The following is a 72,089-nucleotide window of genomic DNA, read 5'->3' as shown; positions in this document are numbered from 1 at the left end:
CAAAAAACTGAAAAGGCGGGAGGGAGAGAATCAAGAAAAGGGAGTGAAAATATTTTTTTCTCTTCTTCTTCTTCTTCTTCTTCTTCTTCTTCTTCTTCTTCTTCTTCTTCTTCTTCTTCTTCTTCTTCTTCTTCTTCTTCTTCTTCTTCTTTGAAGAACTGAACTGAACTGTCAGCGAATTTGGAAGCGAAAATTAATTATTTCAGCTTGATAAACCTTTTCATCTCCTTGACTCCTTTGTACAGAAAAGCCAATTAATAATGTCAAACATGCTCTCCTCTCTGGGGACGGCCGCGGCGCTGATGAGTGTGTTTACCGTCGAGGGCCGGCGCGGAATGAGCTCGCTGTTAGAAACTTCCTAATCACGACGCACCTGTCAGGAGCTCGCCTCATTATCTGTGTACAGAGGGCAAACCTCATTTTGTCAGACGCGGCTTTTCCCAAGAACTAACTGCCTTGGGAAGCATATAGGACTGTCGACCAGTAGATGATTCACTTAATTATGGAATCGGGCTCGAGCTCTGGTGGAAGGTGCATATCTAATGACTGTAGTGAGAGAAATGACTGGGTCAAGGCCAGTGGATAATATGCTGTAGCTTCAGTCCATTTTACAGACGGATGGAAAGGTCACCTGTTTCTACAAGGCCTCTGTGTGATCTTGAGACAGAAGGGTTTCTGGGTCTTTCCACTAGTATTGGGCAATGGTATTAAGTTCAATTCATGTTTGTATGGAGTTTGAAGTCTTTTAAAAGTAGCTTTTATAGGACTCAATTTCAAAGATTTGTAATAGGAGTGGATATTGTTTATTTCTGTTTGGCAATGCCATATACAGCTGACAGGCACATTGGAAACATTGCATGCTTACTGTATTTATTTATTTTAACCTTAGTATATGTACATATCTTATACGTATATATTTAGTATAATTTATTATTTGCTACCACAGTCCTACATGTGATGATGAAACAGATTGGTGACAGTTGGGGGGGGGGGGGGGGGGGGGGGCTGTGACATCTTGTAACATCCCGTGACTTGTGACTGCTCTTTCAGAAGCAATCTAGCAGGAGTGACGTGACGTGTGGTGTGTGTGTGTGTGTGTGTGTGTGTGACTCCCCACCATGTATTTAACAGGGCCCAGTAATGAAATATAGACCTGTGCACTTCTGGAAGTAGACGAGCTGACGCTGATCACTGACAGGATGATCAAGATATTCCTCGACTAGTGCTGCGGTAGCGAAATAACTCCTACACTCACCCCCTCCTGTATGTGTGCGGGTGCATGCGTGTGTGCGTGTGTGTGCGCGTGTGTGTATGTGTGTGTGTTTGTGCGTGTATGTGTGCATGAATGTGTGCCCGCGTCCTTCCGTGTGTGTGTCCAGTCCCACCAGTAAGTACTTCAGCTAATCAAAAGTCACGTCCTCATCCGTTGGCCCAGCATGCAGGATCCTTATAGGAACCATGTGGAACAAACTGTCTCTGACATTACACTCATCATCTCACTCACTGGGCTGCCCACTGCACGGTCGTTAAACTTTCATTTGGAAAGGCTGGCCCGGCCTCCTCGCAGCATATTGACGGCATTAATGTGAGTCAGTTATGGGACGGATATTTATCTCTGGATGGATCTGGATGTGTGCGAGTGATTTAGTCATCAGACGATTGTTTGCTGCTGGTGCCGGTAATGGGAGTATGTGTGTGTGTGTGTTTGGAGGGGTATGTGTGTTATGTGTGCCTGATAAATGTCCTTTTGTATCACTTTCGGAAAAGCCATCAACTTATCCACATAACAATGATGAAGATATCAGTTTTTCCATGGAAGAAAGCAAAATCAGCTCGCAGACAGAACCCAGCACTAATACAGTGCATCTCTGTATAACAGTGCATCTATGTATTACAGTGCATCTCTGCGTAAGTCTCGTCTATTTTAAATTTTACTGTGAGACATTTTACTACGAGCATCACATTTTACTAGTCTGGGTGCTGTGGTGTAGAATGACCAGCCTTTACACTACCTTCCGTTACCTATAAGTCCTCTGCCCCTCTCCAACGTCAGCTGTAGTCCTATGTCATGGGCTAGGGGGACTGGAGAGGGAGGTAGTTTTAGGGGATTGGGAGAAGTGTCTGGGGTCAAAGACAGGCCCACTCCTTCACTCTGTGTCTAAGTGGCGGAGACAGATAGTTGGACCCCTTCCCTGGAGCACTGGGAAGAGTGCCCTACACTTGAGCCCTTTTCTTATTGGCCCTCTCCACACCACTGCCACACAGTCCTATAGCATCAGCTGCATGGCTAACCCCTGACTAATTCAAACCCCTGACCTACCAGATTCAACCAGACACCTTGGTAAGCATGTCGGTTAAAATATCGTCAAGGCTTCCTCTGTTTAAATTAATAATAGGGTGCTCAGTTTTCATTGACATTCATTCACAATGTACACGAGTGGCTTACAAATCCCTTGAAATGAATGGCAGACCTCTCCGTCTAACCTTCTCTCAGCTCCGGCAGCCAAGAACTCTTATAGAGGATTGTCAGTAAATCAGAGCCTTGCCGGTTGCCAAAGCCCTGATCCTCATGCTGACGGACGTCACATTCACTCGCTGGAGAAACCCGCAGATCATCACAGAGCCCTGACTGTCGTTGGCATGTTTGGTTTAATGTGTCAAAACAGGCACAGTCACTGATTTGATTTCATTCATTGGCAGGTTATTTTTTCTCTTTTCCAGCACACAGCGCGATATTCCATTGTGTGCCTGAGGCGTATTTCTACAAGTGACAGAAACAAACAACTGCAGTGTGTAGTTGGTGCATCTCCGAGCTCGAGGCGACGACATGTAGTTGAACTCTTTCATCAAATGTATCCAGCCTTCACAGTGTCTTTAGTTCCTATTCGGTGAAAAATCCCTTGTCCTAACATGACCCAACCAACAAATAACGTTATATTTACGACTTTGGTCAATCAGCACCCATATCTACTATGATTAGGTCCAATAGTTTTTCCTAACCATTTAATCTCACCAGGAAAAACTGAGATCTTTGGCTATTGACAACAACTAGGGCCCCAAGGTTTTCCTCACCCTACCTTGGAGACTTACTTTTACTGCTTGTGCTATTTACATCAGAAAGCATTTTCTGTTAAACCATTCTATGTCCTAGTGTGCAAGATTTATGCAAGGGAAAGAAAGATCAACCAAAACCTCAGCTGGGACAAGACTGCCAATTTGTGGTGTCGACATCTACATTCTCTCACGTCCACTGTGACTCATGCTAAGACAGGGACCCGATTTGGCTTGGTTTATTTGTGTCTTAATGTTTGTGGATGGATGGATGCTCCCGCCTTGACATTCTCACCAATGACAATTCAGGTTATTTACAAATAGACACATTTGTCCCCAAACTGGACACATTTGTCCCAAAATAATCTCCCCAAACTAAAGCTCCAGGAATTGGATATAGACACAATGCAAGTCACCACATCATAACTGTTTCACTCAACTTGAAGTTGTTTAACTTTAACTTGAAGTTGCAATACAAATCTCGATGTGGTATAGCTTTAGGATTCGTTTTGACTAACAGTGCTGTATTGTCTAGTGAACTTAAACATTTTAAGAGGACATTACTGGATATCCTCAAAAGCACAAAGCAGCAACTGGAAAAGCATGCTGCAACTCTAAAATTAATTTTGTATCTCTCTCTCTCTCTCTCTAATCACCCCAATCATCTGTAGATCAGGGGAGACCAAAGCCAGAAATATGTCAATCAAAATATATCTATCTAGAATCGGACAGTGTGACACTGACAACCATCCTCCTACACTCCCCTTTAGCTTGTAAAAGACAAACCATATGCCTATGAGCAATGTTAGAGGTGTGGACAGTTAGTTAAAGCATACCAACTTGGGACGCCTCCTCAATGCCGATCTCCCTGGCTGCAACAAAAGTGTTCTTGGAAACGTAACTTTATGGAAACATCTTGCTTTACTTCGATTTGTCATGTGTGCTAGCCGTATACTGCAGTCCCTGTCCACCTCCTATCCCAGTGGTAAACTGAAGAGGGCCTGTGAATCCACAATGTGTCTCATTGTTCCCTATGGCTTCTCTTGGAATGGCACATATCTAGATGTTTGTGCAAGCTGCATATGCATTTTATGAGCTCCCAAAAAGCCATAAAGAGTGACAGACTCATTGCTCAAAAGCCAGTCGAATCGAATTTCCGGAAATGTACTTTCTGGGATTTTTTCCACTTGAACATTGGAAGAGTTTGGGGTTTAGGTTGCTTAAGTCGCTGTCTAGCTCCGATGCAACTAGATGGGGTTATGAAGCACTCAGTTCATAATCTAGCCACTAATCAAAGAGCACTAAGCTTTACATGAAACACAGGGGCTTTCCTGAGGGGAAATTCTGCAAGAGTAGCCCAGTCAGTCAAGTCTGGAAAAAAGTTACTTCTACTGTAAGCACAAGTGGTTCTGTCTCACTACGAATATGATTTGTTAATGTGTGAATTTCCAAATATTACGAAGACTATAAATTGGGAGAGTTATATGTTTGGGCATTTTGAAAGGGTACAAAGAAAGCAGTACCTAGACTGTTTTTTGTCGGTAGTCTCAAACTGTAACAATATCTTGGCAGAGGCTTTTAAAGAGCGAATACTTTCCTACTCATGGTATACAGCACATACAATGCCAGAAAGATAGAGGATGAGCTATATTGAAATATGAATATACTGTACATAGAAACAATATTGCCAGATGTGGGTACATAAAATATTAGCCCTAAAAATATATAGTTGCATACTGTCATGCAAAGGAGCCTTGAACTATGACTGGGATTACAGTGAGGACTTTGAAGATGAATGAACTATTATCTATCACTGTATTCTACAGGTAGCCTAGAGGTATGCCTGTTGACCAGTGGGTTGCTGGTTCGAATCCAGGAACGGGCATTAAAAGATGGGATGGGACACACATTGATCCTCTTTCAACATCTATGGCTTGATATGTTTATAAATAATATTTATTTAATATATAATATGCTTTATACATTTAATTCTAGGGCCATATCATCCCCCTCTGTCCTTAGAAGATCTTCTAGGATGGCCTATCTAAAATAGAAAGTATGGATTTCTTTTGTTTTCGTTTTTACAAAGACTGATATTTCTCTCATGCATCTCACCGTGACAACTTTAATTAGGATGATTCCCTTTGATTCGTTATGTCACACTTCCAAATCTGGCCCGATGAAAAACACAGCAAGGATGCGAGGGCCACCCTGTAATCCAGACAAATGTTGTGCACGAAATCACACTCCATTTCTCCCCAGCCAGCTTGTCTGTCTGTCTGTCTTGCCGTGTATGCTTTGAATTGTCAAGTTCTCTGTGTCCTCCTCAGACCTGTGTTTTATGCTTAAACGTTTGCTCTAACCAACTAAAATTAGATTTTATTTGCCACATGCGCCGAATACAACAGGTGTAGACCTTACAGTGAAATGCTTACTTACAAGCCCTTAACCAACAATGTAGTTTTAAGAAAAATAAGTGTTGAGTAAAAAATAGATAAGTTGAAAATAAAAAATATTTAAAGAGCAGCAGTAAAATAACAGTAGGGAGGCTATATACAGGGGGTACTGGAACAGAGTCAATGTGCGGGGGCACAGGTTAGTCGAGGTAATTGAGGTAATATGTACATGTGGGTAGAGTGACTATGCAAAGATAATAAACAGAGAGTAGCAGCGGCGTACAAGAGGGGGTGGGGTGGGGTGGGGGGACTATGCAAATAGTCCGGGTAGCCATGATTAGCTGTTCAGGAGTCTTATGGCTTGGGGGTAGAAGCTGTTAAGAAGCATTTTGGACCTAGACTTGGTGCTCCGGTACCGCTTGCTGTGCGGTAGCAGAAAGAACAGTCTATGACTAGGATGGCTGGAGTCTGACAATTTTTAGGGCCTTCCTCTGACACCGCCTGGTATAGAGGTCCTGGATGGCAGGAAGCTTGGCCCCAGTGATGTACTGGGCCGTACGCACTACCCTCTGTAGTGCCTTGCGGTCGGAAGCCGAGCAGTTGCCATACCAGGCAGTGATTCAACCAGTCAGGATGCTCTCAATGGTGCAGCTGTAGAACTTTTTGAGGATCTGAGGACCCATGCAAAATCTTTTCAGTCTCCTGAGGGGGAATAGGCTTTGTCATGCCCTCTTCACGACTGTCTTGGTGTGTTTGGACCATGATCGTTTGTTGGTGATGTGTACACCAAGGAACTCTCAACCTGTTCCACTACAGCCCTGTCTTTTTTTTTCTGTAGTCCACAATCATCTCCTTTGTCTTGATCACGTTGAGGGAAAGGTTGTTATCCTGGCACCACACGGCCAGGTCTCTGACCTCCTCCCTATAGGCTGTCTCATCGTTGTAGGTGTTCAGGCCTACCACTGTTGTGTCGTCTGCAAATTTAATGACAGTGTTGGAGTCGTGCCTGGCCATGCAGTCATGGGTGAACAGGGAGTACAGGAGGGGACTGAGCACGCATAGCTGAGGGGCCCCCGTGTTGAGGATCAGAGCAGAGGGGGGCAAACTCAGTGCAGTAGGACTCAGGCCTTTGATGTTTGCATGACAGACCTGGGCCCTGGATTCTCTCTGGCATATCAGAGCTGCGAATGCTCAAGTTTCATTATTTTGATGGGAAAATCAGACAACGTTTCAGGGCCTAGGTTTATTTTCAACCGTAAGACCTCTACCAGAGCACCACTTTGGAATAGCTAGAGTTCACTTTAGATCATGCGATGGAGAACATATTCATCTCTGTGCCCCAGGATGGAGGGATGGATGGATAAAGGGATGTTCCGGCCTGTTTTGTATTTTGTTTTGCTGTGCTGTTATCCAGTGGTAGTTATGTTTTACTTGATGGGATCCTGTTTATTTTGCGTTCAGATCAGAAACACATGTGCTGGAAGGTAAGCATGGTTTATCGCTATTGGATGGATACTACTTACAGTTCAATGTCATACTGAGAGCTGCTATTCAGTGGCCAAAATCAAAGCATAAGCAATTGCATTTTGTTGGCTCGCAAAACAGAGTTCCATTTAAACACACATTCCTCAAACTGAGCATCCTGAAATAGAATTTTAATGTATATTCATTGCAATATTAGAATAGAGTATGTCATCAATCACATAATAAAAAAATCCCTTAAAACAAGCATTTTAGCAACAGCAATGCCAGTTTTTGGTTTCCTCATTACCCTGTTAGTGTTCTTGACATGATGGTTTACATGATGTAGGATCTTAATTTGAGCCAGTTTGCTGCAGCAGGAAAATAATCCTGCAGCAACAGGAAACATGGATTATAATCAATTACATCTTTTTTTTAGAGGTTTATGCAAGGCTGATATTTCCAATTTCAAACCTCAAATACAACACAAGTTCTAAATGTCCCACATTACAGGAAAGTTCTCCTGCAACAGGGTGATCAAATTAAGACCCTACATCTGTACCCATTCAAGCGTTTTCAACTTCTCTAGCGTCTCCTGCATGGGTTGTCAATTCACTTGAGCTTTCTCATGTCATCCTTGCAGAGCAGGTGAAATTGATACATTCAGGTTCACTCCATTTGACATGTTCTGCTGTTTTCATCCCTTTGTGAAATAGGTATGTTCATGCCATTTTCCCAAATGTCTTCATTAAAGTTGAGAGCAATTATTAATCAACATGTTTAATTTTATCACCTAGGTGTTTTACTTTCACATTGTTAATATCATTTGCAAAATAGAAAAACAATTGAGAGTCAGGGTTAGTGAGATTTGTGTGTAGAGCATCAGTTTTGTCTAGATGGGATACAGCCCTATGTCAAATACATAGGGTTCCCGAGTGGCACAGCGGTCTAAGGCACTGCATCTCAGTGCTAGAAACGTCACTACAGATCCTGGTTCGATTCCAGGCTGTACTACAATCTGGCTGGGATTGGGAGTCCCATAGGGCGCCGCACAATTGGCCCAGCTTTGTCCGGGTTTTGCCTGGGGTAGGCCGTCATTGTAAATAAGAATTTGTTCTTAACTGACTTGCATAGTTAAATAAAGGTTAAAAAAATATGTTTGGGGCATTTTAGCTAACCCTAACCCTCTTCCTAACCTCAACCCAATTCTCCTAACCTGCTGTATAAATTCTCCTAAACCTGCTACGAAAAGTCAATTTTGACTAAATCTGTAGCTCTTCTAGACAAAACCGGTCCAACCTCTGTGTCATCCATTGTCCGAGGGGGAGGAGCCTGCTGATGTTGTTCTGACTGACAGGATACAAGTTCTTATTAGTTATAATGTAACTCATATTGTCTGCTGTTGCAGCTGCAATTGATTTATCAGTACAGACATGTTTTGGGGGATGAATTTATTTATGAATTGTGTGTGAGATTATTGTGAATTATGATATAAATCAAGTTTTACACATTTGTTCAATTATTAGAGATGTTTTTATTATAGATTTTTCTTCAAGCATATATTGAGAAATGTAGCTATTCACACACACAAATTAGTGGCTAGATGTCTTTTTTATTTATTTTAGAAATCTGTGAAATAGTCGTAAAATTAACAGTTCTTCTTTTAGCTAATGAAATTGCAAGAATTCAGCTAATCTCCTTCCCCCATAGTTCAAACAGGCCATATGAATACATAGTGTTTAATAGCTTTCCTCTGAGCCCTGGAAACAATCTGTTCACATCAAAGGTCCGCCAACAGTGGGAAGACACAGCGTTTAAGTTATCCTCCCCCTAATCCTTCTCCCTTTAACCCCTCCCTATTGTTTGTGGGGATGGAGCCAAACCTGGAAAAACCTACGGTAAAGGTTAGGCTCAAACCACACTGTGTGGAGTGGAATTAAAAGATGAACCAGGGGGTGCTTATTCAACGTTAAGTGAAAGTGTCGGGATTAGAGGGGGAGTGGTAACCGAAAGGGTTGACCTAATCCGTGAAATCTGCTGTGGGTCAGAGGTTAGCCTCCAACAGCAGTGAGTGTGAGGATTAAGGGAGTCGTGGAGAAGATGAGGGGAGTGTAAAGGGGCTTTATCCCATCTACACTCACTTTACAGCCGCACACTGGGGACCACTCACCCAGGAAATGGAGAGGGGGGATTTGATGTGTGCTCAAATACATTGGCACACACACACTTCTTGGTAAGCTTCACATTCATTTTTGTCAACAAAAAAAACCTGCTATATGTATACAGATGTAGGATCTTAATTTGATCAGTCTTTTGTTAGCTGGGAATTTTCCTTTTTGATTTACATAAATTAACTGAAAACCCACGCTAACACAGTTATATTAACAAAATTGCACTTTTCATGTAACTTACTTTTGGCAAGCTAACCACCGATCAAGCAACAATGACTAAACATTAAAATCCAAATTAAGATCCTACATCTGTATTCATCAATTACCAAATTATCAAAGGGATTCTGAATGTTTTATGGCGGTAAAATCTTGTCACTTGCCCCCCCCCCAACAAACAAAAATATGTATATACAGTACCAGTCAAAAGTTTGGACACAACTACTCATTCAAGGGTTTTTCTTTATTTTTACTATGTTCTACATTGTAGAATAATAGTGAAGACATCAAAATTATGAAATAACACATATGGAATCATGTAGTAACCAAAAAAGTGTTAACTAAATCAAAATATATTTTAGATTTTAGATTCTTCAAAGTAGCCACCCTTTGCCTTGATGACAGCTTTGCACAATCTTGGCATTCTCTCAACCAGCTTCACCTGGAATGCTTTTCCAACAGTCTTGAAGGAGTTCCCACATATGCTGAGCACTTGTTGGCTGCGTTTCCTTCACTCTGCGGTCCAACTCATCTCAATTGGGTTGAGGACAGGGGATTGTGGAGGCCAGGTCATCGGATGCAGCACTCCATCACTCTCCTTCTTGGTAAAATAGCCCTTACACAGCCTGGAGGTGTTGGGTCATTGTCCTGTTGAAAAACAGATGATAGTCCCACTAAGTGCAAACCAGATGGGATGGCGTATCGCTGCAGAATGCTGTGGGAGCCATGCTGGTTAAGAATGCCTTGAATTCTAAATAAATCACAAACAGTGTCACCAGCAAAGCACCCCCACACCATGGCTATTTTAAGAATATAAAATATAAAATATATTTTGATTTGTTTAACACTTTTCTGGTTACTACATGATTCCATATGTGTTAATTCATAGTTTTGATGTCTTCACTATTATTCTACAATGTAGAAAATAGTATAAATTAAGAAAAGGTAGGTGTGTCCAAACTTTTGACTGATACTGTATATATCTTTCGTCTCTCTGTGTTTTTTAATTTTCCTTCAATTTGCAAGAGGCTAAATGTATCTCACAGGAGAAAGCATCCGAGCGAGCGAAACAGCGCCCCTCTGTCTCTCTACGTGTAGGCCATCTATCTGATGCTCTCTGGTCCAAACCAGTATGACATTGTTGCCGCCCGTAGCATTGAATGCAATGGAAGCCAGCGAGCATTTAGTCTCCCTTGATAAAAAAAAGTATACAAAAGTAGCCAATGAGCGCTCAGCTAAAGTGAGCTAGCTCAACTGTGGATGGTCCTGGAGCACCAAAGAAATGTGTAAAAGGAAGCCAGCTTGGATTTTTGCTTCACTCCGATCAAATCGCATTGAGAGCATACGTAATTGACAGAAACAACTTGAATTGTTGCATCTTGTTGTGTTATTGTACTCCGGTGGCTAGCTAGCTGGCCCTTTCCTAAATTAGCCGTGGATGGAGATAGGGATTTGGACTTGTGGTTATACTAAATTCTCCATACTGGCCAATGATTATAATGGTGATTCTGATCCAACCATTAATTCATACATTGTTGTGCCCCTGGCCTACAAGGATGGAAGTTCAATATGTAGCTAGATGTAGAAGGCTAATGTTAACTAGCTAACGTTGCCCATGAATGGAAGCATTTTAGCCAGGTAGTCTAGGACAACAAAAAAATGAAAGTATGTACTGTATTACAGAGTGATAGACCGTTTCATCAACATGAAAGAGAGGAGGATGGCATTGGCGTTTCTCTACAAGTAGGGTGAGTCAATATGTTTTTCTACTTGCACGAATGAGCACGTGCGCACACACACACACACACACACACACACACACAAACACACACACACACCGACGCACACAGAAATCAGAACCATGGACAGCCATATCATATTTAGCATACATTGATTGGACTAAATTGTTTTTGGTATCTTTTAGTTGTCACTGTATTAGACTAGGCAGAGGTGATTTGATGATGTTGAAATGTTGAAGTTGAAATGGTGCTGGAATAGTGGAAGCAGCTTCTGTTTTCTTTGCGACTTGCGGTTACTCTCTGTGGTTCTAAATCAATAGTTGTTTAGTTGTCCGAAAATGTTGGAAACACTAACTTGCTTGACCATGCTTTAGGTCATGTAACTGTCTGTTACATGCAATATGCTTTTGTAATGAAACAAAGGTGTGGTTGAATTTATTCTGCCACTGTATCTTCTTATTGTCTCGGCCTTAGGGCTATATATCACGGTGGCAAGGCATGTGAACTAGAGCAAACAACACATGCACTACCGCTCAAAAGTTTGGGGTCACTTAGAAATGTCCTTGTTTTCGAAAGAAAAGCAATTTTATTGTCCAGTAAAATAACATAGAATTGATCAGAAATACAGTGTAGACATTGAAAATGTTGTAAATGGCTATTGTAGCTGGAAACGGCTGATTTTTAATGCAATATCTACATAGGCGTACAGAGGCCCATTATCAGCAACCATCAGTCCTGTGTTCCAATGGCACGTTGTGTTTGCTAATCCAAGTTTATCATTTTAAAAGGCTAATTGATCATTAGAAAACCCTTTTGCAATTATATTAGCACAGCTGAAAACTGTTGTGCTGATTAAAGAAGCAATAAAACTGGCCTTCTTGAGACTAGTTGAGTATCTGGAGCATCAGCAATTGTGGGTTCGATTACAGGCTCAAAATGGCCAGAAACAAATCAGTCTATTCTTGTTCTGAGAAATGAAGGCTATTTCATGCGAGAAATTACCAAGAAACTGAAGATCTCGTACAACGCTGTGTACTACTCCCTTCACAGAACAGCGCAAACTGGCTCTAACCAGAATAGAGAGAGGAGTGGGAGGCCCAGGTGCACAGCTGAGCAAGAGGACAAATACATTAGAGTGTCTAGTTTGAGAAACAGGCGCCTCACAGGTCCTCAAATGGCAGCTTCATTAAATAGTACCCGCAAAACACCAGTCTCAATGTCAGCAGTGAATAGGCGACATTGGGATGCTGACTTTCTAGGCAGAGTTGCAAAGAAAAAGTCATATCTCAGACTCTTATCTCTCTTAATCTTTTATTTTTATTGGCCAGTCTGAGATATGGCTTTTTCTTTGCAACTCTGCCTAGAAGGTCAGCATCCCGGAGTCGCCTCTTCACTGTAAAATAAATAGCTTTTCTTTCGAAAACATGGACATTTCTAAGTGACCCCAATCTTTTGAACGGTAGTGTAGGTTCCCCAGTGATTTTACCCACACACCGCTACTGCACAATACAAAGGGAGAGACCACTACCCCAGAGGAGAGGTAGACCTGTCTGGAGCATCTGCACAGAGACAAACTGCCTGTCAATGTAGAACACCAGACAAACTACCTGTCACTGTGACACCAGACAAACTGCCTGTCACTGTAGAACACCAGACAAACTGCCTGTCACTGTAGAACACCAGACAAACTGCCTGTCACTGTAGAACACCGGCCAAACTGCCTGTCACTGTAGAACACCAGACATACTGCCTGTCACTGTAGAACACCAGACAAACTGCCTGTCACTGTAGAACACCAGACAAACTGCCTGTCACTGTAGAACACCAGCCAAACTGCCTGTCACTGTAGAACACCAGACAAACTGCCTGTCACTGTAGAACACCAGACAAACTGCCTGTCACTGTAGAACACCAGACAAACTGCCTGTCACTGTAGATCACCAGACAAACTGCCTGTCACTGTGACACCAGACAAACTGCCTGTCACTGTAGAACACCAGACAAACTGCCTGTCACTGTAGAACACCAGACAAACTGCCTGTCACTGTAGAACACCAGACAAACTGCCTGTCACTGTAGAACACCAGACAAACTGCCTGTCACTGTAGAACACCAGACAAACTGCCTGTCACTGTGACACCAGACAAACTGCCTGTCACTGTAGAACACCAGACAAACTGCCTGTCACTGTGACACCAGACAAACTGCCTGTCACTGTAGAACACCAAACAAACTGCCTGTCACTGTAGTACACCAGACAAACTGCCTGTCACTGTAGAACACCAGACAAACTGCCTATCATTGGAGAACACCATTCACACTCTGAGAGCACCACTAGAGTGAACCATGATAACAGCTATAGCCCTTGTCCTTGTATTTCTACATTGTATTTTACTGGCCACAAGAGTAGCTATCTCTCTCTCATGCCTTTCACAAACAAGGCATGTGTAAGATGTGTGTATGCTTCTGCATATGCCTGTCCAAGCGTGTTGGTGTGTGTGTGTGTGTGTGTGTGTGTGTGTGTGTGTGTGTGTGTGTGTGTGTGTGTGTGTGTGTGTGTGTGTGTGTGTGTGTGTGTGTGTGTGTGTGTTATAAGTTGGCTAATCAGTGTGGATTCTCATTAAGGTAAGATAGAGATAGTAAGCTTGGCAATCAAATGGAAAACATCTATAGCAATTACAACCACGTTGCATACAGCGAACGCCTGTTTAATGTAGATGTTTTCATAATTAATTATAATGTAGCATGTGATTCCCCTTGTAATGAGTCACACAGGCTTGTTCTGCAGAGTGTAAGAGTTATCTGATGTGTGTTCAGTAAGACAGTATTTGGCCTATAAATGTGTACTTTAAAGCCAAAATCCCACATTTATACCACATTAAGTTATATTGCTAATAAAACATTGGGTATGTTTATCATTATTTGAAATGATAATTGAAAATCAGGAAATATCCAAGATTAGGCCTTTAAAATGACAATGTAATAATATTGAATAGGTCACTTTATCTCAACAAAACATCCAAAACAACAAAGATCATCTCGCTTAGATCATCATCGGTTGAGCTGTGTGTTGAACTCACACACTAACAACAGACAGGGGCATGGTTACTTGACCTTGTTCCAAGTGCAGTCAGCCAGTGCAGGTGCCTCTGAGGTCAGGGGGCAGAGGTCAGGGGAGTCCTCCTGCAGTGGGGTCACACACTAAGGTTTAAATGGTCCCCAATGGCCCTGCCACTTGTCACGTCTGTGGGAGGTAGGGAAAGCAATCAGGCCAGAGAGCTGGAAGGGTCAGAGAGATGGGGGGGTGGACGTTTGGAGGGCTAGGGGGTGGAGGGTTGGAGAGCTGGAATGGTTGGAGGGCTAGGGGGTGGAGGGTTGGAGAGCTAGAAGGGTTGGAGGGCTGGAAGGGTTGGAAGGGTGGAAGGGTTGGAGGCTGGGGGGTGGAGAGTTGGAGGGCTGGAAGGGTTGGAGGGCTGGAAAAAATGGACGGCTGTGAGGTGGTGAGTTGGAGGGCTTAGCAACTGCAGGCCTTGCCTGGCTAGTGGATGGTGGATGGACACCAGCAGCAGTAACATGGAAAAAGGGAAGAGAAGGAGAAATGCAGGGAATGCGGGGGCGATATGTTGCCTAGCAACATGACATGTGTTGATGTATGGGTGGAGGGGAGAGGGGAGAGGGGAGAGGGAGAAGGACACCTTGCATGCTGCACCTGTAAGAGCCAGTTTAAATGACCCCTGTGGTGGATCACAGGGCTGCAGGTTGGAATGTGTGTTACTCTCATACCGTGGTGGGCCACACACCACACCAGAAGACACACCAGCTGGGCAGAGGGGAGAAGAGGGAGTGTGGATGAAGTTAGGCCCTTTACTTACATGTGGGTTGGGCAGTCAAACAAATACACACATGGGCATACAGTGCCTTCGGAAAGTAGTCAGACCCCTTGACTTCTTCCACATTTTGTTACGTTACAGCCTTATTCTAAAATTGATTAAATTGTTTTTTTCCCTACATCAATCTACAGATGCTCTCCCTCGCCCTCCATTTGGCAAACCTGACCATAACTATATCCTCCTGATTCCTGCTTATAAGCAAAAACTAAAGCAGGAAGCACCAGTGACTCGGTTAATAAAAAAGTGGTCAGATGACGCAGATGCTAAGCTACATGACTGTTTTGCTAGCACAGACTGGAACATGTTCCGGGATTCTTCAGATAGCATTGAGGAGTACACCACATCAGTCACTGGCTTCATCAATAAGTGCATCGATGATGTCGTCCCCACAGTGACCGTACGTACATACCCCAACCAGAAGCCATGGATTACAGGAAACATCCTCACTGAGCTAAAGGGTAGAGCTGCCGCTTTCAAGGAGCGGGACCTAACCCGGACGCTTATAAGAAATCCCGCTATGCCCTCCGACGAACCATCAAACAGGCAAAGAGTCAATACAGGACTAAGATTGAATCGTACTACACTGGCTCTGACGCTCGTCGGATGTGGCAGGGCTTGAAAACTATTACAGACTACAAAGGGAAGCACAGCCACGAGCTGCCCAGTGACACAAGACTTCCAGATGAGCTAAACCACTTCTATACTCGCTTCGAGGCAAGCAACACTGAAGCATGCATGAGAGCACCAGCTGTTCCGGATGACTATGTGATCACGCTCTCCGTAGCCAATGTGAGTAAGACTTTTAAGCAGGTCAACATTCACAAGGCCGCAGGGCCAGACAAATTACCAGGATGTGTACTCCGAGCATGTGCAGACCAACTGGCAAGTTTCTTCACTGACATTTTCAACATGTCCCTGACTGAGTCTGTAATACCAACATGTTTCAAGCAGACCACCATAGTCCCCGTGCCCAAGGACTCTAAGATAACCTGCCTAAATGACTACCGACCAGTAGCACTGACGTCTGTAGCCATGAAGTGCTTTGAAAGGCTGGTCATGGCTCACATCAACACAATTATCCCAGAAACCCTAGACCCACTCCAATTTGCATACCGCCCCAACAGATCCACAGATGATGCAATCTCTATTGCACTCCACACTGCCATTTCCCACCTGGACAAGAGGAACACCTACGTGAGAATGCTGTTCATTGACTACAGCTCAGCATTCAACACCATAGTGCCCTCAAAGCTCATCACCAAGCTAAGGATCCTGGGACTAAACACCTCCCTCTGCAACTGGATCCTGGACTTCCTGACGGGCCGCCCCCAGGTGGTAAGGGTAGGTAACAACACATCTGCCACACTGATCCTCAACACGGGGGCCCCTCAGGGGTGCGTGCTCAGTCCCCTCCTGTACTCCCTGTTCACCCATGACTGCATGGCCAGGCACGACTCCAACACCATCATTAAGTTTGCCGACGACACAACAGTGGTAGGCCTGATCACAGACAACGATGAGACAGCCTATAGGGAGTTCAGAGACCTGGCCGTGTGGTGCAAGGATAACAACTTTTCCCTCAACGTGACCAAGACAAAGTAGATGATTGTGGTCTACAGGAAAAAAAAGAGGACTGAGCACGCCCCCATTCTCATCAACGGGGCTGTAGTGGAACAGGTTGAGAGCTTCAAGTTCCTTGGTGTCCACATCACCAACGAACTATCATGGTCCAAACACACCACAGTCGTGAAGAGGGCACGACAAAGCCTATTCCCCCTCAGGAGAAAAGATTTGGCATGGGTCCTCAGATCCTCAAAAAATTCTACAGCTGCACCATCAAGAGCATCCTGACTGGTTGCATCACCGCCTGGCATGGCAACTGCTTGGCCTCCGACCGCAAGGCACTACAGAGGGTAGTGCGTACGGCCCAGTACATCACTGGGGCCAAGCTTCTTGCCATCCAGGACCTCTATACCAGGCGGTGTCAGAGGAAGGCCCTAAAAATTGTCAAAGACTCCAGCCACCCTAGTCATAGACTGTTCTCTCTGCTACCGCACGGCAAGCGGTACCGGAGTGCCAAGTCTAGGTCCAAAAGACTTCTCAACAGCTTCTACCCCCAAGCCATAAGACTCCTGAACAGCTAATCATGGCTACCTGGACTATTTGCACTGCCCCTCCACCCCATCTTTTTACGCTGCTGCTACTCTGTTAATGATTTATGCATAGTCACTTTAACTCTACCCACATGTACATATTACTTCAACTACCTCAACTAGCCGGTGCCCCGCACATTGACTCTGCACCGGTACCCCCCTGTATATATAGCCTCCCTACTGTTATTTTATTTTACTTCTGGTCTTTTTTCTCAACACTTTTTTTTGTTGTTGTTTTATTTTACTTTTTTATTAAAAATAAATGCACTGTTGGTTAAGAAAGCATTTTACTGTAATGTCTGCACCTGTTGTATTCGGCGCATGTGGCCAATAAAATTTTATTTGATTTGATTTGACAATACCCCATAATGACAAAGTGAAAACAGGTCTGTAGAAATGTTTGCTAATGAAAAATAAAATAAATACCTTATTTACATAAGTATAAACCCTTTGCTATGAGACTCAAAATTGAGCTCAAGTGCATCCTGTTAAAATTGATCATCCTTGAGATGTTTCTAGAACTTGATTGGTAATTCAATTGATTGGACATAATTTGGAAAGTCACACACCTGTCTATATAAGGTCCCACAGTTGGCAGTGCATGTCAGAGCAAAAACCAAGCCATGAGGTCAAAGGAATTGTCCGTAGAGCTCCGAGACAGGATTGTGTGTTACAGGAGGGGGTCGCAGTTCCGGAGCGACCTACTACGTGTCATCCTCCGACAACCTTAGGCACCTCCTCATTCACAGTCAGGACTAATCATCTTCCTATTGGTGTCACCTGTGTCTATCGGTTCACCTGTGTATTTATGCCCTCACTTCCCTGTGTTCCCTTGCTCAGTTTTCTTTGCTAGTTTCTCTATGTCCAGCAGTACTACTCAGTGTCTGATCAGAGATCTATGTACAGGTACTTGAGAAGTGTTTTCGCTGTTTTGTTATTTGTTTCAGTCTATTTCGTATTTTGGCTGTCAGACGGTTTTTGGAGACTTATTTGCTCCGCCTTTCTTTTATCGTGATACGTCTGTTATTTTGTATTTTGGCTTCGGGACCACGAGTAAAGATCCTTGTTTCACCATCTCTGCATATTGTATATCCTGCACTGCACCTGGGTCACACCTCACACCAACCCTTACAGTTGTGGAGAGGCACAAATCTGGGGAATAGTACCAAAACTTTTCTGCAGCATTGACGGTCCCCAAGAACATTCTTAAATGGAAGAAGTTTGGGACCACCTAGACTCTTCCTAGAGCTGGCCGCCCAGCCAAACTGAGCAATCGGCGGAGAAGGGCCTTGGCAGGGAGGTGACCAAGCACCCGATGGTCACTCTGACAGAGCTCCAGAGTTCCTCTGTGGAGACGGGAGCACCTTCCAGAAGGACAACCAACTCTGCAGCACTCCACCAATCAGGCCTTTATGGTAGAGTGGCCAGACGGAAGCCACTCCTCAGTAAAAGACACATGACAGCCCGCTTGGAGTTTGCCAAAAGGCACCTAAATGACTCTCAGACCATGAGTAACAAGATTCTATGGTCTGATGAAACCAAGATTGAACTCTTTGGCCTGAATGCCAAGCGTCACATTTGGAGGAAACCTGGCACCATCCCTACGGTGAAGCATGGTGATGGCAGCATCATGCTGTGGGGATGTTTTTCAGCGGCAGGGAATGGGAGACTAGTCAGGATCGAAGGAAAGATGAACGGAGCAAAGTACAGAGAGATCCTTGATGAAAACCTGCCCCAGAGTGCTCAGGACCTCAGACTGGGGCGAAGGTTCACCTTCCAACATGACAACAATCCTAAGCACACAGCCAAGACAACGCATGAGTGGCTTCGGGACAAGTCTCTGAATGTACTTGAGCGGCCCAGCCAGAGCCCGGACTTGAACCCGATCAAACATCTCTGGAGAGACCTGAAAATAGCTGTGCAGCAACACTCCCCATCCAACATGACCGAGCTTGAGAGGATCTGCAGAGAAGAATGGGAGAAACTCCCCAAATACAGGTGTGCCAAGCTTGTAGCGTCATACCCAAGAAGACTCAAGGCTGTAATCACTGCCAAAGGTGCTTCAACAAAGTACTGAGTAAAGTGTCTGAATACTTATGTAATTGTGATATTTCAGTTTTATTGCTAAAATATCTAAAAAACAGTTTTTGCTTTGTCATTATGGGGTATTGTGTGTAGATTGATGGGGGGGGGGGGGAACAATTTAATCCATTTTAGAATAAGGCTGTAATGTAACAAAATGTGGAAAAGTCAATGGGTCTGAATACTTTACGAATGCACTGTATGTAAGTACTCACGCATGCATGCACACATGTAAACACACTCTCATTCATGCTAAAGGCGTCAACATGCTGGTGCTTAGACGAACTCGGCTAGGCTAGGCTCGAGTGTGCTCGCATAATCCCTTAAAAGACCTTTGCTTGAAAAAAGTTTCAATAGTACTGTTTGTCCATCTTGAGACACTGTAGCCAGTATGCACTTCCTCAAAATAGTCAGATTTAATCTAAAATAACTCAAGAAATCTGTCATAAATTTTGACGTTTTGCATGAAAACAATTTGAATGACAACAAACACTTCATTGAAGAATCCTTACTGTTGACCAATCACAGATGAAGGGGCGTAGACTTCGGCTACCGACTTCGGCTTGCCTCAAGAAATAACGTTTTGTGCAGAAACAGCCGAAATGAACAAAAACTTCAACGTCGTCATAATATATGCACAAACTGTTCCGAACTGTTTCGGATGGGAAGCATGTGGACGCCTTAACACTTGCACAGACCCATACAGATACAGTACATACTACATACAGATGTAGGATCTTAATTTGAGCCAGTTTTCTACAGCATGAAAATAATCTTGAAGTAACAGGAAATGTGAATTATTATGTGGATTATAATTAATGGACATTTTTGTAGGGGTTGATAAAAAAAAATTGTTCGAAGTGAAAATTACAAACTTCAGAAACCTTTTAAAACTTCAAATACACTACACGTTTCAAATAAAATAAAATAAAATGATATTGGTCACATACACATATTTATCAGATGTTATTGCAGGTGTAGCGAAATGCTTGTGTTCCTAGCTCCAACAGTGCATTTCTTGCATTGCAGGAAAGTTCTCCTCCAACAGGGTGATCAAATTAATATCCTACATCTGTACTTACACATGGGTTGGGCAGACACAAATATACACGGAATCACACGCACGCACGCTCGCATGCACACACACACAGACACACACACACACACACACACACACACACACACACACACACACACACACACACACACACACACACACACACACACACACACACATACACACACACCTGTGTGTACTGTATGTATAGAAATGTATGCAGTCACTACTGTAAGTCGCTCTGGATAAGATCGTCTACTAAATGACTAAAGATAATGTATGTAAGTACTCACTCACGCATGTATACACACTCTCATTCATGCTAACACTTGCACAGACATGCACAGACACGTACTGCATAGGCTATTTGCAATAGAGGGGTTTTGCTATTACATTTAGCCATTAGTCTCTGCTGGGGCCCTGTACATGTCTCATCACCACTGACTTATGGCCCTTGAGATAGGAGATGAGATATCTACATGTCTGAAGTGCTCACGGATGCAACAGTGAGAAATGTATGTCACATGGCCTGGTTGAAGATAGTTATCCTATCCCATCAAACATCTTCTTATTATCCAGATTGACATATAGGTTATGCAGTATGTACAACTTCAATAGCAGTAATATCTGTAAACTTCTAAAACAGAACAAACATAAATATAAATAATAATGCTCCTACAGCAGCTTAATCACCATACACAGATATAGTTGTGTGCTATCTGGGACTAAAGGCTCTCAGCCATATGATAGATAGATCTGAAATTGATGTTTTGACTGGTGAGCTACTCAGGTTTCCTCCCATGTGTTTCACTCGCTCGTTTGTTGACACTTGGCCTCCCTTCTCTCTCTCTCTCTCTCTCTCTCTCTCTCTCTCTCTCTCTCTCTCTCTCTCTCTCTCTCTCTCTCTCTCTCTCTCTCTCTCTCTCTCTTTCTCTCTAAATTCACTCATTTTCATGCTATTAAAACCTAAGCTCCTCTTCAGTCAGCACGGTTAAGGCTTTTGTGCTGTGCAACATATTAGCTTGTCTACATCACAGCGGCTCCCCAAAAGTGTCAATTTTAGACACTTTGCTTTAGACTGCAAGACAACACATTTTCATTTAATGCAAATCATTACAAACTGTACCTCATGTCTCAATCCATTTGAAAGGAATAGTATAGATCCTAATGCCTAGGGCCTAGGCACATCTTATGTTATTGAGATTATGTTTGAGAAATGTTTTGTGTAAACCATATGTATATTAGAGTTGACATTGATGCGTTATTTGTAAATGGTAGGCTAGGTTAGCTAAATCACTGAACGGTCCTTACTGTTAATAGCAATTAGCAATATAACAATCACAAGACATTATAAATACTTCTCCATGGATCCTGTTTAGCACCAATATTATCAGTACAATAGCTGCACAACTAACATATTGCGAGTCAAAACAATTTGAAAAAGCTGAAAATGATCCACAAGCATATCTCAAAGGAATCAGATAGGCAAAACTAATTAAAACCATATGGAAATAATAATAATAATAATTTATGTTTGCTTACTTCCCCAGAACAGCGGCAGGCGATGTGTGTTTGTGACACACTCTGAGCCATGTAGTAATGTCGTACAGCTCTACTGCTAATTAATGAGACCGAAGAAGCTGCACCAAACACCTCACCCAGGGCGAAGCATAATCCGCCTCAATCTCCTCCCTGTACAAAGTGGGATAATAACAATATACTGTAAGAGAAGTCTTTCACGACCCCGAGACGCAAAGTGATTAAATTATAATCAGAGTGGATTAATTAATCTATAATATTTATTCCTTTTATGGGTGCGACTGGGGGAGGCAAGGAGGCAGCGTCAGAAAGGTTATGTGTGCGCCGGCTCGCCTTTGTCTTAATAAAAGGGTGTGCGTGCCTGGGGAGCGACTCTCAACAAGCCCCTTAGACAACGCTAGGCAGAAGGTTATTGCTGATATCAAATGCGCTGAATGCAATTATCAGTCACAACAAATAATTAAGGGGGATGATAATAAGGGAAATTAACATTTTCATTGTGCACGTTTTATTGTCTGGGTGCTCATTGTAATGGAGGCCTTGAGCGCCGGCTGAATACATTAACGCTTGTGCAGGGCTCTCCTCTCCTCCTGTGTGGGGTGGAGATGTAGCCAGTGAATGATAAGCAGGGAGAACGCTGGGGCACAGGGATGGGATGGAATGGAATGGAACGGTGTGTGTGTGTGTGTGTGTGTGTGTGTGTGTGTGTGTGTGTGTGTGTGTGTGTGTGTGTGTGTGTGTGTGTGTGTGTGTGTGTGTGTGTGTGTGTGTGTGAGACAGAGACACCGTCATCAATGGAACCGCTAAATGTGCAGATGTGACACCCTATCCCAACATAAACACACACACTTGGCCAAAAAAACCCAAAAGTAGCTAGCAACGTTTATATGAAAAGTTTAGTCTCATCATCATCAACGTGACAATTAACCCCCAAAATGAGTTAGGGATTGTCATTGTTGAGACATGTATGGACATTTGGCTCCTAAACAAAATCATGAATGAAAACAGTATAGCTGTAGTATGTCTATGTGTATAGATCAGTCTTGGCTCGTAGTGCGGCTCCCTGCGTGGAACGGCTGTTTTCCCAGAAACTTGACCCTGGTTGCCTTGTGTTTTGACTGACACTTCTCGGGATGTTTCCGTGCTCACTGGAGTGAAGCGTTCCCGGCGTTCCCGGGTGGTGGTGGGGGTATTCCCTGGCGTTTGAACTCTTCCCTGATTGGCATGACCGGTTTTGGGGTGGCCCCCCTGTTGGTGGTGATCGCAGGGAATTGTAACACCCCTACATGTTTAGGAAGCGACAGTGGCAGCATATTGTTCCCCCACAATAGAGGCCAGACAGAGGGAAAGAAAGGTCCAGGGATATCAAACAATGATGAGGAGGAAGTCTCGGACGTTTCGGGCTCCTCTCCTTTCATGGGAGGTGTCTAGACAGCGATGTTCCACACAGTGTCTCTTCTCTAAAAAAGAGAAGAAAAGGGGGAAAGAGAAGGATCATGGGATCTGTAGTGATCTACAGCCATGTCTGTGGTCTTTGAGCTTTGACGCTCATTGGCCAAGGCAAGCCCTAAGAGACTGTGGACAACACATAAAATATCCTATCTACTGTTACACACCAGGACTGACAGACCGGCCTACTAGAGATAATAAAACGTGATATTATCACTCAGGTTATAACCTCTTGAAAATGACAACGAGCTGCCATATCAGTACCTGTAAATTGAAATAGACAGGTGCTTTATGGATTTAAACCAATAGGCCACCTTCCCACTGGTGTAACAGGATGTCTGCTTGCCACATAGGGTGAAACAAACACAAACATGAGGGCCAGGATACAAATGGGCTGGGATTTACACAGAACACCAAGCTTTCATCAGAGAGAACGTGAGTACTGACCGCCAGCCCCTGCTGTCTTATCCTATCTTCAACTCTCAGGCAGGTGGGGGGTGGGGGAAGGGTACGTTGGAAGGGTACGTGGGAGGGGAGGGGTTCAGGCCCCTATTTTAGGCGTGCACTAACTAGTTCATTCCAATAAACCTTTGACCCGCGTGTCGCAAACCGGCAAACAACTGCACAGCCTGGCCTGGTCCGTGCCACCCACTGCGCCGCCGGCAGCATGCGTAGAATGGGCATGTCGCATGCCAGCAGGGATGTAACTCAATAGCCTCTCTAGCTCCTGCATTTCCCATGGATGAGCTAGAGGCCTAGAGGGAGAGGTGCAGTGGCCCCATGGATGGTCCACAGCTAAAGGCATGGGGCCCCTGGCTATCGTAAGCTTGAGTGTCGCAGCAGTAGCAGTAGTAGAGAGGGACATATTTTTACCAGGGCTTTATCATTGCTGCATGGGCTATGTCACTACACGCTAATCAGAGTTAGTTTCATGCTAATGTAGGCTCCCAGCACTCAGCACTCCAACCCACCCAGCAGAATCTCTCTCTCTCTCTCTCTCTCTCTCTCTCTCTCTCTCTCTCTCTCTCTCTCTCTCTCTCTCTCTCTCTCTCTCTCTCTCTCTCTCTCTCTCTCTCTCTCTCTCTCTCTCTCTCTCTCTCTCTCTCTCTCTCTCTTTCTCTCTCTCTCTCTCTCTCTCTCTCACTCTTCCTCTCAATCGCTCGCTCACTTATCCATTCTGTCTATCTGTCTGTCTGTGTCGGTCTCTCTCTGTCTCGTGCGGTTGGCATATTACATAAAATTTGATATTTGTGAGACACAAAAATAATTTTATGATGATAGCGGTATTTTTGGAAGTCATTCTTCCTCCTCTTTGACATGCAATTAGATCCCCTATAAACAGGACCTCTTGTGCACAGGGATGTTTTTTGGATGGAAGCCAAGCGTGGTGATGACTAGTGGGGGAGAGGGAATGAACAGGGTTAAGTGACACCCCCAATTAGTGACGGTAACTGGTTCAAAAATCATCGAATTGACCACAAAGGGAGCATAGGCAGTCTGTCATCTATTATTTGTTTGGAGAAATGGTCAATGGTATAAAATGTCACATTTGTATTTCCATTTCTCTAAATATATTGCTAAAGTTAGTTGATGATAATATAGAAGTGATCGGTTTTCTTTGCTCTTCGTTTCATTGGTTGGTTTGGGGTAGGGATACAGGGAACCAGGCCTACTTTCAAACAATGCCCTCTGTTGCTATAGCAACAGCTCAAACATCTCCGCATAATGAGCAGGATTAAATACTGGCAGCATGGTGGCTTGGATCTCTTTTGCCAATGAATCTCCAAAAAGAAGAGTCCAATACATCCAACAGTCAATGGTAGAATATATTGTCAGATGCATTTTCCACTTGCATGTTCCTAGGAGATGTGATATCCTATCCTATTGCCACATTAATTACAGCATAATCACAAAATGAAGATATTAGGATTTATGCAAATGTTATTTCATTTTAGTTTTAATTTTAGTCATTTAGCAGACAGTCATATCCAGAGTGACTTACAGTTATCAATCTACAGATATATATTTTGTGGGTTTATCTATAAATTATGTTACGGCCCATGTGATTCTGAGAGGAAACGCTAATGAAATGTAATCGAGTGCTTTGAACTGGACACATTATAGACACATTTTGGGGCGTATCAGGGTTGAAGGGTCAATGACTCAGCAGACCTATAGTATGTGTGACATTTCCAACGTGGCATTTTTCAACCAACGGTAGTTATACAGACAGTATATTCTTCCTCTCAGATGTAGGTGGAAATCTCTGGTTCCTCATATTCAGGAACAATCTTTTAAAAGAGAAATGTAGATTTGTATGTATTTTCCCTTGTCACGGATCAAGCGTCTATTCTTCACCTCCCAAACCCTCCCTCCCTCCATCCCTCCCTCCCTCCATCCCTCCCTCCCTCCCTCCCTCCCTCCCTCCCTCCCTCCCTCCCTCCCTCCCTCCCTCCCTCCCTCCCTCCTCTCCTCCCTACTTCCCTCCAGCCTTCTGCTGTGGGCTGCTCTCTTTTAGGTCTGAAGCGAGAGGCACAGTCTGGGCCTCATTTGCATGTGAATGTCTGTGGTGAGCCGTGCGCTCAGGGAGTCACCAGCAGGCTGGGGAGCTCTCCATTCAATTCTAATTTCCTTCTCCGACAATCGTCATTGAATCAATCATGTTTGCTCAGACTTTTGCCGCAGCCACCCCCAATTGCAATTGACGTACATTGTCACTCAGGGAACACAGCCATGTCTGCCCCTCTCAAGCCTTCACCTCGAGCCTTCACCTCAGCACACCTACACCCCCGCCCCCCCAACACCACCCCCCACACACCCTCCTCCAAGCCCGTCACCTCCTGTTTAGGTCACATGACTCCTGTCACCATCCGTCACGTCGTGACAGCACTTAGAGGGGCTGATTTATCTAATTAGCAATCAATTAGCTTGTTACCACTGGCTGTAATTACCTTTTATAGAGAAAAGAGGAGCGCAGCTGGTGTCACTAATAAAACCTGGGTGACTGGGCCCTCCCCTCCCTCCCCTCTCGGCCTATCAGGCCCCCGTCTGACAGAATTATAGGCAGGGGCCCGAAGAGCAAACGCAGTCCCTAAGGGGCTCTTCTTCCTCTGTAATGTGCTGAAATCCCCCTTTAATGAATATAGGGTCACCCAAATGGGGAAATCATAGGAAGGGTATAGGGCAGGGTTCCCCAACTGGTGGCCCACGGGCCGAATTTGGCCTACGGGTGGTTTTATTTGGCTTTTCTGAGCAAAAAATAAAAAAATATTTTAAAATGTTCATTGTTGGATATAAAAACACCAGGAAATCAGCTCCAAGTTATTTTAATTTCGAAAATCTGTTCCCAAGTATTCCCACGCATAATAGAGAGACACATGATCGTATACAAATGTAAGCAAGGTTTGAAATGATTATGTTTTAGTCATCTGTTTAGGCTTCTTGGGGTCAATTTGCAGTCTGCAAATTATTTGTAATTATGTTCTGGCCCCATGACCATCCGCTCAAGAAAAAATCGCCCCGGGGATGAATCTAGTTGATGATCCCTGATATAGGGTCAGATTTGATTGCTGATTCTAAGTTAGTGAGGGTTGTTTCACTGCTGATTCACTGATGTTTATGTTACTTAACCTTATTCACACAATCAGTGAATAATACAATTGAAGAAATGTCCAGGGTTTACTCTCTAAATGCAGTATCAATGATTTCCCTGTTTTTACTATTGTTATTCATTGTTTAATGCTGTCGACTGGCTCTGATGGTTTTTCTTGGTGGGTTTCCTCAATGTAGAATTGTTCTTCCTGTCTTTCATACAGTGACATTCTGTAATCCCAGGCACATTGTCTTTACAGATACACTCCACTCAACACCTCATCCTCAACTCTCCATCTCTGCCACAGCATCCTCTGGAAGCAGAAGAGTGAATGAGACAAGGAGAGGAAGCCACTTTAGACTATTGAGAAGAAGCCATCGTCTTTACAGAGCTGTCTACTCAACACTTCCACCTCTTCACCTCTCTCTTCATCTCCATCACAGCAACCTCAGCCATCAAATTCACCTCTTTTTTTTGTCATCCTTTCCATTCACCAAGACGTCTGCTTTCTCCCAACGACTATCCCTATCCAGACTTTAATACGATTTATTAAAGTCTCACCATGTGAAATCCTTTAATCCTAATACAGGGCTTATCCCCGACCCATGTGAAAATATAATTCACGAATAGCACGGCTATATGGGTCTTATAAATATCTATTTTCAGCCATGCCTTTCTCCATACTGCCAACTGCATCTGGACAACAATAGCCCCCTCTGACAGGCAAGGTTAATCCTATATGTTCGTATTATGCAGGGTCAACCTCCAGCTCATATAGTTAGGGTGGTGTCATTCATTTGAAATGTCCAACCTGCTTGCACACATAGTCCCTGGGCACACAATGACTCGCTACATTAGCTAAATGGCCGGAGCTGGAGCCTCGGCGGTGTAATGAGATGAGTAGGTAAGAATTGTGGCTCGTTCATCATCCTGCTCGCTCCAATCTAAGTGTTCTTTTATCAGGGCCCCTCTCGGTGGCGATGATCTCGCTGATGTCATCGCGCGTGACATAAATCAGGTGTCAGGGGACGCCTGCGCTATCCCATAATATCCCATAATGCCCTATTAGCCGCCGTGTTCCAAAATCATTATCGACAAATGAATGAGCGGAGATGGCCATTGGACAGTGGAGACACGCCCAGTCTGGAGCTGTCGTATAGTTGGTCTGACCAATCGGAGGGCAGGAAACAGTGTGGCCAATGTAGATCAGGAGTGAATTAGCAGTGTTGGTTGATGGGGAAGTCTGTCGTTTGTTTGTATGAATACTGTAAAAAAATATATATAAAAAAATCCATAGCTTTTCTCACTTACACAAAGTCAAACAAATGAATTATCAGCAAACAAGAAAAAATATCAACACAGAAGTCAGGTTTGTATTATTGTATCTTAAGATTTGTTTAGATAAAAAGTGAAAGATTGTGAAAGTGAAAGTATTTAGTGCAGTAGATGTCATCAGCCTTAAGATGACCAGACCACTGACTCTAAAAGAGGCCAATCCAAACACACCCATGCGTGCAGTCTTGTCTCAATGAACTCTCGTTTTCTCTTTTAAGCTCTTCCTGGGGTCAGGAATGAGGTCATTTCCTGCCCTCTCTGATCAGACCTGGGGGAGCGGATAGAAACGGTTTGGACACTACAGATGTGACATGAAGGAAGAAAGAGTAGTTTCTCATGATCCCAGAATTATGTGGAATCTTTGTTCGTGTTGTTGACCATTTCTCATGGGACAACATCAATACTGATGAGTCCAGCGGGCCCCTGAACCAGACCGATTTAAACTGCCATATGCAAAAGTGTATTTAGATTTTCATACAATTAGGTCAAATATGATACTAAGCCATATATTTAAACCTAAAAAGGCAAATAGATAGTTCTCTTGCTAAAATGTTACATTATAGAATTAGGGCTGCAGGTAGCCTAGTGGTTAAGAGCGTTGGGCCAGTAACCGAAAGTCACTGGTTTGAATCCCAGAGCCGACTAGGTGAAAAATCTACCGATGTGCCCTTGAGCAAGGCACTTAACCCTAACTGCTCCTGTAAGTTGCTCTGGATAAGAGTGTCTGCTAAATGATGTAAAATTATTGTAATGTCCCATGTTCTGCTGCACTTCTAATGATACAATGCTCTAACGATTCAAAAGCACTTGTGTTACTAAATAAAAATGTTGATTAAAGGCACTTATGTGCTCAAGTGGCTACATTTAATGTCCATGTATCCTCCTACCTAAATAGCCCTCTCTGAGCAGACAATACAGAGGAAGGCTGAACATCCCTATTAATGTGAGAGAAGGAAGCCCCATGACTGGAGGAATAACACAGCTGAGATGTCCCCATAATAGCCCTCATCCCTCATCCACAGGGAAACACTGGGACCTGCCAGTCAGCTCATCAATGGCTCTCTCATTCTGATTAATTGATTCTCTCTCTGGCTAGGCCCTCTCCTTAGCCACAGCGCAGCACAGAGCTCTCCAGTGAAATCAATCAATTCCCAAACCCATTCTAAATAGATAGCTTTGGCGCTGGAACATGTGCCAGACAACAAGCGAATCTCCCCCTAAAAAAATTAATTTCCCTCACACTAACATTTGCCATTCATCATCCGTAACTACTACTGTTTGTGACGGCTTGTTGGTATAATAACCGGAAGGTAGTGTACAATTATCTAGCTCTCAGGGACACTTTGCAGGAAGCTTTGCAGCCAGGTGGCTCAGACCATAGATAGGCTTTTTTGTTGCAGTCTTCTTATAGAATATTGTACCTAGTTTCTAGTATGCCTAAGTTGCTTATTTGTGAAAGGTGAGACGAAGAACAGCTCCCTCAGTAGTCTACATGGGGGATATGCATAGGAGTAAATAGTGTAGAGTACTATTGGTCAGTTGGATCCAATGTAGTTCTTTGATGAAACATCAAACAACTCAAACTGGCTTTTCTGTCTTCCTCCACCATTTTGTTCATGCGTCTTTACCTCCTCCATCTCTCTATCAGGGTTCTCTCTACAGCAGCATGTTTGCCTGGCCATGCATGGCAGCAGAACCAGCCCCAGACAAAGTGCCACTTGGGAGAGCAAGGAGGAGGTACTGTAGCGGATGACACCAGCACATATCCCCTGAACCTGCTCACTGTGTCAGCAGCCAATCACATTGAAGGACTGGAGGAGCACCAGGCACCAAGAGAACAGCTTTTCCAATCGAGCACTTTGGTTGGCAGCCAAGTGCACGTTGCCATTTGATGGCAAACTCACTGGTACACCTGTTCCCACCAGCTGGCAAACATAACCTATGTCACGGGGATATGTCAGAGAAATGCAGGTTCGCTCTGTGAGACGACACTTCGTGTGTGTGTGTGTGTGTGTGTGTGTGTGTGTGTGTGTGTGTGTGTGTGTGGCGCGCACGTCCTCACACTCTTCTGTATGTGAGTATGTATAAGACAAGCCAAAAAAGCGACATAAATGGATGCTTTTTTCTGCATTTATTTGCGGCTTGGGTCCTCCTCGACGAGAGATGTGTGCTGGTAGTGATAAAAACCCTGAGCCATAGAAGATATCCACTCCCAGTCTCCCACATAAATAGGCAAATGGCATTTGCATGGAGTAATTATGGCTGGCTGGCCCAGGCTTTGTAATGACAGTCACTGGGGTGCTGTTGAGATATTACCGTTCAATGGCTGCCTAAATAGGTGAGAAATAAAGGGGAAAGAGGTCAGTTGGGCATGATGTTCTTTGCTGATTGATATTCAGCACTCTGTGATCAATTGAATTGCACAGATGCTTTGTTGTGCTCAGAGGAAGGAAGCCAGTCCAGCTTTATCGAGGGAGATAATAATGCATAATAAACAAGATGGTGTATAACTTCCTAAGACAATGGCCAGTCCCCATAGTCCATGTCCTAGTATTGGCCTAATAGCACCTCTAGTGTTGACACACCAGATTATGTCAATTTGACACTGATGCAAGCACTGTATAAAATGGTATACAACTGTACAAAACTGTATACAAGTGTATAAAACTGTATAAAACTGTATAAAACTGTATAGAACTGTATACAACTGTATAAAACTTTATAAAACTGTGTACTCATAGTGATTTGTTCCTATATAGTTATTCACCTTTTATTTGATATTAAAACTAAATAGATACAGTGAGGGAAAAAAGTATTTGATCCCCTGCTGATTTTGTACGTTTGCCCATTGACAAAGAAATGATCAGTCTATAATTTTAATGGTAGGTTTATTTGAACAGTGAGAGACAGAATAACAACAACAAAATCCAGAAAAATGCATGTCAAAAATGTTATAAATTGATTTGCATTTTAATGAGGGAAATAAGTATTTGACCCCCTCTCAATCAGAAAGATTTCTGGCTCCCAGGTGTCTTTTATACAGGTAACGAGCTGAGATTAGGAGCACACTCTTAAAGGGAGTGCTCCTAATCTCAGCTTGTTACCTGTATAAAAGACACCTGTCCACAGAAGCAATCAATCAATCAGATTCCAAACTTTCCACCATGGCCAAGACCAAAGAGCTCTCCAAGGATGTCAGGGACAAGATTGTAGACCTACACAAGGCTGGAATGGGCTACAAGACCATCGCCAAGCAGCTTGGTGAGAGGGTTACAACAGTTGGTGTGATTATTCGCAAATGGAAGAAACACAAAATAACTGTCAATCTCCCTCGGCCTGGGGCTCCTTGCAAGATCTCACCTCATGGAGTTGCAATGATCATGAGAACGGTGAGGAATCAGCCCAGAACTACACGGGAGGATCTTGTCAATGATCTCAAGGCAGCTGGGACCATACTACGCCGTGATGGACTGAAATCCTGCAGCGCCCGCAAGGTCCCCCTGCTAAAGGAAGCACATATACAGGGCCGTCTGAAGTTTGCCAATGAACATCTGAATGATTCAGAGGAGAACTGGGTGAAAGTGTTGTGGTCAGATGAGACCAAAATCGAGCTCTTTGGCATCAACTCAACTCGCCGTGTTTGGAGGAGGAGGAATGCTGCCTATGACCCCAAGAACACCATCCCCACTGTCAAACATGGAGGTGGAAACATTATGCTTTGGGGGTGTTTTTCTGCTAAGGGGACAGGACAACTTCACCATATCAAAGGGACGATGGACGGGGCCATTTACCATCAAGTCTTGGGTGAGAACCTCCTTCCCTCAGCCAAGGCATTGAAAATGGGTCGTGGATGGGTATTCCAGCATGACAATGACCCAAAACACACGGCCAAGGCAACAAAGGAGTGGCTCAAGAAGAAGCACATTAAGGTCCTGGAGTGGTTTAGCCAGTCTCCAGACCTTAATCCCATAGAAAATCTGTGGAGGGAGCTGAAGGTTCGAGTTGCCAAATGTCAGCCTCGAAACCTTAATGACTTGGAGAAGATCTGCAAAGAGGAGTGGAACAAAATCCCTCCTGAGATGTGTGCAAACCTGGTGGCCAACTACAAGAAACGTCTGACCTCTGTGATTGCCAACAAGGGTTTTGCTAAGTCATGTTTTGCAGAGGGGTCAAATACTTATTTCCCTAATTAAAATGCAAATCAATTTATAACATTTTTGACATAGTTTTTCTGGATTTATTTGTTGTTATTCTGTCTCTCACTGTTCAAATAAACCTACCATTAAAATTATAGACTGATCATGTCTTTGTCAGTGGGCAAACATACAAAATCAGCAGGGGATCAAATACTTTTTTCCCTCACTGTAAATCCTCACAATATTGACATTTTGATCAAATATTCACCCATAAATGATACATATAGTAAATAGCTGTCAATCAAAATGGGTCCAGTTGATATCGAAGCCATGTCTTTGTGCAGTGTGGCGTGTTAGCCCATTGCCAAGGCCCTCTATCTACTACATTCCCAACAGAGGTTAATAATGTTCTAGACATGAGTGAACATGCATCCTGACATCAGACGCCAAGCAGCCTGTAAATGTAAATCTAGACAGATTAGATATCTGTCTGCAGTGTCTGACTGACTGTCTGCCCCTAAAATAGACTTTATGGAGAACTCACTCAGTCATCCAGCCACCGCATTCCTAAATTATTACATTCACTTTACACTGAAACCCAAACCTTTGACCTGACGTTTTTACGGCCATTACCTATTTAGCAACGTCTTACAACGCAAGAGTGAAATCCAGTCTCAGATAGCATGAAATTGCAGCTCCAAATGTGTAAACCGTAACATACCTGACTTTAAATCAGGGATCTAGTATCTTTCTCACGAATGTACACAAACACACACAAGCTCAGATGTTGGTCTGAATAAGCTGTTTTAAGGATAGAATTGTAAAACTATGGACACTATCATCACCCAGGACTCAATCATGTACCGTAATAATAAAACAATAATAGTTATATTGCAGATATAAATTGGTGTCGTTACATGCCCGTGCTGAATTGCGGTCTTGAATTACCTGGTAATTTTCTGTTTCTGCTGAGCCTGAAAGTGCTATGGTGCATGTGTGTGTGTGTGTGTGTGTGTGTGTGTGTGTGTGTGTGTGTGTGTGTGTGTGTGTGTGTGTGTGTGTGTGTGTGTTTGCGTGTGTATGTGTGTGTGTATACGCACACCAGTGTGTGTGTGTGTGTGTGTTTGTGTGTGTGTGTGTGTCAGCATCATCGCTCCATCTCCCCCACGGCTCCCAGGAGCTGACAACTGGATAATAGCCTTTTTACTTTTCCAGAGCAGGGGCCTGGAGAACTAATGTGATTATAATTCATTATTCAAATAGAAAGGTGAGGAGAAGCTGCTCAGGAAAAGTTAGAGGAAGATAATAGCATCATTACATTTTATTTATAATTCTGATTTTTGCAAACGTGGCAAGTCACTGTAATGTGGGACTAGAGGGATTTCGCTCAGCTTTCTGAAGGGCGGGTATGCATCAACCCATCGTGGGAGCGATAAAGATGAACAGATTTGAAAAGGGTACATTTCTAAGAGGGAGATTGAGAGCTGGGATGGGGGTTGTGATAAGGTATGTGCATAGTGTTGCATCTGCCATTAAGACAAATACCTAGCTGCTTTTCAATTCACAGTGCTAGAGAGCAATTGTTTTGGGTTCCTGAAACTGTCTTCACCAGCAAGTGGATTTCTCAACAAGCCTAATAGAGAAGGAATCTCACATTTGTCCGCCAGCTGATTCCCTTAAACACAGGGGGCCCAGCTCAATAACTTTATTTTTGGCCATCCATGAAGCTTTAAAGGTCTAACAGATGTCACCATTAACTCTCTATTGCTCCATGCACTTGAGAGACAGCGGAAAGACAGGGCTTGTTGTAAAATTGCAATAGCGGCCTCTGCTTTGTTAGTATGGAATAAGTGAAAATTTAAAAAGAGGGACATGTGTATGATGTCATATAGGTGGGCCAACATTACTTATCTTAGCTGTTTAAAACTCACAGAGGAAAATGGACGTTCTTGAACAAAGGAAGAAGAACTGTTTCCCTGCCCATACTAGCGCTTGACATACAGATACTTCGGGCTACTCTTTCTATTGTTAGGTTAAAAAGACTACTTTGATTGTACTGTAGTCCATACAAATGTCCTTAACTAAGACAAGGCCTAAGAAAAGTAAACATTCCATCCATGCCTGGGATGACTAAATACAAGCTAAAAATGTCAACTCAATTACTCTGCACCACCAGATCTCCATCCGCGTCAAATCTCATAATAAACAATTTATTCACTATAGACATTTTGAAATTCAATTATGACGAATCCCTTTCATGGAGTCTTTCGAATAACCAACATTTTTTTGCTGCCATTCTTTTCAACTTTTGCTTCCAGGAATCCAAACTCTGACAAGTTACCCCAGCTACTGTATACCGAGACGTAGAAGTATTCCCTCACCTCAAGGCTTGTAATAACATTAGCTAGCTGGGAGCAGAAGAGGAAAAAGCCCAGTCGGTTCATACAGAGATCTCACTATGGGGGTCTGACCGAGTGTGTATGAAGGCTATAACTTTGACCCATATTTGTTTGGATAAGAAATAAGAGGCAGGTACCCATGGTGCTTAGCTAGCTTTGATGTCTGTGATCTGCATAGAGTCATGACAGGGAGGACATATTATCCTGAGGTTGTTGGTAGCTAGCTGGTGATAAACTAGTAGGACTACAGTATCAGACGCTAAGTAACGTCCTCTCCATATTTACATACTTACTGGCATTTCCACAGGTTTTCTCTAAAATACTCGGTGTGGCAGCCAAAGTGCATCTAAAATATCACAACAGCAGTACAGTTTGGAAAGAGTAAGCTAAAACTGCTCATGTTGCGTAAACACTCACTTTTTGGAAGTGACCCTGAAAATTGCCCAAGACTGTTCCCAGTTGTGTGAAGTAATGTTGCCTGGAAGTCTAGATTCCATGGTTCATGTTCATGTAGTTGAAATCGGCTGATATGACGTTGCCTCTATATTTCTAACCTCTCCATTTGATCTTTGCTTTATGCCTGTATTTTGTCAATGTTTCCGGTTGCACATTTCCCTATAATTACATCTAAAAATACATGTTAGAAACCATAAATATCAGTTATACCCTGATTACCAATATGTCACATCCTTGTCGCCTCTGTTGCCCCAGGAGATAATGGGACCACATAAAAAGCATCAAAAAGCAGTCAAGCACGCAGATAGCATCTGTATCGTCTACACTATCTCCCCCATCACTGACTCATGACACACACCGCCTTCACAAGCAGCCGCCACTGCCTGCAGTGGACCAGGAAACCACTGCTGTCAGGCCTAATAGTAGAAAGCCTTTCTTTAATGGCAGCCAATTACAAGCAACAACTACTAGAGAGGGCTTGAGTATAGTATCCCGTGTTATTAAACAGTTAACAAATAATGATAATTGCCACCTACAGTATCTGGATCCAAAGCAGACCATTTAAACTGAGGACACCTTTAGCTACCACAGCAGATACCAAGCCAGACTCCTGTCATTTCTAGGAGGCACTGACTGTAAGCTGTCAGTATGACCTGCTGGAGGATGATGAAACAGGGGGGAACCTGACCTTGTGGCAGAGGGGGTGGAGGACCGTCATTAGCGTGGCACCAGGAAGGCTGTTCCTCTGCCCTGACAGCAGACGCTGTCCTGATAAGAGTGAGGGATAAGCTCTGGACATTCCCCTATCCCCTACCTCCCATCGCTCAAGCAGGCCGTCCCAATCTAGCCCCGACAGGCACGAATGGACCAGATCTTATCTATGGACAAAAGTACAGGTGAAAAAAAATATATATCATCCTCTAAGGCCCCCCTAAAAAGTAAGCTGGGGGGATTTTTGCTTTGTTACCTTCTTTTAGAAAAAGCCATGGAGGATAGAGATGGCTGGCCAGACCAGGACATCCTGTTTGATCAGTTGGTATCATGTCTTTCCCATGATTGAATCAGATAGCAAGGCATCGAATCTGAATGCAGGCCAGCAATATAACCTTTGAAACCTTGAGTCTCAATCACACTCGTATGTTGTGAGTTTCGGTTTGTTTTCTTGCGCTAACATGAGAAACGCTGCCAAGTAAAGCCTCAGTAAGCGCCATCAATACAGGCAGGATGGTGAGGCCTCAGAGATAGGTTGAGAAACAAACAGACTGAGGAGGTTGATTCAGATGGGGGTTGCAGTCTAATTACAGTAATCTAATGGCACAGATAGGTGTTTCCTCTGATGACTGTGAAGTGTTGCGCAGGGACGTCGTCATGCAATGCAGTGGTACCCCTCCAAGTGGGGAGACTCTAGTCGTGCCTGGCTTCCTCACTAGCATCCTCGCACCGCCCCCCCCCGCAGCTCCTCCTCCAGTCCCCCCCAGTCCCACCGTGCGCACAGGGAATTGTGGGAAGACTGATGTCTGCCCCACTTTAGCTAATTAATCATTTTTTGAGTGAAACGCCGCTTTGCGGAAGGGAGTGGAGAACCGAGATGAGAGGCTTTTCCACGGTGGAGATATATCATTGCGCACTGAGGTGACACCGAGGAGGAATGTGCGCCCCATTTTCGTCGAGATCCCCGACTCCGCTATTGCCATCTTCCTCCACGTCAGCCAAGCATCCAATTTAACACAGTACATAACTAAGTGCACAAATCACATCAGGCCATTGTCTGTGAACGTACGGTATATACCCAATATATCTTATCAGAGAGCCTGCCAGGTAAAAGCTTGGCCTCATCCTGTGGGGATGGCTAAATATGAGCCTTCTTGGTGTTGAGCCCTCCAACTGAATCCTACAGTTGTGTTGATTGGTTCCAGCTGCGGTGCGGTGAGGAGCAATGTAGTTTGGAACCACTGCAGGGTTCACAGGACCAGAGAGTTATGGGCCATCCCAAAGCAGGACACCCCCTATGGGCTCCTCTAATGAACGTCACAGGGTGCTTGTAGACTAGAGGAGAAGATAGGAGGAGAGAGGAGGTACTCTGGCTGCAGTTCAGAGACAGAACGAAGTCACTCTATCTTTCATTCAAAGAAGATGTAGTGCCAAATACCATCCCTGAGAAAATGGGAGGGGTTGACGATACTCTGTCTTTCTTCTTTTTTGTGTGTTTCTTTTGTGTTAGTCCATAGAAATACAATATATAGTGTGCAATGTGAATATTACCCAGATTAATTAACGATTCATATGTATGGATGCAGTTAGCTAGCTAATAGCTAGTAAGCTAGCTACAGTAGTAGCTAACTGATTCAAGTTAATCAACAAGCGAATTAACTGATTGGGTGAATGCATTGTTAGCCTCTCAACTTGTAATTTATCAGAGCACTGGGCAAATTGGTCCTGCTTTAGCAGGGTAGCTAGCATGCTCTTCTGACGCCTCTTAGTTCTTACATGTTGTTGCATCTCTATTGACTCCATGCCACACTTAGAAATCTCTAGAGCAAAATCTTAATTTACAGCTTGTCCACCGTAAACCTCCATTTCACTTTAGAGGTGGCCAGATCTGGCAGTACTGAGCTCTCTTCAACCCTGATTCAATAATTCCTCACCTCTTCCCATCGGATCCCACCATGTTGGATTGATTTTGACCTACAGCTGACTCCTAAACTCAATAAACATGAACGACACAGTGATCAAGGCGATATCTAATTGTTGCTTTTGGCTCCCTGTTCTGGGTGCGAGGCTATGCTTTGATGTGAAATCACCAAAGGCCTTGGGTGCTAGACTAAATATATGCCATTCATTCCCGCTCTTGTTATGTGTTTGCAAACTTTTCAGACTTTTCTACACTGACCCTAAAATGAAAATCTGCTGTCAGTTTGTGATTGATTGCACGCACAGCCAATTGGATCCCTGCTATTCTCGAAATTGATTTCGCGTAAACCAACAGTTCTTCATTACACAAAATGGAAAAGTGATTCAATCATTCCCTTCTTCCATCTTATATTGCATAAAAGAAAGAGCCATGCGGCGGAGCACAGTTCCGTATGGATTCTTCTAAACCATATGTGCAACAGTGTACCGAATAGTTTCATTTTTCCCTCCATTGAAAAAATGTGTGCCAGACGAATTAGAGAAATATATATCAGAGAAAATGACTTCTTTACAAAGCCTGGGTCATGTACATTTGTAGGCTTTAAGATGCCTCCGTGAGTTATCATGTTATCATTCCTTCTTGTCAGTACATTACTATTCAGAGGATCGCTGACGCTTGGATTATGTTTCACTCCTTGTTTCTTCTGGGCCCTCGGATCCTGACCCGCTGAGCCCACTCATAACTGGGAGACTTTTAGGACTTCATAAGTTTTCTCAGGAAAAGCCACAAGACTGATTTAGCTGTAATCGTATATAATATCTTTATAGATGCCAGATCTTCCTCATTGCCAGGCCAGTGGAGACTCAAAGATATAAGCCTATGGAATAGACAGGCTCCTCTCTTAAGTTACGGGGTGACTGAAAAACAGAGCCATTGTAAAGTGTGTGAAGTGAGTGAAAAAACTGCCATAAGACAGCGTTCAGTCATCAGCCGCCTCTCCGTTGAGCTGGACAGTTAATGAAGCAAGCACAGAAGAGGATATGTGATAGTTTAGGGAACCCAAGGCTTCAGATATATACATTCATCTGTGATCCTGTGCTGTAATGTTAGTCAACTTGAAATCTAAGCGCAGAGGTTTGATGATGGCTCCGAGAGCATGTGAAGAAGACTATTGAGTTCAAAGAGAGAGAGAGAGGGAGGGAGAGAGGGAGAGAGAAGTGGGATGACTCACTGCAGTCCAGACCCATGCTGCTAAATAGTTTAGGGCACATGCTGAAAGCTGGACATTGCCAGACGGTGTACTTGTATACCAGTGATGAGAGATGATTTCATATGACTTGACTGGGGAAAAGTGTCATCTGATATACCTCATACCAAGAGATTAAGTATTAGTCCATAATCATGGCACAACTCTAATGCTAAATCAGTCTGGGATACACCACAAGTCATTGGTATACATTGTGCAATGTTTCATTTTGTATGTATACCTTTCGGGTTATGTAATTCACCTGAAAAAATCTATCTACAGTGAGGGAGAAAAGTATTTGATCCCCTGCTGATTTTGTACGTTTGCCCACTGACAAAGACATGATCAGTCTATAATTTTAATGGTAGGTTTATTTGAACAGTGAGAGACAGAATAACAACAAAATAATCTAGAAAAACGCATGTCAAAAATGTTATGAATTGATTTGCATTTTAATGAGGGAAATGAGTATTTGACCCCTCTGCTAAACATGACTTAGTACTTGGTGGCAAAACCCTTATTGGCAATCACAGAGGTCAGATGTTTCTTGTAGTTGGCCACCAGGTTTGCACACATCTCAGGAGGGATTTTGTCCCACTCCTCTTTGCAGATCTTCCCCAAGTCATTCAGGTTTCGAGGCTGACGTTTGGCAACTCGAACCTTCAGCTCCCTCCACAGATATTCTATGGGATTAAGGTCTGGAGACTGGCTAGGCCACTCCAGGACCTTAATGTGCTTCTTCTTGAGCCACTCCTTTGTTGCCTTGGCCGTGTGTTTTGGGTCATTGTCATGCTGGAATACCCATCCACGACCCATTTTCAATGCTCTGGCTGAGGGAAGGAGGTTCTCACCCAAGATTTGAAGGTACATGGCCCCGTCCATCGTCCCTTTGATGCAGTGAAGTTGTCCTGTCCCGTTAGCAGAAAAACACCCCCAAAGCATAATGTTTCCACCTCCATGTTTGACGGTGGGGATGGTGTTCTTGGTGTTATAGGTAGCATTCCTCCTCCTCCAAACACGGCGAGTTGAGTTGATGCCAAAGAGCTCGATTTTGGTCTCATCTGACCACAACACTTTCACCTAGTTCTCCTCTGAATCATTCAGATGTTCATTGGCAAACTTCAGACGGCCCTGTATATGTGCTTCCTTTAGCAGGGGGACCTTGCGGGCGCTGCAGGATTTCAGTCCTTCACGGCGTAGTGTGTTACCAATTGTTTTCTTGGTGACTATGGTCCCAGCTGCCTTGAGATCATTGACAAGATCCTCCCGTGTAGTTCTGGGCTGATTCCTCACCGTTCTCATGATCATTGCAACTCCACGAGGTGAGATTTTGCATGGAGCCCCAGGCCGAGGGAGATTGACAGTTATTTTGTGTTTCTTCCATTTGCGTATAATTGCACCAACTGTTGTCACCTTCTCACCAAGCTGCTTGGCGATGGTCTTGTAGCCCATTCCAGCCTTGTGTAGGTCTACAATCTTGTCCCTGACATCCTTGGAGAGCTCTTTGGTCTTGGCCATGGTGGAGAGTTTGGAATCTGATTGATTGATTGCGTCTGTGGACAGGTGTCGTTTATACAGGTAACAAGCTGAGAATAGGAGCACTCCCTTTAAGAGTGTGCTCCTAATCTCAGCTCGTTACCTGTATAAAAGACACCTGAGAGCCAGAAATCTTTCTGATTGAGAGGGGGTCATATACTTATTTCCCTCATTAAAATGCAAATCAATTTATAACATTTTTTACGTGCGTTTTCTTGATTTTTTTGTTGTTATTCTGTCTCTCACTGTTCAAATAAACCTACCATTAAAATTATAGACTGATCATTTCTTTGTCAGTGGGCAAACGTACAAAATCAGTAGGGGATCAAATACTTTTTTTCCTCACTGTATATTTTCTGATAGTAATTTATTAAAACATTTATATTTTATCCTTGAACTCATCTATAGCTATTGCTCTGGAAAATGCTTGGTGGTATTCAAATTGTTTACTTTCTTGTTATCGGATTGATCATTGTCGTCATTTCCAATAAACATGTTGGTCATAACAAACAGCCAGGAAGTGGAATTGAGTCTGTAAAGACTGAACAAATGAGTGATGTAGACTATTTAGTGTGTAACCAACGCAGATGTCAGAACCCAGCTTTATAAAGTATTACCGCAGGTTATTTGATCCGACAAATGTACAGCAGAGAAGTGAAACAAAATGATCCCCCTGAAAATAACTTTGTGAAGATATTGTATTAAAGAGGCCTTCTCTTCATTCCCCTCTAATAGTATCAATATGGACATTGTTATTTTTATTGACATGTGTTTGATTTAGGAAAATTGAAAGCATGTTTCAAGGGTTGTGCAATATGGTTTTGAGTTATGTGCTCTTTTAGTTGTGGCTTGAAACAGGCAGAACATGCTGGTATACCTATGTACCATTAAGACTTCATACAGTGTGCTCTGAATAGGCCTTAAGAGTCTGTTTGCAATGCTAATGGTTAGTACAGTAGTCCACTAATAAGATGCTACGGTTGTTGTTTTACAATAGTGTTAGGCTTACTCTTTGGTGACACGTCAAGAACCATCCAAACAAACTGCGCTGTCATGCCATTGTGTTAAAGGCTATAGTATACGATCATGGACAGAGCATGTAATATGACACTACCTTCAGCTATTTGTAGCTATTGGTTTTTAACTTATGTTGTCCAAGGGCCTATGAACAGAGAAACCACAATTTAGCCATTTCAGAATTTATTATAGACTGAGGTTGGGCTGGGCCCATATGGCGTCCATCTTGAATGTGCTACATAATTCTACTCAAGTTGACAACACTGGATCAAGACACCAAACAAACCGTCTTCCCATACTACTGAGGGTGCTGTGAAGGTTGTCTCCATGAGTTTGGTTTGGCCAACGTAATAACATACAAAGAGACGTCCCTCAGCACCGCCTGAATCCGTCCATAAGAAAGAGAGAGCTGTTTAGTGGTTGTAGACATATGAACTTTGGCTGAACCCCAGATTTTGGCAGCCTCCATTACTGCCTGCTTAGGATGAGGTATTTGGGTTTGAATCTGAGAAGCTGACATCAGGCAGACAGCAAGATGTGATATCTTATTTTCCTGAGTCGCGCTGACACAAATTCAACACCACGTATTATTTTCTTATGCCAGTAAAAGTTGCACCAAGAATTTTGACAGTCCGCGTGCAGATGGGAACAGGCTGTTGGCTTTTAATTCAAATAATTGTTTTCATGGAGGAGAATAAAGACATTCTCCATGTCATAGTTCAGACTTTTTGATTGAAGAAATCCATGACCCTTCGAGAGCCATCAAATTAAGCGAAAGGAACTCCGATGCATGTGCATGCAATTGAATCTGCCAATCTTGGTTGAATATAAGACATGTGGACAGTCCTTCTGTGTCTTTCGTCTTTCTCTCTGTGTGTGTGTGTGTGTGTGTGTGTGTGTGTGTGTGTGTGTGTGTGTGTGTGTGTGTGTGTGTGTGTGTGTGTGTGTGTGTGTGTTTGTGTGTGTGTGTGTGTGTGCGTGCGTGTGTACGTGCGCACACGCGTGTGTGTCTGTGTGTGCATGATAAGGGAGAAAAAGTACAAGAAAACTGATGGTAACATAAAATATATGTTTCATAGTTATAAAGAACCTAAGAATATTGGAATTCAAAAGCATTCAATTGGCAATCAGGTACTGTATGTGGTCTATGGTAATAATAATGAAGTAATTGCTTTGATGGGAAAGAGTCAAGTCAGTTGGTCAGTCAGGGTGACAGGGCGTAACTGACATTAACAGATAGGGCTTAACATTTTGTAGAAATTTGACATTGTAATTTCCCATGGTGTTTACCCAACCACTATTGAATTGTATTGTCCTATGCCAATAGCTCCTTTGCAGCCACGCTTCCTTGCTTTGCTGACAGTGACTCCAATGTTTAAAGCTGAACAAACACTGCTCTTCATAAGCCGAGTTGAAATTGGCCCTCTTCAGGCATATCCATTTGAACAGATGTGTTGGTTAAGAGAAACATCTAATTTCACTAAACCCAAACTTGCAAAACTGGTAGTTGTGATTATTGTTGTGCCAGCCTACAATGTTGTGTGATCGATAGGAATGTATTGGGGGGTCTGAGTGTATATCATCTCAAAACAGAGAATATGTTATTCACTATTTTGTCTATGCTTTTTTTAAAGCTATAACAACCTACCTCAATATATGGGCATTGGGCGTACTGTATATGAATGGCATTGAGTCATTGTATGGCTTCATTTATATTGCCTGAACTTTTTGAGAGTCTATATAGCTCTTAGCTATATTACTTACATTACTATAATTAGCATGGCAATCCAGGTCTATGTAGTCTCGAGGCTGTATTTTTACACACGTTCTGTTGGGAAGGAAAGATTTATATGGATATGGAGCTCTTTGGGAGCAACATCTTTGGGACATGACGACCCACTTCTATGCCACAACTACACATTCCACCACGAGCAGCCCTGGCAAGGCAAGAATGCGAGTAGAGGCTGCTAAAGCGATGGGAATTACCATAAGTGTCATGTTCGATCCATCAACCGGGGACGTTAATGATTTCTGCTCCTCTCCTCCTCCTGACTTGGCCTTGTTTGCCGAGAAAGTCGTGAACCCGGAGAAGTCGAGAAGACTTGAAGAAAGGGAGCGGCATCTTGTTTAAATTGATATTGCTCTTACAGTAATTTGGAGCAGATTTCTGGATTCGGAGCGAGAGGGAGGATTCGCGGTAATTTCCTTTCATGCTCATCTTCTATCTCTGAAGTCACTCTTAACATAAGCAGAAGGAGCCCAGATGCAAAAAAGAAGGACTTCTCTATCATTACATGTTTTGTGTACACAACCCCAGAACGCAGCCTGGCAGGCTGAAGCCACTGACTGTCACACTCCCATCTCCATCTCTCTGTCACTTTGCTCTTTTACTAACATAGAGTCATCCTACTTTAACGACTTGTTGCCTATGGAAATGTAGTTGGAAAATAGCACAACAATGGCTATGAACAGATTGCCTCCATTCAAACTGCAAATATAACCCAGAAAGCCCTCCTGCTTCTGCCAAAAGGCTGAGATCCAAACTATATTTAGATGGGATTTGATTGAAATATTCCACAAATGATGATGTTTTGAAAGATTTGGACATACATGCTACTACTATTGTAAATAATAGATGCTTTTACACTACTGCCACATTTTTATATTGTCAAAATGGGTCCCATACTAAAGCTACTCATTAAATGCATTCTAAAGGCTCTATTCAATCTGTATCGCTGAAGTGGTACAGTGCCTCTTAACTGAAGACGATGTGGGCAATGATACTACGGAAAGCCATTAATTTCCAATGGAAAATAAGCAAAGTGGGTGGGGGACAGTTGGGTGATGCCAGCATGGGCGAGGGACGTGAACAGGGCGGGACCAAAGTCGGGGAAAGCTGAACTTTATGCAAATACTTGCGCTTGACCAATCAAAGCTCACTATAGCTTCCATCCCCTACTGGATACTTAGCACTACCTACCTTGCTTGCTAGCTTGTTAGCACTCACACGAGGGCAAAGCTAGCATGGCAAGTAGGAATACAAGTGCTAGTTAAAACGCACTGTTAGAGATTGTGCGACAGAAATGTGCAGTCTCCGCTAACACGGGAACATTGCCTTAAAATGTCAATCACGCTGTAACGTTGAACTTCCACAATACGTATTGAATAGAGCCTAAGAATTTTCTACCCAGGCTAACATAGATTAAGCACAGCTATCTAAACCTAGTAGAAAGACTGACCATGAAATGAAGACCTAGGCTAGATTTAGCTCTGCTCTACAGTGGTATGGAAAAAGTCAGTGGGCTAGCTTGATGCTATCACATGGCTAGGAGCCAGCAGTCATCTGTTAGTGATCTGTTGGCTTGTTAAGGGATTCCTCATAAACATCTCTCGCCAGCTCATTAGCATGTCTTTTTCCCATTTGGAAATGGGCTGTGATGAATACAGTGTGGCAGTGTCACTCACAGTTCCCTGTGTCCGCTCAGATAAGCCAGGCCTGGATAGTAGACTCACCCGTTCCCCAGGCTTCTGCAGCACAGGTAGGCCTCACAGCCTCACAGCTTCTCTCAGTTCTCTCTCCTCTCGGAAGAGTTGATCATGTATGTTTGGATTGAAAAAGGATGAGGAACACATCACTTAGTCAATCATTTTCATTGTGAATGCCAAAAAACTGTTTTCTGTTTTTGTGGAGACTTAATGCTATTCATGACATAGGCCTACTGCGTTCTTGTGTGTGTTTGTGCGTGCATGTATGCCTGAGTATGCATGTGTGTGAGTGCTTCTGTGTGAATTTGCGTGTTAATGTGTGTGTACTGTACGCTCCCCCTGACAATGCCATGTTCCAGCTCAGATGTTATATGTCCCAGGCCGACAGCCATGACTGTTCTGCCCGTTACGCTATTAGAGACGTAGATTTGTTAATGAGCCTACAATCCCGCGTGTCCGATTCCCATTCTAGACAGTTTCTGTGTCTGTGAAATGTTCAAGCCCATTTGCCGAAGATGATGCACTGCCACTGGCAAGACATGTGAAATTCTTCACTGGTTGCCAATCTCTATGGTCAGATGAGTAATGGAGGAATTATTCACTATTTACTGTGGTAAACTACATTGCTGTGACATGGCACCTCACATCAGGTCAGAATAATCGCCAAGTACTCATTATCTAAGAATTAGACGTATTAGATGATTACTAAACATAACAATGTATCAGTCTACTATGTACCTTGTAGCTATCCTTTAAAGCTGAGATCTGCATAAGCTGAAACTGGTCAGCCCAGGCACATTTTTTATTGTTTTGTTTCTGAAATGGAGCAGAGGAGCATCCAGAATTGTGGTTAAAAAAAAGAAAACTACATACTCTGCTGTTCTATCGCGCATGCAATGATGTTCATTAACGTCTGAGGGAATTAAACAGTGTTTGAAGTGACGTCTTTGTTGTAAACTCACGGCCGTGGCCGTTTCACCGTTGCGGATTTCAGGTTTTTAAGAACTGCTTACACACTTTTATCATTTTAGATTAAAGGGTTTGTACTTGTCACGCTAGTGTGTTTCTGCATACACAGTCCTGGTGAAATTGTCCAGAAAACAAATCTCCACAAGAAACATATTGACTGTATTAATACTTACCATAGTCTCTCTTGTCAGCGAAGCGCTACGACTACTAGCAACAAGCGAGGCTATGTATTTCCTATGAAGACACAGGGCCTACTGTGGAGCAGCAACCTTTGTTCATGGAGATCCAACATGGCTGCCCAGTCACACCTCCCTGCTAGCTTGGCCACTCCATGTGGTTTGACTTTGCACCCACTTTCCCACTTGAGGACTTAATGCAAACACATGAGCACACCTGCCTTCCATTAGGGTTTCTGTCATCCACCTCACTACAAAAAGATAACACTATTTCAATCAGCTGATATGTAAGACATGGGGCTCTTAAGAAAGGACACACACTTAAGAAAAAAGGCACCGCTGAAATGAAAGATGTTTGTCTACCCTTTACTTCAAATGTTTTAATCCAAACAAATGTATAGCTGACAAAATTGTTTCTACAATATGGGAAACATTTGTACATTTCTAAAATATTTAAACACTTACATTTCTCAATACATGTTCATATTGGTGACCATTTTTGTATTGCTCCTACTCAGGTAGGGTAGACAAAGCAAAAGTGATATATGCTCCTCTTTCATAACATACATGTGTTCCATGTTTCAGCTCTCTGTCTGTGAGCTCTCTCTCTCCCTGCACCACCCCTCCATCTCTCTCTCTCTCTCTCTCTCTCTCTCTCTCTCTCTCTCTCTCTCTCTCTCTCTCTCTCTCTCTCTCTCTCTCTCTCTCTCTCTCTCTCTCTCTCTCTCTCTCTCTCTCTCTCTCTCTCTCTCTCTCTCTCTCTCTCTCTCTCTCTCTCTCTCTCTCTCTCTCTCTCTCTCTCTCTCTCTCTATGGGGCGGCAGGTAGCTAAGTGGTTAAGAGCGTTGTGCCAGTAACTGAAAGGTCGCTGGTTCTAATCCCCGAGCTGACTAGTTGAAAAATCTGTCGATGTTCCCTCAAGCAAGGCACTTAACCCTAATTGCTCCTGTAAGTCGCTCTGGATAAGAGCATCTGCTAAAAATGTAAATTTCTCTCTCTCTTTTTTTTCCATGTCTCATCTCTCTGTCTGTGAGCTCTCTCTCTCCCTGCACCACCCCTCCATCTCTCTCTCCATCTCTCTCTCCCTCTCTCTCTCTCTCTCTCGCTCTCTCTCTCTCTCTCTCTCTCTCTCTCTCTCTCTCTCTCTATATATATATATATATATATATAAATATATATATATCTCTCTCTCTCTCTCTCTTCTCTCTATACTAGCCTTCCCCCTATATAGGGTGGATTAGTCCAAGGGGAGGAGCAGAGGGTGATGAGCAAGAGATGGTTTGGTCCTCATCAGATGAGGTGAGTCTGTTTGTTTGAGACTGAGCGGATTGGACATGGGCTGCTATCGAGGTTGTTGTTTGCGTGAGGTGCAGCAGGTTTGTGGGATACGGTTTCCTGTCTCTGGGCACAAGGGCAAAGTGGTCTGCGTGCTGCACCTGAAACCTCTGAACTACATTGCTGCCATTTTGCTGTGTCAATGCAAGTGCAGGGGTAAGTCCCAAATGGTACCCTATTTCCTATTTAGTGCACTACTTCTGACAAAAGTAGTGCACTATATAGGGAACAGGTTGCAATTTGGTACGCCTGCCAGGACTGAGGATTGGCCGTGGTCTGGCCATGGATCTGTGTTCAGAGTGCACAGGGCCAGGGTAGGGCAGCAAGGGTTCAAGAGAAGTCATCTGTCCTGGCCTGGAAAGATTTCACGCTTTTGCCCGTCCAGATGATTTGTGCCGACCCAGGCTGACATACAGCTAGCTACCTGCTGGGAGCCTCTCCCAATGGGTTAAGTTAACGCAGATGTATCCCCCATGCCATCGATGAACACACACAGACACACATGCATAGGGGCACATGCAGACGCACATAGCTGGGGGCCGAGGGGCCGAAGCGCCCACATGATCGGAGCCACACACATACAAGGCCGTAGAGCCATGAGCACACAAGTGCACTCACAGATGCACATTTTCCACAGACAGGAAGACAGATATAGGCAAATACCAAACAGACGCAGTGTGAACACATACTAGAACAACTGGCTAAACACAAGCAACGGTGATGTATTGTGGATATTTTTGGACACACAGACACATTATGTACATGGTGATCTTCAACATACAGGTTGATTACAACCAAAACAAAACAACCAATATCAGACTAGAGCCAGGAGAAGTTATTTTGCAATTGAAATAATAATTAAATAATAATATAATTAAATAATAATTAAATATAATTACATCTTCTTGTAAATAAGATTGTTGATGGGCTTCTCCACAAAGTGATCAATTGCAAGGAAGGAAATCCATAAATGTTTTCCAAACAGATTTTCTCTTATCTCTCTGAAATCAATATACCGTTATTGCATTAAAACACTTTGATTTGATTGAAAACTAAATTACTTAAATTCTTTCAATTGCCCAGTGCTTATAGTTGGCATGAGGTAGCTTATTGTAATAGATAATAAGACAGACAGACACTGTATGTACAGTATGATATTGATTCAATCCTGATACTGTCCTATCAGTGATTATCTTGCTCTGTTGGATAAAAAAAAACACTATTCATTATTTAATTAATATTCATCCAATCTACATTTCAGTTGTTTCATTTCAAATCCAGTTCCCCAAAAGGCAAAGCACTTTGTCCATAGAAAACAGAGCTTTAAATCATGTACCCATATACCAAGGCTGTGTTATTGCATGGGCAGGTCTCCTTCATTTCTTGTTGACTGGGTAAACTTCATGTCCTGAAGTGGCGGGATGTGTTCACATCTGGCTGGGAGATCAAGCAACGCCTCCATGTCTGTGAGAGGCACGGGAACATCTGTTCTTTCAGACACCACCACTACAGCTGGGGAATCACCGTTCCGTTTTTGTGTGTGTATGTGTTTAGTTTTTTGTTTTTTTCCAAACTGAAAAAAGAGATCTGTTTATTCTACAGAGATTACCTTAACAAAATATTCACGAGCAAGTCTGCAGTGTTCCTTGCATCTCAGAGGATGAGGATGATTCTGTTTGCTGCTCCATTTTAGGATCTGTCATTTTGTCGAGTTGCCCAGGCATAAAGCATGTCTCTCTTTAAGGTTGGCTGGCCCTGCTTTTAGAGGATAATGGAGTTTTATTGCATCCCTAAGCTCCACCGATGAGTGTGCATGCACGCACACACACACACATGAACACACACAAGTTTGCACACACACACACACACACAGACACATTCACACCGCATACAAATACACCAATTTCAAAATATTGTTACTATAAGCATAGCGAAGACATTAATATAATCTGAATTCCATTCAAATAATTACTTCAGGTGATAAGTTTGACAGTTCAAAAGGCAAAAGCTATCAGTTTGTATCTATTGGATAACAGTTTGTATCTGTAGGATAACAGTTTGTATCTGTTGGATAACAGTTTGTATCTGTTGGATAACAGTTTGTATCTGTAGAATAACAGTTTGTATCTGTAGGATAACAGTTTGTATCTGTTGGATAACAGTTTGTATCTGTTGGATAACAGTTTGTATCTGTTGGACAACAATTTGTATCTGTAGGAAAACAGTTTGTATCTGTTGGATAACAGTTTGTGTCTGTTGGATACAGTTTGTATCTGTAGAATACCAGTTTGTATATGTAGGATAACAGTTTGTATCTGTAGGATAACAGTTTGTATCTGTTGGATAACAGTTTGTATCTGTTGGATAACATCTACATTTACATTTACGTCATTTAGCAGACGCTCTTATCCAGAGCGACTTACAAATTGGTGCATTCAACAACAATTTGTATCTGTTGGATAACAGTTTGTATCTGTTGGATACAGTTTGTATCTGTAGAATACCAGTTTGTATCTGTAGGATAACAGTTTGTATCTGTTGGATAACAGTTTGTATCTGTAGGATAACAGTTTGTATCTGTAGGATAATAGTTTGTATCTGTTGTTTGTGTCAGGATCTGTTTGTATCTGTTGGATAACAGTTTGTATCTGTAGGATAACAGTTTGTATCTGTTGTTTGTGTCAGGATCTGTTTGTATCTGTTGGATAACAGTTTGTATCTGTAGGATAACAGTTTGTATCTGCTGTTTGTGTCTGCATCTGTTTGTATCTGTTGGATAACAGTCAAATGTTTTTCTTTAATTCAGCATGTGTGAAAAGAAGAAAAATCAAGACCGATTCAGAATTGTTTTAATAAATGATTTGTATATTTTTCATTGGCTATTAAATGTTCTTTGAACAGAATACGGCAAAATTACATACAATAAAATAACAACAATGTTCAACAACTTAATTACAATTATAATAATATAAATTATATAATCACACAATAATATAATCACATTGTTAAAACAGTTGTATTAAAACAATCATCCTAATTAGGGTTGGAGCTAATTGTTTTTAAGTCCACAGGGAGGCTTCTTAGCCCATAAACGTATTACCCCATTACCCAATAAAAACCCATTTAAAAGTACTTTGGAAGCAGCAGAGGACTATGTGTGTGTGTTTGTGTGTGTGTGTGTGTGTGTGTGTGTGTGTGTGTGTGTGTGTGTGTGTGTGCGTGCGTGCATGCGTGCGTGCGTGCGTGCGTGTGTGTGCGTGCGCATGTGTGTGTGTGTGCGTGTGTGGATAAATAAACAGCTTCAGGGAGCTTCTTTAGTTCTCCCCAGGGAACCCTGGCTTTTAAAACAGCCTCACCATGGGACTCTCCAAACTCCGGTGGTGCACATTTGTAGTTAATTACATTAAGCTTGGGGGATAGAATGAGAACAGCATCGACCTGTTGGCTAAATGTGTATCAGTAGTAATGGAAAAACAATCAGTTAGCTTTCTCCACCACGTAGCAGATATGGGAGTTTGCATAAGAGCACTATAATATGGACAATTGATTAAAAGGGTTATAGGGACAGCAGGTTTAAAGGTCCAGTGCAGTAAAAAATGTGATTTTCCTCTGTTTTATATGTCCACACTATGAGGTTGGAATAATACTGTGAAATTGTGCAAATGGTTATAGTGCCCTTTCAGTGTAAGAGCTGTTTGAAAAGACTGCCTGAAATTTCACCTTGTTTTGGTGGGATGGAGTTTTGGCCTGCCTGGGGACATCAACAGGCGGTAAATTAGTTAATAGACCAATAAGAAAGAGAGCTCCAAACCTCTCTGCCAGTAGCAGCTAATTTTCTGTTTTTCTTCTCCCCGCTCAGACCACTCCCAGAGAAACTTGCTCTTTACTAAAAAGCCATGTTTGTTTCTTATTTTACCATTTTAATTTAAAACAATCACAGTAGGGTACTTAATTGTTACTCATAAATGATTTGATATTGAGATTTTAAAAAACGGCTGCATTGGACCTTTAATTTAAATTAAAATTAAAATTAAATTTTTATCCTAGCCCACTCTCTTAAATAATTGTCTAATTTCCATTTGTTGATGAAGGAGGCCTTTTTAACTCGAACAACAAAAGCAGCAGCCTAAAGTTACTCATTTGTGTGTGCATGGCTTTTTTCTTTGTGCAACACTGATTTGTTTGGCCCCCTCGAGCGATCATTTTTGGGGCTGTCTCCTTGGCGCTCACACAGGATGTGCATGCTTTACAAAACAAGTTGACAGGTAATTACAAAAAACTCCTGTAAGCTCCACACACTGTCACTCTGCATAATGCATCACTCTAGGACCATGACTCAGAAGGCTTTTACACTACTGGAAGTCTAAGGATGCTAAGAAGGAAAGGGAAATATGTGTCTCATGGCTAACTTACTGATTGAACCCATGACACAGTAGCTGAGCTGACCGTTACAGTGTGACCATGGGGACAACAGAGACAAACAAAATGGCAAAAAATGTCATCTTGCTCCCAAAAACATTCCAAGGTCAGATTGCCTCCATTCACACTGCAAATATAACCCAGAATGCCCTCTATTATAATGCATTCATAGTTTGGTACAAAAGGAACTTGTGTCTTGGTCAATGGTGTGTTTTTGTTGATAGCTGAGGAGAGACATTCAGATTCAGAAGTTTAAACTAACTCACACAGAGCTGGAAACACTCTGTTCTTCACAAAGTCTTAAGTCACTTGGCTGACTCTCTGCTGAACGTGAATTATCTGTCCTTCACATGCCAATGAAACTACAGCTGATAGGCCCTGTCAAGCTCTCATCAGTTCTCGTCCAATGAAAGCCTTGAAGACAGACGGGAGAACCCTCTTACAGCCCAAAGTGATTTGCTTTCTGATCAATTCCTTGGAAACACATTGCTTGAAAATAAATTGTCACCATCTTGGAATTGTGTTGTTGCTTCATCTTCTTCATCTCTCCTAGTACAGCTAGAATATGTTGACCTATCACAACAGGCTGATATATCCAAATGAACTGTCAGTTTGTGATCTGAGTATCTCATTTATTGCTTTGTGATAGCATCTGAAGGTACTGTGAACAGGTGTCCATCTGAAGGTACTGTGAACAGGTGTCCATCTGAAGGTATTGTGAACAGGTGTCCATCTAAAGGTACTGTGAACAGGTGTCCATCTGAAGGTACTGTGAACAGGTGTCCATCTGAAGGTACTGTGAACAGGTGTCCATCTGAAGGTACTGTGAACAGGTGTCCATCTGAAGGTACTGTGAACAGGTGTCCATCTGAAGGTACCGTGAACAGGTGTCCATCTGAAGGCATGTACCATGGGACTACTCTTTCACTTTTCACTGGCGCGTGCAGAGTAGATGCTCTACAATACCAAATGTTTACTCAATCATATTTCTTTATAGTTTTCCAGGACAGATGGCTATCTTTATACCCTTTCTTTCTTTTCACAGCAATGATTTGAAAATGTGTCAGCCCGCTGGGGAAAAAATGGTTGAATCAACGTTGTTTCCACATCATTTCAATGTGGAAAAACAAATTGGATTTGCAACAAGTCATCAACGTAAGGGCATTTCGTCTTTTTTTTCACCTAACTTTTAACCTAAATCCAGTGACATGGTGATTTTGATTGATTTCACATTAAATTCTAGTCAGTTGACAACTCAACCTAATTTAAATCAAAGCTAGATGTTGAACTGACATCTGTGCCCAGTGGGACCTGATCACTGGCTTGCAGGTGGTGCTGCAACCAAACTACGGTACTTCCTGTTTCTTCTTTAAAGTGCACTGCTGCTTTAGTGAAGCGAAATGAAAGAAGACATCCGAACATGCTGGCTGTCTCTCCCTTTTCTCTTCATGTATTGTTCAAAATAGCCCTACCATACACAGATTGTTTTGAGTGTTAATATGGTCATAAATTGTTATTTATGAAGCATGGAATTTTTATAATCCCCAATACACTTCCAGGGATAAACACTTCCCGCAAAGTATCCAAAGCACATTGATTATATTAGTAATTTCCTAAAATTCCAATGTTTCACAATATACAAGCACTTAAATCCAAATGTGCATGTCAACAACATGTTGGAAAAATGTCATCTTGACAGAATTGTTCACAGACTTTGTCACAGCAGTACTACAGTAAGATTGAATAATGTAACGATGGTTGTAGATAGTATTGTACATACATGTTTCATCGTCTGTAGGTGTTGTATGTAAATGAATACAATAAAGCACATGCAATCCTAGTATGCCGCTCACCGTTTGTTTCGCCAGTGATTCCCCTCTGTCGGTCATGCACACACACAGCCCATCTCTTTCCTATAGTGGAATGTTTCCCAGCTGACTATATGTATTTAAGCTAACTCAGCCTGTCCGGACTCCCTGTTCCATCCGCTAAAGCATCTGGGGCTCCACTGGAATAGCTCTGGGGGCTGAGGCTTGAAGGGGCTGGAGGGTTGAGGAGGGGCGGGAGGGCAGGAAGTGGTCCGGGGGCTGAGGGTTGAATGGGCTGAAGGGATGAGGGGCTGGAGGGCTAGGGGACAGGAGGGTAACCCACCACGTCTTCATCCCCCAAGATGGTGACTGGCGGTGGGGTCGGGCAGAACAAAGACCTGGGTCGTTTGTCCCAGTAGATTGGTCTGTGGTCTGGTCTGGTCTGGGGGCTGCAGCCACACCCCAAAATATGGCCTAAAAAGTCTATGTGCAGATCAAGGGTATAACAGTGGGTTATTTAGGTCAATCACATATGAATATTTTTGCATGTATGGATTTTATTTTGAACATGGTTGCACATAAAGTAAAAACTAAGGGAATTTCAAAAGATCTGGCCTGCCATATGTTACTTTTATGGAGCTTTACCAGAATGTATTTTGTTCTAATATATACTCTTGTTTTTTTTGCTGCAGCTCTGAATTGAGGGCATTTGAGCCTCTTTTCCACTTTGATGGCCCTTTGAATTGGGATGAATTCTCTCAATGGCTGTGTTTGTTCTGCCTCTTATTAGGCAGTCATGGACAGTTCTGCTCTGGTGTTCATTTAACTGCAGGTGTCAGATAAGAGGAGCCATAGAGAGAGCAAGACAGAGAGAGAGAGAGAGAGAGAGAGAGAGAGAGAGAGAGAGAGAGAGAGAGAGAGAGAGAGAGAGAGAGAGAGCGAGAGAGAGAGAGAGAGAGAGAGAGAGAGAGAGAGAGAGAGAGAGAGAGAGAGAGAGAGAGAGAGAGAGAGAGAGAGAGAGAGAGAGAGAGAAAGCATGGCCGGCTGTGCTAGTCTTAAACACAGATTGATGGAGCAATGTCACGGTGCTCTGATGTTCGTCAAGGCCGGCAGGGGAATTGGGAAGCCAAGTGTTTCTGGATTCAACCTACGACAACCCCTTTTATTTCTAATATGTGATTTCATTTTATGTCTGAGAATGCAGATTCGATGAGTCGTGGTACTGGCATGAGACTCGAGTAGGTTGTCCACGCATTGACACGAATGTGCTCTCACCAGCTGTGTGAGTCAGCTCATCTCATCCACAAACATCTGTGGTTCATCTCACCCCATTTGAAGGAAATATATGAGTTTACCCTCCGTCTTTCCTCTTGTCATATTCTGGCATTTATTTTGCTTAGGACCCATCTGCTCTGTATAAAATGTGGAGGATTGTGTTAAATGTACAGATGTAGGATCTTAATTTGAGTCAATTTGTTATAGCAGGAAAATAATCCTGCAGCAACAGGAAATTTGATTTATTATGTGGATTATTATAATTAATGGACATTTTTGTAGGAGTTGACACATTTTGTTAAGGGTAAATCAAGTCTGACATTTTAAAGTGGAAATTACAAACTTTAGAAACATCTTAAAAAATCTAATGCACTACAAGTTTACATTCCCTGCTTTGCAGGAAAATTCTCATCAACAAAAGAGTGATCAAATTAAGATCCTACATCCGTACAGATGCGAAGGGAAGAATACCAAAACAACTGTGTACTGATGTCCATAAAAGTATCTTCTATTTGTTGATGACTATATGACCGGGAACATGGTAGTTTAGAGAAAGACTTCTACTATTAAGTTACATACTAGTTTAATCTTGTCAAAACAATCATCACTTAGAATCAAGTGGATAACAGGGCCACTTTTTTTATTTGACCTAGAAGGCGGCAGAGCAAGAATATATGCACAATTCAGCTAGATTTCTGAAACACTCTTTTCCAGAGCAACTTTAAAGTTCTGAGTATCCCATGCCAGTTCCTCCCATTTGCAATGAGAGGGTGAAACAGATTATACAAGTATTTGCTATATCCTTCTAGTGACCATGATAAAAAGTCTAAAACTCCTCCTCATAAATGTCTTCACCAACACAGATAGTTTCACACCTTACCGAGTGTGACTGCACCACTCAATAGCCCATAGTAAGTTCATTCAACTTTCAGATGCCACTTCTTTCATGGTCCGTGCCTGGAATTCCACTGCTTGTGCTTTTAAGGCCGAGTGCCCAGGTGTCCACGCTCACAGCACCTGTTTGACTGGGACAGACAAGTATGGATAGTCGGATACCCATCACTGCACACGCATTCAAACAGAGTGTTTGAAGTGCAGTGTGTTATGCTATGCTTGCTTACTGTTATGCTTGCTTACCATTTGCATAACATAATGCTTTGAGTATGAGAGTCCATTCTCACAGCTGTCTTGCAATGCATAGTGGACATACACACAGACACACACCATGTGTGTGAGTCCACACACACGCAAACACACAGGCTTTAGATGGCATTCCACAGACCACACATCGCGCTGGGTGTGCGTTAAAACAGTTATTCATGGTCTACATGCTACTCAATTCCAGAGATGTCTCACAGTGGTAACTTGAACTTTTGGCCAGTGCATCTGGGATGAACAGTGTTTTCACAGTTGAATTGGTTAGTGTGTTAGAACTGCAGTCCATAACATGCATAGTGTGTGTTGCCTTGTGGGCTCTGAAAGGCTCATTCTAGGATTATTATTACTGTTACTAGTATCTAGTACTAGTATTAGAAATAGATGGGATTTGATCTTTCTCTATGTAAGTATGCCTGAATACCTTGTTTTATGTTTGATAGCATTACTAGCATATACATTATAGGTAGGCCAGGGGTTAAATTCAGAATGACTAATTTCATGGTTAAATATTGTACAATTGGGGGAATTGGGGGAATTTAAAGTGATGTTTGCTCTGATCGTACTTGATTAAAACAAACTATTGTATTTCTGGCATGTCAGCATCTGTCAACTGCAACTGGTAAGGGTCCAGATTTGAAGATTAATATTCACGCTAATTCAGTAAACTGTACACATTCATGAACGACTACTCTTTGGAGGAACAAATTCAATTGGTTGAGAGACTTTTCCTTCAACTCTCTGTGACCAACCAGATCAACTCAAGAGAACCTGCACCAATGAGAGTTTAGCAGCCAGCCTACACCATCTCTAACAGATTCTTAGCCATACCGACAGAACACTTGACTCTTCCACAGCAGTCGACTGCAAAACTGACTGCCGGTTCTTGACCCTTATCAATGTTCCGGGCCGCATTTGAGGTAATGTTTCCATGGGTGAAAGCCAATGCCAGAGACCACCCCTTCAGTCCAGCACTCCATCTATCTCTAGTACATATTAATGTTATTTTCGGGTCATTTAACTTCCCTGGGTGAGAGGCTGTGGATGACACATGGCAGTAAATCATGGACCAGCGGAATGGATGGGTGCCATAACAGATTATCATGAGGCTTCCAGCGTGGCCCAGCAGCCATGGAAAGCACATAGAGGGATATAGGAGATGCACATGCAGATACACACTAACACATATGAATGGATAAATGTTGTCACACACATGAACATACAGGTACACACACACACAGAGAAGCATACACACACATGAATATACAGGTACACACATATGCATACATACACACACACACACACCTCTTCTTCTTCTTCCTCTTCTTTCATCCTCCCTTTCTATCAATCTCTATGACCAATACACAGTATACAATATACTGTATACCAATATACAGTATCCCTTCATCTCTGTCTCTTCATTTCATTCAGACAAAGATGCAACTGCTGCCAATAACATACATATGTATTTGTTCTCATAAGAACAACACTTTCTATTGTTTTTCTTCAAAAAGACATTGACGTTTGTCAAGAGTTATTGACACATGTTAGTTCAAATTAGTATTGATGGATATTGTTGCTGTTGTTGTTGTTTTTTTTTGGGGGGGGGGCACATCTATTAGTTTTGCATAGCTTGAAAACAGAATAAACTGCATCCTTTTGAAAAGTGCAAGACAGTTTGTATATTTTTTGCATATTTTGCATATTTTTCCAAATGTAATCTACAACACAAAGTAGATATTGTTCACTTTCATTTAATGTCAGGACGTAGGCATTATTTTTGCTAACGTACAGTATATCAAGTATATGAGGAGAATAGTTTGCTGTGTCTATATGTGTAGAAGAACTCTCCCATACTGCTTGGTCACAGAGGGCCAATTTAGCGATGACATCACTAGTCTGTAACGAGAGCCCATGACAAGCATATGTAAATTGTATATGACTAATCGCCTCTCGCATCACCTCTCGGCACCTCCGAGCCGGGGTGATGAAAGACGGAGCGAGGGAGCGATCTACCCAACGGCCCCTGCTTTTGAAGTGAGGAGGCTGGGGTGAAAACGTGGCCAGCCAAGCTGCCTGCCCACGCCAACATCCCCCTGGCCTCTCCTCCACCATCCCTCCATCTCTCCACTTTCACTTCATGGGATGGTGAAGTGATTCCATATGTCCAAGGCATGTTAGAGGAAGGTGCTGGTGACCACCCATACAATATGCCTCTATGATAATCCCAGGTCCTACTCTTTACCTATCTGTGTATATAATAGTGGACCTTCATTTAAAGAGAATGTCAAGATGAGTCTGGACAATGTGAAATGTGCACCACAGATGTCATTGTGGATGGAGTTAATATTTTACTAGCAGTCTTCAAAGTGTGGCGTTTTTTCCTGTAAGGAATATAAATGTGTCACCTCTGGAGTAATGCAGCCATTGTCAAAGGATGAGAAGCAACATGAACTCATCAACTCAAGAGAAATTGTTTGTGTCTTTTTGTGTCTGTCTTCACTCAAGTGGAATGGTCTAAGGAAAGCCGTTTTAACGTATATTCGGTCTGTGTACTGGTGAACTTGTTTACAATGCTATTTCTGATTGGTCATGGTTAGACATGTGGTTATGTTGATGGAATTCTTAGCCAATTAGAAGTGCTGCATTTCTCTGTGATCTATTTTCATAACTCATTATGCCTTTCAACAAGTTTCTAAATCTCTCATAACATTTTGTAAGATCTAAATTGAATAATGTCTTTATATATTACTAATTTATTATATATTTATAAATACAGCATGTTAAATCCATTGAAGAGCTATTATTTCTATATTTAAATTGAAACTTCCAAAAGTTTTGTACAGATATATATATATTTTTAGTTTTGTACAGCTATATTACACATTGATAATGTACATAATGTACAATTCCACAGTTTAAATCATGACTTTAATAGTATACTTGTAAATAAAGTTATGAATCAGTACATTCACTATAACTGGACAGAATTGAATGGATTGAAGTGACCGATTTTAATATTATTTTCTTAACCCAGGTATTTGTGCCTTTTATAGGGGTGGCAGGTAGCCTAGTGGTTAAGAGTGTTGGGCCAGTAACAGAAAGATCGCTGGTTCAAACCCCTGAGCTGACTAGGTGAAAAATCTGTCCATGTGCCCTTGAGCAAGGCACTTAATCCTAATTGCTCTGGATACGACCGTCTGCTAAATGACTAAAATGTAAATATTTTACATTGTGAGCATACTATAATATCTTATTTCAGATGATGATTTATATTGTATAGATATCAGACCATAGCTTATGTATTTTGACATCGATTCAACAATAGAGTGGATACGCTACTCCGTAAATATCCAAGTCTCTCTTAAGAAAAATATCAAACCTAAAATACTCTTTTGATTTTATTCTACCCTCGACTTAAGTAGAAGAATACATTTTGTGACTGTCACATATATGTGGTGGGACATACTATAATTTTAAGTCGCTTCCTTATTAATTAAAGATATATAGCTGTCCAAAAGTATCCTGTCTACCAAAGAGCAAGCTCAATGTAGCAAATTATAACCTTTAGACCTCTTCATTTTCCTTACGAATGACATTTACGCCTCAGAGAGAGTAAGGGAAGGTTATGGATACTGGGGTTATTGAGTACACTGTGTCATATTCTTGGAGACTGACAGTGACAAAACAAAGCATTTTCATCACTCAATGGGAAAATAAAAGCGCCTGATATTACTTTGGGTAGTTGCATTATTTCAATTAGTTTATCGATAAAACAGCAGACAAGGTCAGTTTTTCTATTGTCTTTTTAATTCAAAAATTATTTGAATCAAGCTTACTTGTTGAATTTGTAGAAAATATACTTGTATATACTCAATATAAATATACTCTCACCCACCTGCAAAAAGGGAATGACTCTTTGGCCATTGGTGGTTATTTTCTGCACAGAACAGGTCTCATCCCCTTTCACAATTAGACGTGACCATACTCTCGCCATAGGCTTTTCTCCAAAGACGAGAGTTTCCCATCCCTTCCCTCACACATAAGCTGACGTGCATGTCTGTGTTTCTGTGGCTGGTGGCACAGGCAGCAGAGAATTTGACTTGCAGAACAAACAAGTGGTGCTGCCTATATCCGCCATGTAATTTGTACTTATCTGTCGGATATTTACGGCTGTTTTTGCCCGGTGCCCCCAGACCATCTCAGCTGCGCCGTGGGAGGTTCTCTGTCAATGCCACCTTTGTTGTGTTGCTCCCATAGATAGAGTGGTGCAATTGACAGGCCATAAAATGCTATGAGTCATCTTCCCCTCTTCCCCCTGTCCTCTCTGCCATGGAGATCATGGCACATGCATGCTCCTTAGAGCCCCCTCCAGCCTCTCGCTCTCGCTCTCTCTCTCTCTCTCTCTCTCTCTCTCTCTCTCTCTCTCTCTCTCTCTCTCTCTCTCTCTCTCTCTCTCTCTCTCTCTCTCTGTCTGTCTCCTCTCTCGCTCTCTCTGTTTCTGTCTCTCTCTCTCCCTCTCTCTCTCACTCTTTCTCTCTCGCTAGTTCTCTTTTGTTTTCCCTCGCTAATTCTCTCTCACTTTCTCTCTCTCTTTCTTTCTCTCTCTCTCTGACACCCATCCTGGGGGCCGAAGGGGAATCGGCTAAGGGCTTCAAACCCTCACTGACACACCGCCACAACCCTCTTACATTTCTAAAAGTGAGAATCGGTTACATCCACTTTGAGCCTAGAGACTTTCCTGAAACTTCTGTGTTTCCACTTGGTGAAAGAGTTTTCACGTTTCCATTTTACCACCAAATATGATTTCCTGTTTTCCATACTATTTCCATATTGGTTATCAATTTAGTTTTCAGTCCTGATAGTGGTTAATCTCTGGATGTAGAACAAAGAACGACTTTCCACTGGGTGGGAGAGAAGAGAGGGTGTTGAAACTGTTGTCCTGTGTCTCTCTAAGCCATCCCCCTCCCCCTAAAGAGGCATCTCCCATAATTCAGGAGGCAGCAGCTGGAAGGGGATTACTCTAAGGTTCTGTACTTAGCAGTGGGATGGTCACAGGGTAGTGATCTAAGGAGCTCTTTTCAACTGCCTGCCTGTGTGTGTGTCTGTGTGTGTGTGTGTGTGTGTGTGTGTGTGTGTGTGTGTGTGTGTGTGTGTGTGTGTGTGTGTGTGTGTGTGTGTGTGTGTGTGTGTGTGTGTGTGTGTGTGTGTGTGTGTGTGTGTGTGTGTGTGTGTGTGTGTGTGTGTGTGTGTGTGTGTGTGTGTGTGTGTGTGCGTGTAGGTGTGTGTGTGTTTTGTTGTGTCTGTGTTTGTGAGTGCATTTGTCTGTGTCTGATGCCAGGTTTCTGTCTGAGTGTGAGTCTGTCTGTCTGTCCATGTGTGTTTATCTGCATCTGTCCAAGGCCCTATTATGGATTTGAAATAGGTTCCTAACAGTAAACACAGGTTCAGGGAAGATGAGGAATTAAAACAAGACAGGCCCTGGACCCCTGAGCCTCCATCCACATTGTACTCTAACAGGATTAAAGCTCACTTCGCTGCTTCATTTGCATACTTTAGCCCTATTCAGCATCACTTGATGTATCCACATCACTCTGATTGCCCTAGCGTGACTTTGCTGGTCGGAGAGGACACACAAAAGGGACACCATGCGAAACTGCAATTCTCCTTGGTGATGCAGCCTGCAACCTCAAAAGGCCCAAACTCTATTCCCAATCCATTCTCTCTACATTGTAAATAACAAAACAATGTTTGTTTTCTTTTTCATTATACCTCATTCTGTATCCAGCTAGTACACTTAGCATCCAGTACACTCTACCTGCAAAATCATTTTTTACAGCTCCCCTTAAAATTGAGTAATTTCCAGTGTCTTCTTTTATTGCTTTAATTTGCATATAAATTAAAGGCATATTGTAGCTGTAAGGCAGACTATGCTAAGTATGCACTGGATCCCAGGGTTCCATTGTTTTATACATAAACCTCATGCATCTGCTAAATGACTAGGTGGGGAAAGTAGCCTTGTAATTTTGAATTGACTGAATAACTTCCCCCTTTGCGTCACTCGGTGCTATTCTGCACCTTGCGATTCCGAGATCATTTCGTAAATTATTATCCGGGTTTGCACACATAACATGTCAAATAACCAATACATTTTATCTTCAGTGACGTTTTTCCAACTTACTGCACTGTGTTTTGTCAGATCAATTGACGATGAAGAGGCAAGCATGTCATGTCATGTAATGTAATATCAAGTCATATGCCTACCCGTCAGCTGTGCAGCTCTCGTAGTCTTACTGATCCTACTGTTCACCGCACTTTGAGTGGAAGTTCAATGTTGTATTTGAATATTAGGCTTTATACAACGGGTGGGTCTAATCCTGAATGCTGATTGGTTAAAACTTTGATAGTGGGCCTGGGCTATGAACGTATTCTTCTTGAAATTGCAAATCAAACAAAAAAGGATAGCATTAGCTAACGAATAGACAAAGACTGATCAAGCTATCGAGATCAAGCACAAAAGTGTGAAACTCTTATTCGAGGCAGAACAATAATTAATAGGCCTACATAGTGGAAGCAAAATTTGACATAAAAGAAAAAGTGGCAGAAACAATCATAGAGAAAAGACGTCACCGAGTATACTTCAAAGAGTTGTTCAATTTGACCTTACAATTATATTTTTCTGCACCAACCACTGTTCAAAATGACCTTACAATTATATTTTTCTGCACCAACCACTGTTCAATATGACCTTACAATTATGTTTTCTGCACCAACCACTGTTCAATATGACCTTACAATTATATTTTTCTGCACCAACCACTGAGCTGGATGAAAATGTATTATTTATGCGTATCGGTGCCGTATGAACTGTGTCTCTCTATCTATAGATGTCTTATAAAGATGTCATAATGCATTGTGCTGAAATGTTTTTAATATTCCTGTATACTGGGAAAAAGAAAACAAGTGGGATACGCAATAACTAGGCTACATTAATAAGCTTATGGTGACTGGAAATGTCCTGAAAATGTCTGAAATTAATTAATGCTGTACATTTTTCATTAATTGCCAGGCTACTCCACCCATAGTTCAAGTCCAATGTTAACAGAAGTTATTCAAATAAATGATGCATGAGTGGTGTGCCTGTGTGTTTATTAAAACTCCTGGAGTTAATTGAACGTCAAAACCCAGAGCAGTTCGAACAACATTGGAAATAATTAAAAACAAAACCGACGAGAAGCCCAGGGGCTGTTTAAATGGTTGGGCTGCTGTCCTCTCCAGAGAAGTGGGCAACCATTAATTAAATCCGAACTCATTTCTGATTACGTAACAAACAGATAGGCTTATATTAGGACCAACGAAATAAACTAGGTACATGACCATGTATTTCAATTGAATAGGCGTTATAGTGTGTGTTGGACGCAGCCAAATTAATTTGGAAAATCTGTATTATGAATTAATTATCAAATGAATGAATGAATGCAATTGCACTTTCAGGAGTAAGACCTGTAATCAATAGGCTATAGGCCTATATAATATCAATTGATATTAAACATGCATTCAAATCCTAACATTCAAGGTTTGTTTTTGTCAGTTGTTCATAGTTTTCCATTTCTATTGTGTTGCACTTGTGCCAGGCTTGCTGCAATACGCAATCATCCTTAATAATTGAGTGAGTAAGCAAGTATCAAAAAGTAACCTGCCATTTTTAATAAATAGGGACTTATCTATATGTATCAATTTAAAAATAGCCCTCAAAAAGCTAGAAGCATTTAATCTTGAACGGAGTGGAAATTACGAACAAATTATCCATGCCATATTATATTAATTTAAACGTTTTCATTGTTTTCTCCTACCTGCACTATGCTACGAACCACGTCCGTTGTCAAGTAGACAGAGAATGCTTTTGGGGGGTAATGCAAAAAATATGTGGTTTTCCATATTTAATAGCATTTGCCTACACTTACTTTGAGAAACTGTGAGTAATCTAGACAGTATATAGGCTTGTTGTTGAAGGTATATTTAACTTAGAGACATTTATTTAATTAATTAACATGTGTCATGGGGTATAAAGATGTAGGCTATAGGCTAGGCTACATATTTGCAGGAAATAGCAATATCCTGGCCCATTTTGTCACACAGGGAAGTTTTTAAAGAAGATAATGCTGCAAGCCTACGCAGGAAAGCACCTAAGCCTATATACACCTGCAAAGCATAATGTTCACTAATTGATAACTAAGTTGAAGGTATCTGGGAGAACTAAAACAATGCCCTAATATTCGATAAAAGTGGATATTAGTCCAGCGAAGTCGTATTATGTAGCCTATTAGGTAACCCTAATATGTGAACAAGTTCAATAGAAGGCTATATAAAAGTGTCTTATATGGGTGTAGCTACTATGCCTACTTCTTCTGTCCATGAACTAGGCTGGCCTAGACTCTATTTCAACGAAAGTTGCAAGGTGTTATAGGCAATGTTCGTTTGTTTTTACTACAACTATCGATTAAGAAGCACATGGCGTTTAGTTTCTTCGCACCTCACTTTCAGAATACCCTATGTTGGACGCATTGGTGCCTTTGGGGCAATTCAGATTGTTGGTAAAGGACCTCTTCACTGAGGAATGTGGTTGTTTTTTATGATTGTGTTTTCTATATTTATCTTTGTGTGTTTCCTATGCTCCTGCCATGATTGTGTAATTGCTTGGTCTTGGGTTCCCTCCATGGGACCCCCCCTGTCTAAATAAAGGTTAAGTAAAATAAATTGCCATATCTACTATAGCCATATCACTCTCCGGTTTTGGATTGGACTGTACAAGCCTTTTCTTTACCTTGTTCTATTACATTTTTGCTAAATATCTATAAAAAATAGACTATTGTGAAAATGTGTCCTTTAGTGCTAACCTGGGAAAGTTAACGAATTGTTTTTGTTAGGCCTATGTCTGATAAACCCAGTAACCTATTTGAGAATCATTACACTGATTTATAATTTCAACATTTTAACAAGGAAAGTTAACAAAAAAAAGTATCACTGTCTTCGAATTTAAATGAACCTCTGGTAGGCCTAATGTAGCCTATAGATTGTGCTATAAATATAAATTACTTGTTTTGACTTCCCGGTCTGACCTATGGCTTGCCCATGGGCTTTGAGATGCAGACACAAAGGCCTGTGCTGCATCTTCGGGACATTTAAGCTATAGGCTATCCCAATGAGCAACATACTGGCATTGAAAACAACGCGTGTCATGTCCCAGGGTGCACGGGGAGGCTTATCAAACAGAAACGGAGGTTACAGGCCGAATGGGAACCTAGTCCAAAAGATTCACGTAGGCTAGGGTAGGGCAAGAGTAGCCTATATAGCAACAAGATGTAATGGAAATACGTCCCTTTACGCAGCAAGACTAATGAATTTGAGCTTTGAAACTGATAAGGATGCACGGAAAAGGGGCAAATTATACAGTTGGAATTTGATTTATAATTTTTTTATTACAGAAATATGCTCTTTACAGATCTGCTTTTCCTCTGACCAATAAAATCTCCGGATCTTAGATCTTCTGCTTCTTTTGGCGTTCCTCCATACCACCTGCGTCTTTAATCGAATCTTGTAAATGCCGGGAATAGTTTAATAAGTGAAATTATATCAATTTTGGAAAAATAACTACAATGTGTTAAGATGTCTGGTGACCGTGGCAAGAAGCTAGACAAAAGGACAACCTAACTCTTGTTCGAGAAAGTACCCCAGTAACAGGAAATAAATAAATATACATAATATTGCTTTACCACAAGGCCAAGTTATGAGATAGTATCCTATACAATACAATCATACAATATAGTGTGCGCGCGCGCGTGTGTGTCCCTCTGCTCATCCATTGCTTTAGTTTTTTTTTTCTTAAACATTTTAACTCATATGGTGAATTCTTGCAACGTGTTCACTATTCACTTCAGTGGAACTTAATCTTCTGTTACATGTATGTTTATCTCTAAAAGCTTTTAATACTTTTGTAGTCATATAGTCAAGCCTTTAAGTTAAACACCCCTAAGCGTGTCGACTTTATTATCCTTATATATTTCATGAGGAGACTGAAAGTGCTATTTAAAGCACAACATAGCCTGCACAGAGATGATGAACTTATACACAGAGATGATGACGTTCTGAACTGAGCCAGCAGTTACACCAGTGGTGTAAAGTACTTTAGTAAAAATACTTTAAAGTACTACTTTAGTAGTTTTTTTTTAGGTATCTGTACTTTACTATTTATATTTTTGACTACTTTTACTTTTACCTCACTACATTCCTAAAGAAAATAATGTACTTTTTACTCCATACAATTTCATTGACACCCAAACGCATTCGTTACATTTTCAATGCTTAGCAGGACAGGAAAATTGTCCAATTCACTCACTTATCAAGAGAACATCCCTGGTCATCTCTACTGCCTCTGATCTGGAGGACTCACTAAACACAAATGCTTCATTTGTAATTCATGTCTGCGTGTTGGAGTGTGCCCCTGGCTATCCGTAAATAAGAAGTAAAAATACAATTGTACCGTCTGATTTGCTTATTATAAACAATTTGAAAATATTTTTACTTTTGATACTTAAGTATATTTAAAACCAAATACTTTTAGACTTTTACTCAATTAGTATTTTTCTGGGTGAATTTCACTTTTACTTGAGTCATTTTGTATTAAGGCATCTTTACTTTTACGCAAGTATGACAATTGGGTACTTTTTCCACCACTGCCATATACAAATTTCATCAAGATGTCTTATACTATTGGCCTAAAAGCAGGCCTAGTAGACATACAGTATATTCCAATGATAAAGGCCGAGATAAGGCTTGTACTCATAGTAATAGAATATTATTGAAGACAGAACAATAATAATAGGCCTACTGATCGTAATACTACTACAACTACTACTACTAGTATCACTAATATTAGTAATAATGATAATAAGCAGGTGTCTTCCCCCCAATAAACGAATAATAAAAAATAACTTCCATGCGTGCACTGTGACCTTGACGGATATAGGCCTGCCTATAGGTTGCATGGTTTCCGTGAGTGTGTAGACTATAAGGTAGGCTAGGCTACACACAGAGACGCAGGCCTGGACCCTCTGTCCTATTAACAAGCAATGTTTGTATAGCAAATGACATAGCTCGTGGGAAATATATGCATGTCAACATTATCTGAATTAACTCATTAAAAAGCTAAGCGTAGTCTATCACTGGTTCGTTGATGAAGAATATGTCTTAGATATCAGAACAAACTAAAAAAAAAGTAGGTTTGTTTTGCATCACAGGAAACAATCGTGTCACTGAAGTCTTATATTTTTCCCGAAAGCTCAACAAAATATCCCATATTAGGTTATTGTCTATTCTGGCTTTATTTAAACGACATAGTGTTAGTCCTGGGCCTTGAAAGCTAATAGTTTTACTCAGTTCATAAACTACGCTTTTATGTATTGTATTTCAATGACGAATGAAGCTGTAGCACATTCTACATTTTTTATTTATTTCAGACTACATATTCTCAGAACATATTAAAATCTTTGGCTTGGCGCGTCGGTTCAGAAACGCAGTCTGTAGAATAGTGAGAGATTAGGGAGAGGGGCGACAGAAATCACAAAAAAATCTATGAGCCAGACACTTATACTAAAACAATGGCCAACAACATCATAAGTAAAAGAAAAGTTTAAATCTCCAGCAAGTAGGGATTGATACAGACATAACCTTACCTGGAATTAAATATATACAACGTCATATTGTTTTGGCTATATATAAACTTTAATAATGTTCGTATTTTATATAATTATGTCCATATACTGTATCATAAACAGAAATCGGTTTTAAATAGCATCTGTCCCAGTCAAATCGTATTTACCTCTTTCGTTTTCAGTTCACAAAAGAGTTCAAGCACTCTGCTTCAGTTCAGCGTCTATTTTGCCCTGCACGAGGGGGGAAATTACTCGCTATCATCCTTCTCCTCTTGGACCGTCGTTGTGGAATGGTTGTACAGTCCTTGGGCCATGAGTTGGAGAGCCAGGCCGTTCTTGTAGCCATTCCCTTTTTTGATTTTTGCCCTCTTATTCTGAAACCAAATTTTTATTTGGGATTCATTGAGATTCAGTTCTGTGGCCAGTGACTGTCTCCGTTGTTCTGTTATGTAGCGATTGGCCTGAAACTCGGACTTAAGTCTCTGCAGCTGTTCAGCCGTAAACGCGGTTCTGGGTCGCTTGTCTTCTTTCTCATTTTTCTTCTTTTTCAATTTCCGTGTCCTTGGGCCTGATGTAGAAACAACAGTGAAACGAACACGTAAATATCAGTTAGTCCTAGGCCCAACAAACATTAATTTACACATTACTAAAACAATGGAGTAATGCAATGTAATAAATATTGTTCATGCCTAAATGTGTGTTTGCTGTGTGTTTGCAGTCATTGCGAGCATTTTACCCCAGGCGCAAGGTGCAAAAAAGTGTGTGTGCCCCCACCCATTTCAAAAAGGCTAAATGATAAACAGTTGTATTGACCTAATTTAATCATTTGAATATTCATCATCTAAGAAATGCAGTAACAAATATCTTCCAATGACATAATACAGAACCAAAAACATATAAGAAACGTCAAAACAATTAAATGTAGGCCTAGTGGTGTGAAAGCCCGTTATCCTCGATTGCGTGCCTATTTTACGCATATGTTTAGGCCTAGGCTATATGTGGTCTACGAATTTAATCGTTTCCTAAGACAGGTAGGGTAATATCAATAACATCAATATAATATCAAACTATATGCCTATACTCACTAATAGACTATTGTTGACTTGCATGCCTTTTCTTCTGTAAACCTGCAGACCGGCGCAAGCACGAGAACACACAGTATGGCGTAAGTCATCCTTAGCAATAGTAGGCCTATGCCTCAGCTCAGCCACTATTTCTCCGTCAGTTAACGAGCTTATTCCATCAATGTGTGTAATAAAAACTCGGTGCCATGAATGTAAAAGTAAACAAAATACGGCAACATATTTGGTTACTTACTATTTCACTAGGCTATGCTTAGGCCTACATTGCAATAGGTCTATCAAAAACGCCATTGCACTGGAACGTAAGGCTACTGTTTTGCAAGTTGGTATTGAGATAATTGGCTATTCTATCGACAGCCATGTAACTTACACAGAATTACATCTGAGAGGTTCATAATGTAGCATTTACACTGTGCTAATATTGCGATAAAGAAGATACTTGTATACTCAATTGAAGTTATTATTAATACGAATATACTAGTCCTTCAATTATATCAACCTATTGCCTAATTATTTCTCTTTTTATTACACACTTTCTGAAAACTTGTTACCAAACAGCTATATAGGCCTAGCGCATAGCTAATATAGGCCTACTATTCATCCATTCTATTGACTTCTCCTAAAACGCAGACAACACAACAAAATGTAGGCTGTCATTTCAGAAAAAAACGATTTTCTATAGGATAAAAACCACAATTAGGCCGTATATTGCAAAAAAAAAAAAGCTGCGGATCCCAATTCAGTCAGTTGATTGTAGAATACGGTTTAAATCACAGTTTGATACTGTATTGTGTGAAACTCAACTATAGGCTTCTCCTGCTATCATAAACACGAGATATTGCGCATAAACCTAGCCTATATAGCCTTATACTTTGATTGGACATTTTAATCTGCGTTATGGACTGTAGGCCTACGTCATCTTTATTTTGTAATTTGGAACAACATGGGCCAAAATAGCTTAACATGTAACGACAGAGGTCACGTTTACCTGCAGATATAGGCTACTTTTCTGAATACAATAACAGTAGTAGGCCTACAATAGCAAGCACATACACAGGCTAGGCTAGGGCCTACTTGCCGAAAATATAACCTAGGCTATTTGATTAGCTAAAACAATTATATTGTCTGTCGGTTAATTCCATTTTCGTAGGCCTACATTGTTTTACCAGATATCAATCCCGAAAGATATCGAAACCAATAGACCTAGTGTTTTGTTCAAGTTATATAGCCTAGGCCTAAATCTTATAGCTTAATCAGTCAATCAATCACTTTAGTCAATCAATACATATTTTCTGAATTCTGAATCCCATGTCAAGTTCATAACGATTTTGGAAAATAAACCCCCAATCATATTGACAAGGCAGTCTATACAAACCCCTGATTTACACCATAGGCCCATCAATATGTTCGTCAGGTGAAAATAAATCAGCTATTGTAGCCTAATCGAACGACATGATGGTTGGATTATGTAGATAATATAGACTAAACTATTTGATTAATCTATCCTTTTTTTTTCTCGTACATATTTAGCAATTTGTCAGATTTGTAGACGGCCTTCATCGAAGGCTTGCCTAATAGTTAACAGTCAGTATAGGCATATGGTGTGAAGTAAAACAAGATAGTAAAACAAAACGAGGTCAGTTAAAGTGGACGTTTCGGTGTCCACTCCTTTCAAGTTTGTCTTGTCCATGCAAAACTTTTCAATGAGTTTTACATAAACAATATGATAACATGGCGGACCAGTTTTCGGCATTGTTTTGTTTTGAGGAGAATAATACAAATTAGGGAGGAGAATCAGATTGCTGCCCAGTTGTTCTTCTTAACATGTTCTACCAGGTCTTATTAATCGTTTTGTTTGAAATGCTCTTACCAAAACATAGTGGCAATTGTGTGTGTGTGTTTGTGTGTGTTATTGTTAGAGATATTATGGCAAGTACTATAGGCATATGTCTAGTCTAGCCTACTATGATAATCCAGGCCTATCCTTATTTGTTGTTTTGGCAACTGTTATTATTAGCTTTTGCAAGGTATGTTTCTTCATTTAGCCTATCGTGCGTAACGCTCACGAATTGAATTAATTTATAAGATGGAGCGAAGCGAGAGAGAAAGAGAGAGAAAGAGAGAGGGAGAGGGAGAGGGAGAGAGAGAGAGAGAGAGAGAGAGAGAGAGAGAGAGAGAGAGAGAGAGAGAGAGAGAGAGAGAGAGAGAGAGAGAGAGAGAGAGAGATGTTTACGATGTTCAAATTGGCCTATAGGCTAGGCCTACTCCTAACATAACCAAAATAACAGACTTTCACATTTCAGACGTGCAGGGGTAAAATTATTCAGAAACTAGCGCCATACCAGATGATGGTCGATCCGAATATCTCGTGCAGTAAACCCACGCAGGCCATAACATCGGCGTAGATTCTTTAGCGGGTGGAGATCCTCCATTACTGGCATTCACAACCACTATAGACGCGGTGTCTCCATATCTCGTCGTGGTAGTCCCATTCCCTTCACCTTGTTTTGTCGAGCTCTGTTTCGAAGACGGCGAGGACGACGACGAAGAAGTACTGTCACTACTGCAGTTGGAATCCTGGCAAAGGCTACTCGCGTGAGATGGCCTGATTACCAAGGGGTTGACGTTTTCTCTGCCCGAGGTCTGCGCCCGCTCCCGACTCCCAAGCTCCTTCTTGCAGCCGAAGTCTGGCCGCAGAATATTGTCAATAAAAAAGTTTGTGGTTCTGTGTACTTGCTGTGCTGCCTGGTGGGGCAAAATTGGAGGAGATGGTAGATTTGGGGAGAGGGACACGCTCTCTCCCTCAGTCGAATCACGGCTGTTTTGATCAATTCGCTCTTCCATAACTGGAACAATTTTGGCTGGAGCGCAAACTCTCCACGCCAAACTCTACTTGTTGCTCAATGCCGTATCCGAATAATAGCAAACAAAAAAAGATCTCTGACTATATTATGAAGGAAGCCTATATAAAATACTTTTGATAAATGAGACAATGTTCTACACTGTCGACATGTTGTCTACTAAAGCGATCCAAGTGTCACAATAGCCCTGCGCTACGACGACTGAATACACATCGCGCGCAGCAGCGTCGTCCCTAGCTTTCTCTAATGTATGTCAGCGC

At 42.0% G+C, this 72,089-nt stretch overlaps 1 protein-coding gene across 1 annotated transcript; it reads right to left on the bottom strand.

Moving 5' to 3' along the window:
* Nucleotides 1–68,134: 68,134 nt before the first annotated feature.
* LOC311112294 (homeobox protein engrailed-1-B-like) lies at nt 68,135–71,812 on the bottom strand (the record flags this gene model as incomplete). Its single annotated transcript, XM_084155347.1, has 2 exons — nt 68,135–68,454; nt 71,311–71,812. The coding sequence occupies 2 exons, from the start codon at nt 71,810–71,812 to the stop codon at nt 68,135–68,137; spliced, it is 822 nt and encodes a 273-aa protein (XP_084011473.1).
* Between the last annotated feature and the right edge of the window lie 277 nt (nt 71,813–72,089).

This window comes from Coregonus lavaretus, assembly GCF_964263955.1.
Source record: "Coregonus lavaretus genome assembly, chromosome: 38".
NCBI lineage: Eukaryota > Metazoa > Chordata > Actinopteri > Salmoniformes > Salmonidae > Coregonus > Coregonus lavaretus.
The sequence above is the reverse complement of the archived record's forward strand: the minus strand, read 5'-3'. Positions and strand labels throughout refer to the sequence as shown.